This window comes from Sardina pilchardus, chromosome 10, assembly GCF_963854185.1.
Source record: "Sardina pilchardus chromosome 10, fSarPil1.1, whole genome shotgun sequence".
NCBI lineage: Eukaryota > Metazoa > Chordata > Actinopteri > Clupeiformes > Clupeidae > Sardina > Sardina pilchardus.
In genome coordinates, this window is record NC_085003.1 from 23,727,999 (window position 1) to 23,800,087 (window position 72,089).

Consider the following 72,089-nt stretch of genomic DNA (forward strand, 5'->3'; position numbering starts at 1 on the left):
GCTCGCTACCTCTTAGCCATAGTCAGTCTCAATTATGGAGTGAAATGCTGTAATATGGATTTTATTATCGCCTTGAAACAATGACAGGGCATGTTTTTTTGGCTGCCATCACAGTGATCTTGAGAAGTGTGCGTGGGAGAGTTGTCACGTACGCGCGCAGAGGAGAAATAGCCATCGTGCCAAATTTGTATCACTGTACGTTACGGTGACGAAAAAGAAGAGAGAGGGGGGGGGGGAGGAGGGGGGCGGCGGGGGGGGGGGTGGTTGGCGTTTCATTCTACCGGGGTGCCGGATTTACTGCCACTGCGGCGTGCCAGCTGTCATCAGAAGCTACTGCCACCTCTCCTCTCCTCTCTGATGTACAGCTCTGGGGCCACACGGCAGGCAGGCAGGCAGGATGGCGACACCACCCCAGACGCCACATAACCAGGCTTCACGCATCTTCTGTGATTGCGTTAGAAGAAGAGTCAGAGAGAGAGAGAGAGAGGAATGCAGGGAGGGAGGGAGGGAAGGAGGGAGGGAGAGATAAGAGATAGAGAGTGCAAAAGCTGGCGTGTGATGGGTGGTCTTTTGTTCGCACCACCCCACAGTGCGATTCATCCCCACCACCACCACCACCACCATCACCATCGCTACCACTGCCAGTCCCATCTCTCGTAAAGCTATCTGCCTGCCCAGCCCCCCCCCCCCACTGATGGGTCCACATCCATTAGCACATGAGCACACATATGAACCTGCATAATAGATAAATATGAAGAAAGCACGCAGAGGTAGGCCATTGCGAATCCTAGTGAATGTGACACGGTGTAACACCCACCTGGCACGAGCTGTGCGTGGCCCCACTTAAGGGGAATGGGGATGGCTTTGCTGCTGTTGCTGGTGGCGGGGGATGCGAAGTTGCTCCCCATATTCACAGCCACTGCACTGGTCTTCAGCGCCTGAGATAGCGATAGCGGCCGTTAGCTTGAGCACCACTGAGGAGCTTGCCTATACTTAGCGGTACTTACTTACTTACTTTCTGTGCAGGGGAGCTCGTCTCAGGCGCCTGAAGGTGGATGCCACATATAAGAGCACAGCCCGGGGGCATGACGGAGAAGCCACCGCATCCGCGTGGAGGTATGGAACACAGCAGGGAAGATGTGGTGTGGGTGGGAGGTGTGATAGGTGGTTGGGGGCGGCAGGTTGGAAGAGGGTGCAAATGATGTCAGTGTGCCATGGGGAACTTCACATATATACACACACACACACTAGCGTGGGCTGGCCAGCTGTAATTTGTTTATTCTGCCTGCCTCTCGAGGCTGTGCATATGTGTACGAGTGTTTGTGCATATTTGAGTGCCAATGTGCGTGTGTGTGTGTGTGTGCGTGTGTGCATTTGCGTGTGCGTGCGTGAGAGGAGACTGGGTTTAAGTGCCCATACTGTCGGGCGTGTGGCGTCAAGATGAAACGTCATTTGAATGAGGAGAGAAGGGAAGGATGAGAAGAGATGGGGTGACTATATGGAATGTACTGTATTTACATAACAGCCTTTGTATTTCATGTTTAGGTTTCTCAGTTGATGTCGTCATTGTTGTTGTTGTTGTTATATTTCTTCATCGTGTTGCTGTTCCCCTTATTGTCAAGTACTTATAACACAATTGTGCCGACAGCCACGCCTGGAGGAGTGGCGCGACGTGAAAAAAACATCTGGCCCCGACGCTTTGTTCGTGATTCTCCCCGCAGTCTTCCTCTCGTACAGTATGTGCATGCACGTGCAGCCAGGGCCTCGCTTGCTGCTGTCATGTGAAGAGGCTTCCACTTCCTGCATAAGCGGCATGCACAGATGTGTGATGGCTTTGGTGGAGATGGAGACCGTGGTTTGTGGGGTCGTGGCAGCTCGGGGATTGAGTCTTAGATGGGTGCTGGGAAGACTTAACAGAGAATTGACAGAGGGATGTTTGTGTGTGTGTGTGTGTGTGTGTGTGTGTGTGCGTGCGTGTGTGTGTGTGGGTGGATGGGCGGGGGATGCGGCTGTGGCACGCGACCTGCAGGGTGATTACTTGCATTCTCAGTCTCCTGTTGAGGGAGCAGACAGACAAACAAACAACAACAACAACAACAGCGCCGCAAGAGGGGGTGTGCTTGGCCTCTCAGGCCAGCAAGACATTAAAGGAGCCACTCAGAGGAGGAGGGAAATGACACTAAACAAGCACAAGCGCAGCCGGCACAGACTCGCAGACAGTGTCACATTACAGCTGGTTTATATATCAGGGTTAGGGTGGTGTGCGTGTTTGCGTGTTTGTTTGTGTTTATGCTTGTGTGTGTGTGCGTGGGTGGGGGAACAAACACCAGGAACACAATGTCACATTAAGCACCCCCCCTCTTGGCTGTTTTTCTGCGTGATGACCTCTATGGCCAATTACAGTCGACGGTTGACTTGTCTTTGACGACAACAGCGGATAGACGGGGTGCTCTCACTGCCCGCCGTTTGACTCCTTACCATATATGCCTATTAACATCACAATGGCGTACACGGGCTTATGTAAATGCTTACTCACACAGTGGCCGTCCGCCAGCTCCATGTATTAGTGGAAGGGCTGATAAGAGTGGACGTGTGGGAAGAATACACCATGAGGAAAAGTTGATGCTGGGATTATTTTAGCGGGGATACTACAGTACCGCCATGTTGAAAGCATTTGCACACCACACGTACATCCATTTTTTTCCTTCACATTTGGAAAAGATAAATTCTAGCCTTGAAAGGCACAAAAGGGACTTAATTAAATAAGGGCAGCTGATTCGGCGCAGGGTTAAAATGAAGTGCGTTTTTTTTTTTTTTGCCCGTGCAAAGCTGTGCTCATGGTTGGCAGGAATTCCCTGAACTGAGGTATTCCCTGACCAGATAACATGTTGAACATCCTTGAGAGCAAAACATTTTTTATTTTATTTTTTTTCAAACAGCAACCATCACTGAAAGGCAATTTTCAAACTCGTTATTTTTCATTGTTGTTTTTCCAACACTTCTTCCACTGGGCACAGTTTTTCTTTGACTCAGAAAACTACTGAATGACTTACCTAACACTATCATTTATTGTGAACACCTACCGAAAGGAACAACTCACTTCACTCAACTTATTTCAAAAGTTTATATTTGAGTGGAGAACCAACCATTGCTCTGTTATTTAAACTGAGGTGGTGCATCTAGCCCTATATGTACACTATCCGGACGAAAGAGAGAGAGAGAAAGGTCAGGGTGAAATCGAGAGAGACCGAGAGTGGTAGAAAGGAGGAGAGGGGTGGGAGGGAGGGAAGGAGGGAGGGAGAGAGACAGAGAGAGGGGCAGGAGAGACTGCCCGGGACCCTTTACCTGAGTTAATAGGAAATGCAGGCCGGGGCAGTGGTGTCGCCAAGTCCCTTTTGTCCCTGTGGAAATGACCCTTAATTAGGCCCCTCTCTGCCAGCTGAAATGAGAGTGCTGCAGCCCAGGAGTCGGGAGTGTGTGTCAGTGCATGTGTGTGCACACGTGTGTGTGTGTGTCTTTGACAGTGTGTGTGCGTGTGCGTGTGGGTGACTTTTTTACTGAAGGGAAAAGACCGTTATTATACAAGTGGTGTGTGTGTGTGTGTGTGTGTGTGTGTGTGTGTGTGTGTGTGTGTGCGCATCCACTATCTTGGTCTCCATTTCTAAGGGAGTCTTGGCCAATGTGTATGCAATGCGTGTACATGTTTTTGTGAGATTGCATATGTGTGTGTATGTTCTGTGTGATGTGTGTGTGTGTGTGTGTATATTTCTGTGTGTGTGTGTGTGTGTGTGTGTGTTTTATTCTGTGTGTGTGTGTGTGTGTGTGTTATTCTGTGTGTGTATGTGTGTGTATTTCTCTCTCTCTGTGTGTGTGTGTGTGTGTGTGTGTGTGTGTGTGTGTGTGTGTGTGTGTGTGTGTGTGTGTGTGTGTGTATGTGTGTGTGTGCATTTCTGTGTGTGTGTGTGTGTGTGTGTGTGTGTGTGTGTGTGTGCATGTGACAGAGGGCCCCGGCTGCCGTCGTCCCTCATCTGTGAATGCGACTGGCCTCACTTCATCAGCCGTTCAATTAGCGGGATGTGTAGTGGCAGAAGTGATGGTGTCAGGCCTCTGATTCCGCTCCTGCCGTGCTCCACGCTCTTCTCTTCTCTTTGTGTGCTTGTGTGCGCGCGCGTATGTGTGTGTGTGTGTGTGTGTGTGCGTGCGTGTGTGTGTGCTCAGCCCGCGTTCCAGGCAGCTGTCAGGAGCCATTTTCCTGCTGAAAAGTGAACCGCTGCGCTCCCCTCTGCACTGTGTGATCCCCGCAGTCTGCTCCACCGCACTCGCCACTATTAACCCTCTACACTTACTTTCTCTCTCTCTCTCTCTCCCTTCTGTTTCCTTCTCTCTCTCTCTCTCTCTCTCTCTCTCTCTCTCTCTCCCAAACACACTCACACACACACACACACACACACAGGTATACACACACACACACACACACACACACACATATACACACACACACTAACACTGAGGTATGTGTGCACCTGGCAGAAAGGCTTGCTTTTCTCTTTGGCATACGCCCACTGCATTTGCCAGGCATGCTGTTTGTGTGTTGTGTTTGTGTGCGTGCAAGTGCGTGTGTGTGTGTGTGTGTGTGTGTGTTTAGTGTTTGTCCTTTTTTTCCCACGTCTAGCCAGAGCCGGCGGCTGAAGAAATCCTCTTGGATGAAATCCACCTGTGAGGGCCACTGAGGGGAGATGAGACAAATCAAAAAGGGGGTAGTGGGGGTGGAGGGGGGGGGGGGGGCGAGATAACACAACACTTCACTCCAGTCGAGTCGAGTCCACCTCTGTTGTAGCTACATGACTCAGACCCAGAAGGAGACGTAGCGTGTGACGGAGTCGCATTAGAGAGACGAGCACCTGCCTAGCGGTGGTGCTATACAGACTACAGCGAGCTGCCTCCATCACCAAACCGCTGTTGTAGCTACGTAGGTGTAGATACGTGACGTGTGACGGAGTTGCATCAGAGAGACAGGCACCTGCCTAGCGGTGGTGCTATACGGACTACAGCGAGCTGCCTCCATCACCAAACCGCTGTTGTAGCTATACGTAGGTGTAGATACGTTACGTGTGACGGAGTTGCATCAGAGAGACAAGCACCTGCCTAGCGGTGGTTCCACGGACTACAGCAAGCTGCCTCCATCACCACTGCTGCTGTAGCTACTTATAGCTAAGGTGTGATGGAGTTGCATCAGAGAGACCAACACCTGTCTAGTGGTGGTTCCACCGACTACAATGAGTTGTCTCCGGCACCACGGCCGTTTCCCCCCTGTTCACTTCCTCCTCTTTTTTTTTTGTGGGAGCCGGCTGAACCTGTGGCCCCCCATTGAGACGCCGAAGCTGTCAGACCGAAGAGTGCGGGGCCCCTGTCTGTCCTATTTGCCGGAATTCGCCCCGGCCCCTTTATTAAGAGGTCCCTCCACGCTGTGCCCCGGCTGATGTGAAAAGTTCAGCTCCTCCGCCTCCCGCCAAGCCAGCTGCCGGCCAGGCTGAGATAATTGATGCCCCTCATCACTCCGTCCCTCCGACTCATTTACTTCCTTTGTGCTCCCTTTGTGCTTCTCTCCCTTTCAGAACATCACTCGCTTTCACCTGCAATTCTTATTTTACGCAGAAGCCTCGCCCTCCCTCCCCTCGCTATAGGGCTGGGGCTGGGACTGAGCCTTGCTCAACTCAGCTCTATGTCTCCATCTGCTGGACGGAAGTAGCACTGCAGCCACCTTTTTCCACTATCCTGCTGCTTGCTAGTCAGACGGTTGGTTATATTTAGCTATTGTTTGTCTTGGATGAGCAATTGGTTTATGAACTGATGAGCAATGGGATTAGACCTTCAAATAGCCTAGCAAGGATTAGACATGTATGATGACATGTTGTCTTCACAGCGTCATGCCGGGCCTGGCTAACACATGGCAGCAGACTGTCCATATTGGACTGTGAGCAGGCGTGCTGGAGAGTTTCTGCTCCACTTCATCACCCAGCATGCTGGAGCCCCATTCACTTCAGTGAAGCACGCTGTCCTTGTGCTATTATAGAACGCAGTCCTCCACTACAATATCAGTGAAAGTTCACCACTGCAAGGTGGGCCACTCAGTACACTCGTGTATGGCGAAGGACAGCCTCTGAAACATAGTCCCTGTGTGGGTAGTGTATCCGGTCATCAAAACACCTCATACAACACACACATTCAGCATACACATAGCATTGCATTGACACACGTGTAGCCGACCTCCAAGCCCCTGGCGAAGGATAACGATGCTCCTTGTAGTAGACAGGAATCAGGATAGTAGGTGCTGAATCTTCAAAGGCACAAGATCAATGCAAGCACTACAAATGATCTTTGTTGGGTTTTGAATGAAGTCTAATGGCACATAGTTAGGCGCTTGGAACTGGCTCCCATCAGGGGGTAGAGCGCCACGGTGTCTGGCAAGTGCAGGCAGGGGCAGAAGTGAATGAGTGACTGTGTGCGAGTGAGTGAGTGAGTGTGTGTGTGTGTGTATGTGTCTGTGCATATGTGTGTGTGTGTGTGTGTGTGTGTGTGTGTGTGTGTCTGTGTGTGTGTGTGTGTGTGCGAGTGTATGAGTGTGAGTGAATGAGTGTGTCTGTGAGTGTGTGTGTGTGTGCGTGGGGGGGCAAATACAGCTGCATTGCCCCTCTAATTATTCGGCTGTGCACATGAGGAGGATGTAAATTGCAGTGGGAGGCGGCGCGTGGCGTGGTGTGGTGCAGGCTTTCCTCAGCGGGAGAAGGAGGCGGTGGTGCGGGGCTCCGCACATGAGCCCGCGCTAATGGGAGGAGGAAGTCCGGATAAAGGAGCTCTTTTCATGCTGTATCCACGGCGATAATGAGGACTGTCGTCTGATGGATTACCCAGATTCATTCCACAAAGACTGGCCCATTTTTCCCCACTCTTCCTCCCCAAACCCCCCCCTCCCTCGTTTGTGTCCTCTCTCTTCTCTCTCCTCTGCCTCTCTTCCTCTTTTCCTGCCTCCTCCTCCTCCTCCTCCATCACAAACCCCACCCAAATTCACACCACTTCTTCACTCTCAACCTGAGCAATTCCATCCTCCTCCATCCTTCTCTTCCCCAAAATCCTTGGTTGGTTCAACAAAGGCCAGAGCTGTTTTAAATGCCATTTGCTTTAATCATTTGTCTCGTTCAGATGGGAATTTATTCCTGCACTCATTTGCGCTGCAATAATAAATCAGTTTGGTTATTAATCGGAGGGGCCTGAGCTCTGCTCCTGTGTGGATTGTGCTGCATCAGCAGACACCAGCACACTGTCCTCGTCAGGGGGGAGAGTCTCACTCTCTCTCACACTCCTCACTCTCTCTGTCTCACACACACACATGCACACACACACTCACACGCACGCACACACACACAAACGCACGCACACGCACACAAACGCACACACGCATGGACGCACGCACGCACACACACACACACACACACACACACACACACACTCCTTGCCCTAACTCCCACTTCCCCTCTGGACAATGCTGAGATGAACCCCTGCCTCATCACATTCAAAGAGGGCTCCTCAGCAAACACGCCTGGCTTGTGGCTATGTGCTGCACAGCAAAAACCCAGTGTGAGGAGTCAGACCCAAGCCCCAGCCCCCAGGACAGGCTCTGTCTCTTCCCCTCTCTATTTCTCCCTCTCTCTCTCTCTCTCTCTCTCTCCCTCTCTCCCTTTCTCTCCTCTCTCTCTAGCTCTCAAACTCTCTCTCTCCCTCTCCCTCACTGTATCTCAGTCAGTTTCTCCATATTTCTCTCCCTGTGTTTCTCCTCTCTCTCTTTCAGTTTTTTCCCTACATACTGTATAGTATCTCTCTCTCCTTTCTCTTGCAGTTTCTCTCTCTCTCTCTCTCTAAGTTAATCTCTCAATCTTCTCCTCTCATTCAGTTTCTCTCTCTCTCTCTCTCTCTCTCTCTCCCCTGTTCAGTTTCTCTCTCTCCGCCTGGTAGGGACGATGCTACTAGAGAGAGTGTTGCCGCTGCAGCGCTGCCATGTGGACTTGGTGCTGTGGAGTTGCTTGTTTCCCGGGGTGCCTCGTCGGCTGCTTCCTGGGTGCGGGCCAGAATAAAGCACTGTAATGGGAGATAAACCTCGCCCCCATCTTTAAGACAGAGGAAATGGAGCTTGTCTCATCGGAGGCGAGGGGAAGGGGGGGGGGGTGTTGTGGGTGTCGATGGCGATGGTGCAGCGAGTGAAGAGGAGGCTCACAACTGTATTTAGCGCCGCTTTTAAGGGAGCCCCCATGGCTGGCATAAAAGTCGGCGCAATCGCCAGTAAACGGCTGTTGCCTCCGCGCGGTCACTGTGTTTAGCACATCCTTGGGCATAAACAAAAAAAAACAGCGAGTAGAGTAGAAGAGGGGAGAGGGGGGAGAAGGGGGCACTTTTCCTCTCGTTTAATTGCATCTGTAATTTATCGCCTGACTGCTAATTAAATCTCCAGCCAGTCGGCCAGCCTCGCCACGGCTATGGGCATGTGCCAGGCCTTCCTCCGTGCACAGCCTGCCACGACTCACCATAGCCCAGCCAGCAGGCGCGAGTGGGTGAGGGGAGGGGGGGGGGGCATGTGCCTGTCTGTGTGAGAGGCAAAAGAGGGATAGAAGGAGTGAGAGGGAAAGAAGGGGAGAGAGAGAGAGAGAGAGAGAGAGAGAGAGCCTGGGCCCCTGGTAGAGGAGCAGCACAACCTGACAGCGCAGCAACACTTGTCAGAAGAGTCACCACGGTTCATACACACACCATCCCATTAGCCTGACTGCATTGGAAGGAAACCGATGAGTCACGCTTCCTCTCTCCCTCTCTCTCTCACTCTTCCTTCCTCCATCTCTCTATCTTCTTCTCTCTCCATCTCTCTCTTCCTCCCTCTCTCTCTCTCTATCTCATCTCTTTTTCTCTCTTCCTCCATCTCCCTCTCTCTGGTGCTCTCTCTCTCTTTCTGGCAAGCATTCGCAGGGGTGGTGTGATGGGAGATCAGTCCAGGACCACGAGGGAGCGGAGAGACATCATATATGTATTAGCCTTGGCTATTCCCAGCAGTCACAGTGCAAGCGGATGCCATGATGGCAAGTGACAGCTGCCCACTTGCACTCTTCAGACCCACAGCGCACACGCCACCCCGTCCCCACCTCCTCCACAGCAGCCTCTTTTATCCCTGCCACTCCGGGTCCACCGTCAGGCACGGGAACAGGCACAGGCAGCGTCGGGAGGGACATGGCGTCAGTGAGCGGCTGATGGTTTTCACTAAAAAGGCCAGGGCTGTACGCTAGCTTGTTTTGCTCGTAGCACGGGTGCTACACATAGGGTTCATAGTTTTAGTTGTAGCACAATCCCCAAAATCTAAAATTAGCATCGGTGCGCATGGGTTTCATCAGGTCCCTTTTCACATGTATTAATCAAGCACCATGCAGTCATGCAGATTTTAAACACTCACTCAAACACTCAGGAAAGGACCTGATGAAACCCATAAATAGCCTACACTCACATTTTGAATAAGGTGTCACAGGTGCAAAAACTGGTAAATCATACCACAGACTGATTTTATTTATTTATTTTTCATTTTTTTTGTAGCATGTGCTACCTATCTCCGACATCAAAGACACTTACACCATGGGTTAGTCGTAACGGTTTGTTCATGCAGACAATCAGTGGTTTCCACCTACAGTAACCGAATGTTCACAATCGGGGCTCATGCACAATGGTCTCGCTCGACTGTCTCCTCCCGGTTAATGGGCGTGTTTGTAGTGAACTCTAGCGGCTGAGATTAGGGCTATAAACATGAGGGATTAGGCTGGTGACATGTTGCCCTCCCAGTGCCACGCCACAGCCTGACAGAAACGGAGCAGCGTCTAGGAGGGAGCAGCGTGGCGAGCCAGCCGGGGAGCTTCTGTTCTGCTCCACTTCATCACTCTGAGAGTTAGGGCCCATTCACTTCACTAAAGCACCCTCCCCCTCCTCCACTCCACCACCAATTAAAGCCATTGGAGTGTGGCAGCCATGTTCATCAAGAGCACATGCCTACTGTACTGTGCCTGTTACCGCCGTTTTTGTTCGGTTCAATCAGAGTGTCCTTCACACTTTTTTTCTGACATACTGTACAGAGGAGCTTGGAGGTGTGTGTGTGTGTGTGTGGTGGGGAGTGTCTTCTGTCTCATTCACTGCTGCATATTTTCAGAACCACAGGTTCTGTTTGTTAGCCAGATCATGCACATTTATCTAACCATTTACCATATCCCCAAGTCTACCTGTTTTTTTAACGATAGAGGATTTTCTCAGTGATCGTGGCAGTGAGAGAGAGAGAGAGAGAGAGAGAGAGAGAGAGAGAGAGAGAGAGAGAGAGAGAGAGGAGTGGGGTTGAGGTTGGGGATGGGGGGTGTTTGTTTCTGAAGACATCATTAAAATGTTCCCTAAGACCACATGAATTAATTACAGTCTTTCCCATGCCCTCGCAGACAGCAAGCCCAACGCTGACATAATGAAGTAGAAAAGCAATTATGGCAGGTTGCACAGTGCTGAACCTGAATATTCCTGTCTGTCTGCGGCTCAGCGGCAGCTACTATCTCCCCACCAATATGCATTTGTTTTGCATGAAATTACAACCTCGAAGTGTCTCTTGTCTCAATTCATTGCACACAAATGTGAAACAGTCAAAAATAATAAAATTGTCTTGTTTGCAATTCCACTGAATTTGTCGGTGGTAAGTGAAATTAGAGGCACTAGCAGGGACTTCTGGAGAGCAGCGTGGAGCTCGTTTGCCCGCACGAGCCGCATGGCTCAGGAAGAGCTGCAGCCACTCTTGCCTGATAATGAGGCTTTTTCCTCCTTCACGTGGTATTTAATGGACCAAAATGTCTGTAAATGTACATACTGCATTTTGTGATAATGAGGCAAACTGCTTAAAGAAAAATAGGAACAGTGTGTGTGTGTGTGTGTGTGTGTGTGTGTATGTGCGATTAATGTATTTAAATACGACACCATTATTATTATCATGTCCAGTTGAATCAATATCATATTTTCACTGTGGACTCGTATGACTGAAGCATGGTTAAATAGTGGCGCTAGGCTGATGAAAATCACAATAACTTGTCATAACTGCAGTACAATTCTAAACAACAACAACAAAAAACGGAGTTAAGAGTTATGATGAATTATGTGACCCCTTCCATGCCTTTACCCCTTTAAGAAGGCACAGGTCTTTGGAGTTCTCACCACATCCACATCTCTACTCCTTTAAAGGCACAGGTATTGGGAGTTATCTCACCACATCCATGCCTCGACCCCTTAAAGAAGGCACAGCTCTTGGGAATTATCTCACCACATCCATGCCTCTACTCCTTCCAGAAGATACAGGTCTTGGGAGCACCCTGAATATGGTGCAGTAGATGCAAATGAGCATCACTAACAGAAAGTTGGAAGAAAGTATATGGCTGCTTTTATGATGCCCCATAGAGTTGAGCTAATAGCCCAAGAAATCCTTTACAGTGTACAGATTAATGAAGAGCACCAATCCGACTGGAGGCTAGGATTTCCACTCTCACTATGTCAAAGGAGATCAGTGTTAGTCATCATAGCGCTCCCTCTCTCTCTCTCTCTCTCTCTCTCTCCTTTTCTCTGTCCTCTTTTCCATCTGGAAACAGCTCTCATTTCTCTCCATTTTCCCTCTTTACAAAATGCAATTTTTGCCAGCTCCTTACTCTTCCTCCTCCTCATCTTCCTCCACAATTGAGGGCCACTGACAAGGCCGCCCTGTCGTTTGCTGTTTTCTAATGTGTATCATCCCAAGTTTTGATGCATACAAGTGCTCAGGCAGACAGGATGGTCCAAACCCCTGCAACTCAAATAGAGCCGGAAAAGTCTGATGGCCCCAGCCCATGTCTCCAGTCAGTGTTATCATGCCTACATCTGAGGCAAATGTGGCAGTGGGGAAGAGTGGAGGGGGTGAGACAGAGAGATGGGATGAAAGGAGGGAGAGAGAAACAAACAATCAGGATAACAGGGAAAAGGAAGGCGAGAGAGAGAGAAAGAGGGAGAGAAACAAACAGGACAACAGGCGAAAGAAAGGGTGGAGAGAGGAGATGGTGGAGGAGGAGGGGGAAGGGAGAGAAATCAGTTTAATGTGATGAAGATAACATCTCGGATGTCAGGCCAGACGTGCCGACAAAATTGTTTTTTGAAGGGCATGGCGCTGCTCGTGTTGTGCAGAAAAACTGTGCTGTCGTTCTCTGGGAAGTACAGGGAGCACTGTATGAGGGAAGATATATGATGTGTCTTCTTGCCCGGGAGGAAGAAGGTGCTAAATCATTTCTGGGCCTCTCCGCCAAGTTCTCCAACAAGCAGCCTGTGTACCGGAAACAACTCAACCTTGAAATATACACCTTAAAAAAAGAGAAAAATGTTGAAGTATTTATTTTTGTGTGCATTTGTGTGTTTGTTTATGTGTGTGTGCGTGTTTCATTTTATGTTCCATACAAATAACCCGAAAGTGACAGAGGAGAACCAGAGGAAGTGTGACAGCGAACCCTCATTACCATCCCGACCGCCTTAAGTGCATTATTTCAGAAACCAGGGATGTTATTGCCAACCCGAAGCGATTTGCTCGGCACGCCGTTCAATTACGGCATTTCTGATTCCAGTCCTGCTGTAAGATTCCACTTCTTCGCCCCTGGCTAAGTTCAGCAAGCATGACACATCTGCGGCTGGAGCCAACTTCCTGTCTTCAGTATTCATGTACGTCTGTGAGCGCCGTCCCTTCTGATGTGGACTTGACCTTCATACAATGGATCCCGGTGCCTTTACTCCTGCTCCCGTTAGTCGAGCGGTGTGCAAGGTTGCCTGTGAGCAAGGTCTCCACATAAAAGATCCATGTTGGCCAATCGCCCCAGAGAAAAACAGGCTTGGTTTCCGCGTGTGTGTCTGTGCGGAAAGCTCATGAAGGGTCAAGGCAGCTCCGTTATGTATTCTCCAGCCCATCAACCTGCTACACACACGCGCACACACACACACACACACACACACACACACACACACACACACACACACAAACCCACACAAATCCATACACACACAAAAATCAGAGAGACATGCACATTCTACGACTCTTATGTGCACACACAAGTGCAGTCATGCTCAAAGCACTTTACAGGTAACAGGAGACAAGGGAAATGAGGCAATACGAATATGCATAAAGGATATGTGAGTGTGTGTGTGTGTGTGTAAATAAAGACTTGCTCAATGAGAACTGCTCTTTACGGAGGCAGCAGGCTACTCAAGCCTTTTCAGTGGTGAAATAACACACAGACTCGTGTGCATGGAGCAATTAAAGACACAGCCCTGCTTCCGAGCGCTCCGCATCTGTGTGGGCAGTCAGAAAGACGCGTCAGATGTCAGTGTCACAGTGCACAATCTCACAACCAGTTACTCTTCCTGGCCACCCTCCAATAAATCCACCCTATAAAATCCATAGCTCACCTAATAAAACTCCACTCAAAGTCTTCAAAACAAAGGCCAATTTGCTGCAGACTGAATGTAACACCACACCACACCACACCACTGTCACAGACATGTCAGGTGAAACTCAACTTAAGTGTGTGTGTGTGTGTGTGTGTGTGTGTGTGTGTGTGTGTGTGTGGAGGGGGGTCTACGCGCTGAAGCTACATACTTATTTTTCTCAGCAAAGTATATGAAATACATCCAAGCAGGATGCACAGTAAAGCTCTGCTATCCATGAGTCCACATCTGCCACCACCCCTGGAGTCCAGAGCCGACTGAGATACTGCATCAAAGCACACGGCCATTCCTCCAGAAGCCTCTTTATGTGAGTGCGGGTGCCTCGTTGAAAATAATTGCCTAGCAACCTGCCTCTGATGCCTATAATGAATCAAGAAGCTGGAGCTCTCCTGGTTCTGTTGAGGGGTGGGGAACGGTGTCGCCTGGATATTTCAACCGCTTACTATAAGAGCCTAATTGTGGATTCTTCTTCTTGTCACCTTTTATTTGAAGGTGCAAATAGGAGCAGGTTTTCTCACCCTTCGCAACCTTCTTCTGGTTGCTGGTGAGTTTTTGTTCCATTTTGGTGACACATATTGCCTTGCTTATCCGAGTGCCTATTAGAGGGGCTACTGTATGTACTCAGTGAAAAAACAATATGTTGCTGATGCACAATTTCCTGTTGTGCATCACTGAATGCACAGCTGGGACAATCTGGTGGGAACATGCTTTAGTCATACACGAGGCTTGTGCGTGATTGATGGGGCCACTCATGGAGGTTTTTTTTGTTCCTCTAACATGTTTTACTAAGGTTGGTACAGAGGCCTGTATCAAAACATCATCACTCGCCTGACATCTACAATATTACACTACATATTAGTCGTTAAAATAGATTACTTGTTAAGAGAGGGGATGCCTGCTTAGATATTGCTTGTAAACAGGGCTTATATTTTGTTCATCATGTTTTTCAGTGATGCTGACATACATGGGCAATCATATAATATGAAACATTACTGAGAAAAAGGGCTCATTTCTGAGAAAGGGAAAAATGCATTTCAGAATTAAACTAAGTGTCAAGAATTCAAACATATGACTATGTGTGTGTGTGTGTGTTTATTTTTTAAACTGTTCCAGTCATTGACTGTTTATGTCATTGGCTCCAATAATTTGTTCTATCAAGCAACCACAAGGGGGCACCCAGGTCAAAAAATATGAATCGATGAAAAAGCTTAGAATACTGATTATGGAGGGTACTACGCAGACCAGAAGCATGCAGGCCATTTGGACTTATTGTGTTCGGCTAAACTGGCTTTTTCCTTGATCAAGCATATGTTCAGAGATTTTGATTTTGAGTAGTTTTAGTTATGACATAGTTATTGAGACTGATATCAAAACCATACACTTATGTTTTGAGGGAAATCAATGGTTTCTAAGTCTATCCCTGGCATTGCAATAGAAGTACACATAACAGAAGACCTTAGCAAATGAAACAGAACCAATCGCTCAAGACAGGAGATGACAGAGTGGAGGCACTTGCACGTACCCACAGTTGAGAGGTTATGTATTTGATTGACAGCTTAGTTTCAGTATGGCTCTCACTAGTATCACAGCCTATACCCACAGCTATTGAATTAGTAAACACTGACCTGACCTCAAGATAACAGCTGGCATGTTGCCATTGCCATGAAGCCTTGTAAGCACTTTTGATTTATCTCCATACATTCGGCCATACTCGGTGTCTTTGTTGTTTGTTTGGCCCTCATTAAATGTGTCTGCTTTTGCTAGGCTGCCCTGAGGCTTGGGTCTGCTGTGTAGTGGATTACATACATTATGTTGCAGTAAACACAATCCCCTAGAGAGCACGCATCCATGCAAGTCCAGGCTATTTTCAACCCAAAGACAGAATCTCAGCACAACAACCCCTGCTGTTAAACATATGTATGGAAGGGGCACAACTCATTTCACAGACTCCCTCATGTGGAAATAATGACTTGATTAAAGGCCAACGGCATTGTATTCTGAGACAAACTTTGTTTAGTAATGTGACTGTTCAACACACTGCATCTCACCTACTGCATAGTACTGGTCTGTTTTTCTGTAGTGAGATTGACACTTGAATTGAAAGTGACCACCTCTAAAAGGTACAGGGACAATAGAGCTGCTGCAGGTTGGAACATGTCAACACTGTCACTGATCTACACCCATGCAGTAATAAAGTAAGGGATAATCAACGACGCGCCGTGCGTTTCTAGGAAAATAATGCACGTTCGAAGTGGTAATAAGGTCACATCGCATTCGGTCAGGACATTCAAATTGAAAATACAGCGATGGAACTGATTTTGTTGCACACATTCGGTTGCATCGCTTGCTTTTAGGACACGGTGTAAGGCTATTTATTCTATTTATCAAATAGATACACTATGCTGCCAAAAGTATTGGGTCACTTGCCTGACTCACATACTGTATGAACTTAAGTGACATCCCATTCTTAATCTATAGGGTTTAATATGATGTCGGCCCAGCCTTTGCACCCAGACATCAGCTTCAAGTCTTCTAGGAAGGCTTTCCACAAGGTTTAGCAGTGTATTTATGGGATTTTTGCCCATTCTTCCAAAAGCGTATTTGTGAGGCCACACAATGATGTTGGATGAGGAGACTCTAGTCTCCGCTTTAATTCATCCCAAAGGTGTTCTATCGGGTTGAGGTCAGCACTCTATGCAGGCCTGTAAAGCTCATCCACACTACACTCTGTCATCCATGTCTGGACCTGGTGCAGTCATGTTGGCATTCAGAGTTCCTTTCACTGGAACTAAGGGGCCAAGCCCAGCTCGGGTTCTAACATGACTGTAAACCAGTACATAGGTAAAGGCACGTGGCCCAATACTTTAGGCAATATAGTGTATTTCGATTATTTTATGACCAATGAATGATTCCTGACTCGACAGACAAATGTACACAGAATATATGTAATTCTAAATTCTAGAAGCCATCTTCAGTAAATACTCTATAGAATCTTTGGCCCTGACAACAAGTGGCAACCAATCTCAAATAAATACTATGAAAACAACATCAAAATAAACAAGATTCCAATGGAGACAAAAACATTCTGTTTTTCAAAATCTTCTACCATCTGTGAACAGCATGGAAAAGGTAAGGTTATCCATTAGGGTGACAATGTGCATTTTGTTTGAAGGCTTTGATATAAAATCTCAACAGGATTAAAGGAAAACAAAAGTGATTTGATGCAGCTTTCTGGATCTATACTTTTTGCCAACACTTGTTTGTATTGGATCGCATAAAGCACACCATTGATGACCATGGTCCTACAACAACGACGGGGCAACCAAAGAGTTTCACTGGCCACTGGGAGGATGGAGAGAAACATACACACAATGGACAGACAGACAAGACATCTGGCCAGCTGCTCAAGGTGACCACTTCTCTTTTAAGGCACCATCATTTTAAGGAGTAATGTTAGGACTTCTGGACCAGAATAATGAATACTGACCAGTTTTAAGACAGACCTGACTTCTGCATGCCCTGTAAATTTAGCTATCAATCCTTCTATAGGCATTTACATACAGTATGATATGAAATTGTGTTACTGCTGCAGAAATGCCAATACTACTCTGATGGTTCACTTTCCCAGTTATTCCCTCCAGCAGAGCAAGGAATGTTAGATGTGATGTTAGATACAGCCTTAATCCATAGTGTCAATTTAATATCTTTATCCAATTGTTCTAAAACCAATAGTAAACAACTGCCGTCATTCCACAGACTTCTGCAGCACCCCCTGCAACCCCAACAAATGATACCAAGAGAACCTCTGAGCCTGTTGTCTCTGCTGTAGCAGCATGCCATAAAGTCAAAGTGGGCAGGAGCAGGAAGTTGCTCAAGCCTCGTAAGGCGTCCAAGACACAGACCCAAGCTGAGGGTGACCCAAAGATTTCTCAAGGTGCTCTAGTGAGCAGACTAAAACCACTCACCTCAAGACGGCGGATTTTGCCTTGCAAAGTGATCAAAAGGACGGGACGTTCTGCTGTCCCACTCATACAAATCCCGTCCAAGGCAGGGAGGGGAAAAACATGCGGTCATCTGCAGAGAAAAAGAGTGGCAGCTTGTAACTGGGCATCAGCAAATAATGGCACATGCACACCAATCCTCTTTCAGCCAGGATACTCCTCAGTTCATGCTGCGGTGAATTAATTTCCAGCTTTTCTTTCCTTATTTGATTTTTACAGTTTGAGATAGTAATACTGCATGAATAGAGCTACTGTGAACAGTAATTATAATTTCAATATACTGGATATCACCAACCCAGAACTCTACCAGTGCATTAATGCATTGAGTAGAAGGACATTGCTTTAAAATCGAGCAAAGAATTGGGAAGCACTTAATCACCTTAGCATACTATGAGTTGCATTTAATTTGCCCTTCTCCCCTAAGATTTCAGAGAAAACAAAAAATGTGCCACAGCCAAAGGATGACAAGGCCATCAAAATCCCACCAGCTCTCCCGGAGCCAGCTCACCCCCTGGCCTCTCCTCAAACCACCCCCAGCACCAGCACCGCTGGGCAGCCAGAGACCACGGAGGAGCCCCTCCTGATCCATGGCCTGACTGTGGAGGAGTATCAGGGCGTTTATCATTCCGTGGTAGATCCCATGCTCCTCACAGCCTCCGGCAACCCGCGGCGCTACAGCCTGGAGATGGGACGCACCATTAAGCAGCGCCTCTGGGAGAGGCTCTTCTGCCCTCAGCTGCACGAGGAGGTGCAGGCCGACGGCCGGGTCAAGATTACCGAGACCTTCTGCCACCCGGCTCTGTCTCAGCACCCGCCCCTTGTGGAGCTGGACGTCTCTGATGAGCCTGCACCAGAGCATGCTGAAAGGATGAGGCGACCGAGGCCAGGCACAGACAAGAGCAGGGACAATACTTCAGAATCCCTGAGCGACAACTTGTGATTAGGAATCATATTTCTTATGTTAAAATGGAGAGACTTTACCATAGATATAAAAAGCTTTGCCAATAAATTTTATTTAAGCAGAATAATACTCATAACTGCCTTCTGGTTTTGCATTGTCTGAGGAACAACCATTCTTATTTTCATTCTTGTAATAGTTCAATTATGCATTGTAAGTAGGGATAATGTATTACCCGCTTTGAACCTCCAAACCATGGGGAGGCCCTTTTATGTTAATGGTTCTTTCTGCAGCATGCTGAGGAGCTGTAAGCCTATAAAATATATTCAGATGAGTCGACATAGGCTGTATATTATTATCTAAATATTCAAAAGCCCAAGCTGATAGCTCTCTCGTTAGCACAACTCTTGCAGGCGTCGGGAGGGAGATTTACACAACGTACATACTGCACAGCTACGTACCAGCTGACTACAGTGACCATTACACTCCTCTCCATAGCCTCATGCGCGGTTCAGTCCCGGACTCGAACCCGCTCCTCACGTATCACCCCGGATCGTAGGTTGAGCGTGCTAACAATCGAGCTAAAAGCCCAGGCGATGTACTTCCTTACCAGTGCCGTTTTAACTGCGTCAGCAGGGGGAAGGTTTGCACAATGTACTGTACAGGCTACTGTCTTTCTGTAGTTTAACGTTATCAGGAAGAGAACCTCTGTCTAAAAAGTCATTCGCCTGTACAACAAATCCTCCATTCCCAACGCAATACCGAAAACATCACACACACACACACTCTGCCCTCAATCAACAGAACGTGTTCTAACATGACAATAAAGCTTTTTGAATCTTTGAGAAGTTCACCTTAGCTTTACTCTTACGAGTCACATGTTCATCATTTTTTTTCGTGCAGCAACTTATTAGAAGTGGAGGCTTAAAGCGCAGTACTTTACAAATCTGGATCTGACAAAATAGTAGCATCTTTCTATTCTTTATATACTCTCTCTTTGTTTTACAAGTGATCAATTTCGTCTCCAACATGAGAAACTTTTTTTTCAACATGAGAAACTTTAGTGTCTTTGCTGTCGTGAGACGACGTTCTCTGTTATCACTTAATATGATTGGATCAGCTTGGGTACGTTTTGTCGTTTCAGCCAATAGTAACATAGCTGCGACGGAAGTCAGAACGTAGAGACACGCCCTCAGTGCCAAACAGCGGAAATTCATGTGTTGCTGTCCCACCGATTTACCCACGTGAAAATAAGCATGGTGCAGTATCATTATTTGCTAAGGTAATTTACAATGTTCCACGGCTTATATCTATTATTCAACAGGGCGTTACGCTATGTGTGAAAATCTTAGCGTTTTAATTGTGCATTTATAACAGAACGAATACTTTAGAGTCTATTAACGTACCATTAGCTACTTGCTAGGTTAACGTAGCTAAATCTAATGTTAGTCGTGGCAAATTGCAAGATAGGGTTTTTACATTAGATATACATTATTTATCTAGCAATGGCATGACTCCGAGAGAAGTGTTATTATTTAATGATTTGATAATCAACCGATTTGTTTGTAGGTAAAGAGTACTTGTATAAGGAGTTCATTCATCATGGCAACGTTTCGAAAAAAGGTGGACAATCGCATTCGAGTTCAGATTGAAAATGGAGTTTTGCAACAGCATCGTACAATGTTTGTCATTGTCGGTGACCATGGCAGAGACCAGGTACAGTTAACCTTATTACATGATTTTGCAACAATTTAGTTTGTTCTGTAATTTGGTAACTGTTAAATCAGCCGCATCTCAATTTCCATCTCATCTGTGCTTAGGTTGTCATTTTGCATCACATGTTGTCAAAAGCTACTGTGCGAGCAAGGCCATCGGTGTTGTGGTGCTACAAGAAGGAACTCGGATTCAGCAGGTATGGACTGTGGCTTAAATTAATTGTATTGCCATGTACATTTAGTGACTGCATTAAACCATAATATATCTGGTGTAACTAGTTTTTTGTAGACTGCCATATTAGCTGTTTGTGAATGAGGTAGTGTACTGTGTACTATGTATTACACTGTACATTGTGTTGTGGTTTACATTTTGTATGATTTTGTTACAGTAACCGAAAGAAGCGAATGCGACAGCTGCAGAAAAAGATCAAGACGGGAACTCTGAATTTGAATCAGGACGACCCTTTTGAGCTTTTTGTTGCTGCAACCAACATCCGTTACTGCTACTACAATGAGACTCATAAAATTCTGGGCAACACTTTTGGCATGTGTGTCTTACAGGTAAATCACTAAATGCTTTTTAAATTGAACAACTAGTCTAGGCTTTCAGTATGTCTAGGGACTCTCCATCATGATATAAAGATAGTCATTGCCACAGACTCGTATCATTTTCTTACTTCTGGGTTTGTTCATGTTGTCTTTTCTCCTCTGCAGGACTTTGAAGCCCTTACTCCTAATCTCTTGGCACGAACAGTTGAGACCGTAGAAGGTGGAGGTATTGTGGTCATTCTGCTGAGGACCATGAACTCGCTGAAGCAGCTTTATACAATGACAATGGTAGGCAGCGTGGCTATGTCTTTGTATTCCATGTGAAGTTGCAAAAAAAAAAAAGACCACTTGTCTAATTTGTTTAGTATCAGATGCATGGTCCTTTTGTGGATTTTATAATGTATTTCACTATTTGAAATATGGCTTAAAGAATACCACAATCTGACATGATGCAATTGAAAAATTGTAGAGGCTGCAATTAAGTTTAAAGTTTTGTGCATTATGTCATTATTGTGTCTGTCATGCTCATCATTCAGAGGTATCATGGCCTGCATGCTTACTAATCAGATGTGGCCCATCTTAAACCTATGTTTAGAAGTCATTTGTATATTTTCTGTTATGTTCTTGAATTAAAAAGTGTTATCTTAGTTGGTAATCTCTTGATTATTATATAGTGAATCTTTAACTGAATCCTGACATAACTCAAACCTCAATCACAACTCAATATTTCCCCCAAAATGTCGTCCTGTCTCAAAAACGTCTATAATAATATTAATTCTTTGGATTTCCCTTAGGATGTCCATTCTCGCTACAGGACAGAGGCTCATCAAGATGTGGTGGGAAGATTCAATGAGAGGTGAGTGACGTGTCTTGCAAGCATTACAGGGAAGCTACACCAGGCTACGTAATTGAAACTTTTTGTTCACTTTGCATCTGCTGCAACAATCAGCTTCCACTATAATCAATGGAAGTAGCTACACCAGATGTGATAGCGGCACATGCATTTGAAAGAAAACGTTTTTTATGCGTTGCGAACGGAATGCTTCAGTTACGCGCCCGGTGTGGCTTCCCTGTTACAGCATTACATTGCAACACAATTAGAGAGATGTCTTGGATTTTTACTGGTTTACATTCTAGGTAATATTGCAGTTATTTCATTTGTGTACATGATGTATTCTGTTCTTGTGATCTTGATTATTTTGGAATATAGCGTTTGCTACTAAATGTGACATAGGTGTGTACTAGAAATAATCCAACCTCGAATTCCCCCCCCTGCCAATGTCTCAATGCAGGTTTATCTTGTCACTATCATCGTGTAAGACATGTGTGGCTATTGATGATCAGCTCAACATTCTACCAATCTCCAGCCACATTGCCAACATTAAGCCAATTCCACCAAAAACTCAGGTAAGCTCATGCTGAAGCACTCAGTCGAAGTCATACACCAAGCTTGGTCTTAAATGGCAACTTTTGTGGAAATCGGCTCCTTTGCAATCTACTCCAAAATTAGATAAGGTGATGCATACACCAGGTAGCCTATAGCTACATACACCAGCAACAGCAGTTAGCCGATAGCTGAATTATATGAGGATACATACACCAGCTACACTAGTTAGCTTATAGCTAAAAGGGAGCCATGGCCTAACTGTCTGCAATATTCAGATGTACACAAATGGTTTGATTTGTAGAAAGGGTTTGTGGCACATGCCGTTCTTGAAAGACGTGTGAAAATGGTGTTTTTCTCTGTAGGATGACCCTCCATCACCTAGGGAACAAGAGCTGAAGGACCTAAAAGAGTCTCTTCATGACACACAGCCCGTGGGCGTGCTCGTGGACAGCTGTAAGACCATGGACCAGGTCAGTCAATTCGCCTACTGTATGTCCATTCTTGACAAGACATCCAAAATGTTCTCTGTTTTCTTTGACATAACTCAAAGTATGTAGTTGTACTCTTATTTGGACTGAATGCAACACATACCTTGAAGTGATTGTATGTTGATGACTGAAGGTTGAAGAGTGAATACTTGTGAATAAATCTATTTAACACTGTTTTTGTTTCCGTAGGCCAAGGCTGTGCTGAAGTTCATTGAGGCCATCTCAGAGAAGACACTCCGCAGCACAGTGGCTCTTACAGCTGCTCGAGGTCGGGGCAAATCGGCAGCTCTCGGATTGTCTGTGGCCGGAGCTGTTGCTTTTGGGTACTATTCATATTCTCCATACTCTGCGTATAGAAGGATTTCACACGGCACTCCCTCTCTCAGTGGTGTTACAGGCAATAAAACAATAATAACAACAGATATTCTTGTAATAATAATAATATTGTAATTGTACAGAAGAATCCACACTCAAATCAAGTCTTTGTGCAAAATTTGTTTTAAACTTTACTGAGTAAACTTGACTCAGTAAGTTTAAAAACATTTTTGCACAAATACTTGAAGTGTGCGGATTCTTCTTTAAAATTACAAGTTTATTCTAAATCCTGCACCTCACACGGATAAGCGGTGATCTTTTACCTTTTTGCTAATAATAATAGTATAAAATAATATAAAAGCAGACTGCTACTGTAGTATTGCATGTATAATTTGACACTAGTTGAATGGATCTCCCCATGATTTACTCTGTCACAAATTATTTTCTCAATGACCTTTTCTCCAGTTACTCCAACATTTTTGTGACCTCCCCAAGCCCTGACAACTTGCACACTCTGTTTGAGTTTATCTTCAAAGGCTTTGACGCCCTCCAGTATCAGGTATTCTTTGAGGATGCTGTTGTTTTCATGTTATGAATAAAAGGTTTTTGGATGGGGATGTTTTTCTCTACAACCAGAACAAACCAATTTGTTTTCTTCTTCTTCTTAAATTTATAGGAACATTTGGATTATGAAATTATACAGTCTCTCAACCCAGAGTTCAACAAAGCTGTGGTCCGTGTCAACATCTTCAAGGAGCACCGACAGACTATTCAGGTAAATGTTTACATTGGAAAAAAACAAAACAAATGTGCACTGGCATAGGGTGAGTGTAGGGTAGATTTGAGACTTTATCTGACTCTGACCTACAGTAGACATTATTCATCATGTCATGTCGTCTTGTCAGTAGAATTTGATTTCTAATAAGAGTGTTGTCTTTTAAATACATTTAATGTTAGTTATTTGTATCTGTCTTATTTTGAATATCAAAGCCAAATGTCATTAAACAGCATAATCTAGTATGGATTTCCATCCAGCTCTGATCAGATGAAAGTGTTCAATATTTTGTATGATAGAGAGAAAGTTTCAGTGCCCACTTGCTCTATGAGGGCTCTGTGTTTCTGAGACCCAGCACTCTCTCCCACAGTACATCCACCCTGCGGATGCGGTGAAATTGGGCCAGGCCGAGCTGCTGGTGATTGACGAGGCAGCGGCCATCCCCCTCCCGCTGGTCAAGAAGCTGCTGGGGCCCTACCTCGTCTTCATGGCCTCCACCATTAATGGGTCAGTGGAGCGCCTGTGTGTTACAAGCCCCCACACGCGCACACACACACACACACACACACACACAACACCACCACCACTTGTACCTGCCACAATCACACCCTCCCTCTCTCTCACACACACACACACACACACACATCCTCACATTCTGACACATACACATACACACACAAGCCCATGCACTCTCACTCGTTTACCTCCCTCATTTCCTTTCCTTCTCTGCTCCTTTGGATATCATGCTGTCCTCTACACCCTCACCGTTCTTATGTTCCGCTGTCTAACTGTTCATCCCCCCATCCCTGCTGTTTTAATGTTTTTTCTCTCTCTCTCTCTCTCTCTCTCTCTCTCTCTCTCTCTCTCTCTCTCTCTCTCTCTCTCTCTCTCTCTCTCTCTCTCTCTCTCTCTCTCTCTCTCTCTCATGTTTTCCCCTCTCCCTGTGCGCACCCTGCAGGTATGAAGGCACTGGCCGCTCTCTGTCTCTGAAGCTGATCCAGCAGCTGAGGCAGCAGAGTGCATCCAGTCAGCTGAGCCTCTCGGCCGAGAACAGAAGCACCAACACAGCCAGACTGGCCGCAGGTAACCCACCACCCACCGCACCTCGCACCTCCACATCACAGGAAACACTGCACCCCTACCTTCTCAAACTCACCAGTCGTGGTACAATTTCCACATGCTTTCAAAAGCTCCCTAAAGCCGTCGTGAACATGTTTTATAAATATTTATTCAAGACAAAATACTATACTAAACTTTTGGACGATTTTCTGCAAATGTCCTCTGCTGCATGGATCACATATCACATGTATAGTTGAGATTTGTTGAGATTTGTTGAGCTCTTGAAATGTATTTTTGCAGCTAGCAAGTCGATAACAGTAGTTCATGTTCAGTTCAGAGTACAAACAAATTGAATACCATTCTGATGTATTTTGTAAAACAAGCTTATATCCTGCTATGGTTTTGCCAGGGCTTGTTTAGTAGACCTCTCAACTTTATTTGAAACTATTATTTGTAACTAATGTAGTTATAAGTATAATTTGCAACTAATGTAGTTATACATTAGACAAAAGCATCTGCCATATACCATGAGCAGCATATAATGAATTTGCTTGTCGGCACAGAAGCGGTTTGATTTTCACGCAACTCTCCCGGTCATCTCCCCTAGCTCGCTCACTGCACGAGGTCACCCTGCAGGAGTCGATCCGCTACGCACCCGGTGACGCTGTGGAGAAGTGGCTGAACGAGCTGCTGTGCCTGGACTGTCTCGCCATCCCTCGCATCATATCGGGCTGCCCGCTGCCCCAGACCTGTGATCTGTATCCTTCAGTCTGTTCTGTTCAGACGTTGCTGACTGTAAATAGAAATATTTTTAGCTGTATGAACACAGCCTCAGGTGGAGTTCACGTAGACGTGCTTTTTTTTCCACCTCCAAACATCAGCTTTACAAAATTTCCAAATAAAACCCGAGGTGGACATTGATCATCTGAGTACAGATGATGTATTAGAAATAGCTAGCTCCTGGACTTGGCTAAGACGGATAGCTATGCAACGACCCGTTGTTGAAAGAAACGTGACCTCAAAGGTTAAAGGGTTTTTTCTTTTTTTTTTACTTTAAGCACCATACTGTACGATTTTAAGAGCCTCACCATTATAAGTGCTACGTGCAATCTGGAAAAACTTTGAGGCTCTTAAAAATGTGAGGTCACACATTGTTCCATGAAGAAACAATAGACTTTGAGTGTTTATATTTATGTGAGCGCCCCCTAAAGCCCCCTGTGAGCTGTGCTGTTGTTTTTGCTGTTTGGCTGGTGTTTTTGTGCTCCATATGGGCTCACAAAATTGAATTCTTGAAGCTGTGATTCTGATTCTCTCCTGGGGTGGAGGTCTGCTAGATTTCCTTAACGTGTTTTTGCAGGTATTATGTGAACAGAGACACTCTATTTTGCTACCACAAAGCATCGGAGTCCTTCCTACAGAGACTGATGGCTCTATATGTTGCATCCCACTACAAGGTGAGGGAAGGAGTGGGAGTCTCCGTGTCAGTCATACAGATATACCCAACATTAGCCCAACATTACTCTGTTACAAATCAGTTATAGCATTACTAATCCATGATTTTCTTGTTTTTTTTTTTTTGTTTTTTTGATTTAATTCCCCCGGCCTCCAGAATTCCCCAAACGATCTCCAGCTGCTGTCGGACGCCCCAGCCCACCACCTCTTCTGCCTGTTGCCTCCCGTCCCTCCCACTCAGAACTCCCTGCCAGAAGTCCTGGCCGTGGTACAGGTGAGGCGTTAGAGCTCGAGCCCGCTCTGGCAGCGCCACCGCCGCTCAGGCACAGCCAGTCTGTCTGTCTCTGTCTCTGTCTGTGTCTCTGACTGTGTCGCGGGAGTCCGCTGACTCTCCAATCTGTTCCACCACAGGTGTGTCTGGAGGGAGAGATATCCAAGCAGTCCATTCTCAGCAGCCTGTCTCGCGGCAAGAAAGCCTCCGGTGACCTAATCCCGTGGACCGTGTCAGAGCAGGTAACAGTAACATCCTCTCCGAGACTAACGGGGAGGAGGCAGTACCGGGGACGTAACTGAAGCGCTCCAGTTCACGTTATGTCGGCAACACTTGGCCTCCACTGTAATCAGTGGAACTGGCTACACAAGACATGATAGCGGCATGTATGTTTGAGTTTTTTTCTAAAACTATTTATACACTCCTCGAAGAGAGCACTTCAGTTTTACACCTGATATACTGTAGCTTGGCTGTAACACCCAAAATGGGAGTTTGGTGACAGCATTATAGATGAAAAGGCACCACTCTGAAATAAGCTTTTGTATTGACATTAAGGACTGAGGGTCCGACTGATGGACAGTGTCAAACCCTGGCTCATGGAAATGGATGAAATAATCTGTGTTGGTCATGTTTTTTTATTTACCTTTTTGTGTCTTCATTTTGTCTTTAGTTCCAAGACCCAGAGTTTGGCAGCCTTTCTGGGGGACGAGTGGTGCGAATTGCTGTGAACCCGGACTATCAGGGGGTAAGTGTGCGAGTGTGTGTGTGCGCGTGTGTGTACATATTAGGGGGTAAGCTTTATTTCATGGCCACTTCATGTGTCTGGCCTGGTCTGGCCGTGGGTTAACATGGTGCGCTCGTGCCTGGACTTTTGAGCAGGATTCAGCATGCCATCCTGATCAGTATTCTCTGACTGCCTATTCTCTCTCTCTCTGTGTGTGTGTGTGTGTGTGTGTCTTCGTCTTTGCGCACACGCAGATGGGATACGGCTCACGTGCTCTGCAGCTGCTGCAGCAGTATTACGAGGGACAGTTCCCCCTGCTGGATGAGAAGGAGAACACCAGCAGCAGTGGCATCACCTCAGTCAAGAGTGAGGTAAGTTGGTGTCCCTCACACACTGGCCCCTTCTCAACCTCCCTTCTCTATCCTCGATGTTCTGTCCTCAAGGCTCGTTCCCACTGATATATAAAGAAGTCTGGATAGACTGTCCCTTTGTTGCTGCCCCATCATTCTCTATCTAGATCAGTGGGAACGAGGGCCGGGGAAGAAAGGGAGGATATATAAAAAGACAAATGAGAGAGGCCCACTGTCTCTATAATATATAGATACCCTCTTCAGAGTCCTTTTGTGAATAACATGATTAGACATTGTTTAAAGGAGAAATACGGATTTCAATGAAACCCATGAATAGGACTTCCTGCTTTCAATGACGTAAAATGATGATTTTTACATCATTGAAAGCAGGAAGTCCAACATTGAAATCCGTAGTTCTCCCATCTCCAGGCAAACTGAGGTAATGACGCACGACCATTCAAAAATATGACTTTTCGAAAATATGGTTTTCTAAAGATACAAAGCTTAATGCTTATCGGTGAAGTGTCCCTTTAAACATCCCCGCAGGCCGTCAGTCTGCTGGAAGAGGTGGTGGCCCCCCGTAAGAACCTGCCTCCACTGTTGCTGAAGCTGAGCGAGAGGCCGGCGGAGCGACTGGACTACCTCGGGGTGTCCTACGGCCTCACCTCTCAACTGCTCAAGTGAGGGACACTACTGGAGGAGGGGCAGCAGGCCCCTTGTTTTTGTGAGTGTCATATTGGGCTGTTTCTGATATGTCATGCAGCTGTCTCACAAGTGTTTATTCTGCTTTCAGGTTCTGGAAGAAGGCAGGATTTGTTCCTGTTTATTTGAGACAAACACCAGTAAGTGTGGAACTTTATGCATTTTCAACTGTGTATATTTGGGAGAGAAGTGTTTTCACTCGCTACAAAATGAATCTTTTTTGGGATAGATATTTTCTGATTTGAACCAGAAAGTTGAGCTTTAACTCTGATCAAGGTGTTATTATGAGTATTTTTATTCTGATTGAGGCATGCATCCTTTGTATTTGAATCAACATAACTGATTAACAATAAACAACATACTGATTTGAATCAGAAAAGACAGTAGTAAAGTATTCTGGTGCTGGATTTCATCTGCCACTGTTGTAATTCCTAGAATGACCTGACGGGGGAGCACTCGTGCGTGATGCTGAAGGAGCTCAACTCAGAGGAGTCTCCTGAACAGGGCCAGTGGCTCTCAGCTTTCTGGAAAGGTGACGTGTCGTGTGCCACTACCATTTCTACTGCCATGGCTATTTACAATAGCCTGACGAGCCAGACCCACATCAAGATGTAGGGTCTGGACACTCACCGTAGACAGGGCTCAATCGGAGGGGTGGGATAAACAGTTGTCTTTCAAATTCCCTCCCCGCAATAGGATAACGCTAAACGAATCATCTTCTTGTTTTCAAGTAGCAGGATGCGTTACTGCGCAACTTCTGGTCGCATGTCAGTCACCATTATGTTAAGCCCACCCACCGACTCTATACACGCTGTGATTGGCCCGCTGGTGCTTCGGGTTCTCAGCTCCCTGGCTCAATGGATCGTGCCTAGACTGCCCCGCCAGCCAAATTACATTTGCTGCCGCTAGGGGCGTCTAGATTTCTAGGCTATATTTACAACACATATTTCACACTTTTCGACAGGTTACATGTTCAAACTACTTATGTCTGGATTCCAACGGATCCTTAAAATCCTTGAATATTTGTGAATTTGAAAGAATAATTTCAAGGCCTTGAAAAGTTTGAAAATGGATATAAATGTACATATGTCATTGAAAGTGCTTGAAGTTATAGTTTGAGATCAACGACATACGACACACACACACACACACACACACACACACACACACACACACACACACATACACACACACTACTTATCTTGTATATTAAACATCCATTGTCCTCTTGTGTGTTTCCCATGTTTAGATTTCCGCAGACGTTTCCTCTCCCTGCTCTCGTACCAGTTCAGCAACTTCTCCCCCAGCCTGGCTCTCAACATCCTGCAGAATAAGAACGCCAAAGAGAGCACTCAGTCGTGTAAGCATGATATCTTTTACTATATCTCGCTCTCTTCACCTATCAGCTAGTCTTTGTCAATTTGGAGTGTAATGGGACATAAAAGTCATAAATTGGTATGTACTTCACTATTACAGTCACAATTCCATTCATTTTTAATTCAGTAAGCAATTTGAAATGCTTTAAAAGCCTAACATTCATTGACAATATTGCAGATGCTCAACACAGGAATAGTCTTTTTAACTAGCGTTAATTAACTGGCACATGGTTCGCCACTTGATATGTTTATGTGGGAACTTAAATTTGAGACATGGTCCACACATAACAAAGCCTACTGTTTATTACTGTTTAAGCCTACTGTTGGTTTAAGACCGCCTTAATATTGAACAGGGCTCGACATTAACCTCATGCCTGGTTGCCAAGATGGCAACCACTTTTAAAAGTTAATGTTGAGTCCTGATATTGAACCTGTCGTTCTGTACCTAAACAGTTCTGTACAAATATGTGTACCTTAGCACCTTTTATTGTTCATGTGTCCAGTTCTAATACTAGCCTTCTGATCCCTGCAGCCCTCACCACTGCAGAGCTGACTGCCCAGTTCAGCCCGTACGATCTGAAGCGCCTGGAGATGTACTCCCAGAGCATGGTGGACTACCACCTCATCATGGACATGATCCCGGCCGTAGCCCGCATGTACTTCCTCAAGAAGCTGGGGGACGTGTCCCTTTCTGCCGCCCAGAGTGTGAGTTAGAGATGGCAAATACAGTATGGAGTACATCACAGTACAGTAAAAATATGTCTTTGATAGGAATTACTACTAAGTATTAATAATTCTGTCTGTCTGTCTGTCTGTCTGTCTGTCTGTCTTTTTTTTTAGGCTCTGCTGCTAGGTATTGGCCTCCAGCATAAGTCTGTGGATGATTTGGAGAAGGAGATTGAGTTGCCAGGTTCTCAGCTCTTGGGTCTGTTCAACCGTCTCATTCGGAAAGTGGTGCAGGTGAGTTCAAGACTGCTGTTTTGACCCTTTTGTTGTTAGTAAGGAGAATGTTGGCTGGACAGTATGTGGATTTCTAACTTAAAACTAAATGTCACCTTGAATTATTACCATGTCAAACATTGAAATAATTTTTGTCACTTTCTTACTGTATTCCACAATGCAGTACTGTAGAAGCATCCAGGAGAAAGCAGTTGAAGCTGAAATGGTTGCTACGAAAGACATTGCTATGGAGCCAACGAATCAGACATTGAATGAAGACTTGGTACGACTCCCTTTGACAGCATTGTTCAGATATGAAATTGACAATGACTAAGATATCTTGAAACAATTGCTGTTCTGAATGTTTGCTGTAGGCCAGCTAAAAGCGCAAGATTAACATCGTGATTTATTTTTTTATTTATTTTTAATAAACTGTTTTGTTTTATTCACTAGGACGAAGCCGCAAAAGAGTTTCAGGACAGGCATAAACAAGACTTGGACAAAATAAAGAACATGGATCTTTCACAGTGAGTGTTGATATGGAGACATATGGACACAGTTTACCCATGTGAAGGGAAAAAGTGTCGTTGTGCCATTTTACATTGCTAAGCTCACTGAGCACTTTTTTTAGGAATAACTGTGCACCTACTTAATTGTGCAATTATGTATTCCCCCAATATGGCAGCAGTGCAAAACATGAAGTCAATAGGGGTCATGAGCTTCAGTTAATGTTTCTATCAACCATCAGAATGGGGGAAATCTCTAGTTCAGTTGATTTGAAATTATTCCGATTGAAGATGTCGGTGAAATTGAGGCTGATTTTGGAGGAGCCCAGCCCAGCATTAGTGTATTTAACAAAGTAGACCTTGGATGCTTTAAAGGTGCTGTGTAACAAGTAAAATGTATTATTATTATTGTTATATTAATAATAAGTACTCAGTGATGCGCAATTAGATTTTTGTTCTACAATTCAATTGACAATTAAATCTATAGATACATGATCCGTGGGGAGGATGAAGAATGGGACCAAGTGCTGAAGAAGGCGGGGAAAACGGCCATTGTCAGCATCAAAAGGTAAGAATGGGCCAGGTGACAACAGAGGAGCTCGTATAGACAGTCTTGTAATGTGAAGAATAAGAATTACTATAAGGCAGAGAGAGACGTCGGTGTGAGCTATCATCCTAAAATTGGCTAAAGGTCACTTCATACTAAACGACACGTCCAGTTGTTCATTGGGGTTAATGGAACCTCGGTCTTTACATCTGCCGTTGCAATTTATTGCGCTATCCACTTCTCCAATTAAATTGCCATCTTCAACCACGAAACTGAGCTGATGTTTGAGACATGGTCCAATGATGCTCTATTACTTTTCCTACCTCTCCATATGATTTGGTGTTCTGTAAATGGTCTCCCTGCTATTTTGACCCTAACTTTCTCCTCATGGTCCACTGACTGAAGAAAAGTACTCAAGTACTATTTTACTCCGATGCAACATAAAGTTGTCATCGGCATTAGGAAAATTCTGCAGCTAGGTTTAACAGGATGGCCTAATCTCCAACAGGGGTTATATTGGCTGCAGACATATGTATTGATACAAGTAGCTTTGGAATATCTGATGTGTGTTTGTATTTCTTCTAGTGACAAGAAAAGGAAATTTGAAGGGGCAGTTCAAAAAGAGGAATTCCATGGAAAGAAGAAGAAGAACATGAAAAAGTTTGACAAAAAAGGAAAATTTGGAAAGAAAGCCTAATTGTCTCTGGACAAATCATTAATGGACTTCAGAAGAGATCATGGACCTTTATTAGTATTGCTATGAGGAGCATTTATGAAAAGCCTGTTCACGGTTCTTGCCTTTTAATGTATTGTAACGAACCTGTTGTTTCATGCTGCAAGAGAGGCTTTAGTGTTGGTCAGAGATGGACTTGGTTGACCTTAATATTCCGCTGAATGGCATTGTTTTATTTTTGTTTTGTTTTTTTGTTGTTTTTTAAAATATAATACAAAGATTTTTGCAGTAACCTGCAATAAAAAGGAAAATAGTATTATAAAATTCATCAGAGCATCATGGTACTTCATTTGACATTTGAGCAGTGGGACTGCAATTTATTGCAGTTATTCATAATGCAGACATGTTGTCTGTTTACCTTAATAGGTCTATCTGTGATGATTCCAAAAGGGGGAAGAAATCGGCAGCAAGCATTTTCTTACAGCGACTATTTTTCAGGCCCAGAAACTGCAAAAGTTGAAATGCATGGTCTCAAAAATGAACCATAATGTCAAAACCTCAATTATTCTCAGAAATACTCCATTGACTCCATTATTAAGCCAAATATGTTTAGATGATGAAATAAATGGAAATGTTATGCACAGAAGTGATGGTACCCTTTACCTCCTGTAATCTATAGAGACCAATAATGGCATTCATGAACAAACTCCCCCAGCTGCCTCAGGTTTGAAGGGTGCCAGTCTGCAGATTGCCTGTTTCAGCTTTTTCCATGGATGTTCAAGGTATTCAGATCAGGGCTCCTGAAAGACCACTTCAGAACAGTTGGTTTTATTTGTTTTATTTTGAGTCCATATTCATTCCTGGGTGCTTTAAGCTTTGCTTTGGGTCCTGCACCTGAGACTTGAGAGAATCTGATCTCCTGAGACAAGTCTCCTTTGAGTTCTCTGGTCCACATTCAGAGTGACACCAACCAATTTTCAAAAAAACATTTAAGTGCATCTTTGTAAAATAAAAGGTAAATTATCAAAATTATCTTTGCTTTATTCTATCACATCACAAAGGCATGTGTAACTGATGGTGTTTGACTAGCCGGGCAGTTCAGCCCTGCACAGGCCCAGGTGACCGGATGGAGGTTTTCACTTGACATACATACTGCACCGCTATAAAGCAGTCTAAGACCGGACCATTGCCTATTTTATCAGGGTTCAGAATACAAATTTATAACACAAAGGAAGCATCTTCGAAAGCCTGAAATGTAAGAGAATAGTTTTCCAGTCACAGAAAGTATAAGTTAGCCTGGCCATGCCAAATACCAAAATCGAAAGAGGCTGTGGTAAAGGGTAGAAGCAACTCCTGCAAATCAAACAAGCTAATAGGCTAACTGAACAAAACTGAACAAAACACCATGCCTACCTCTAGGTATGGTGAAGGGTGTGTGATGATGTGGGTACATTTTAGTTCTAAAGACCAAGGGAACTTTATCAGGATGCATAGTATCCTGGATCCATGAAATAAGTGGCCTTTAAAAATAAAAAACTGCCTAACCCTATGTGTTAAATTCCCATATAGGGTTACATAGGGGTGCCAATATTTTTGACCCCAGTATTTTGGGAAGAACATTTATTTATTTATGATACATTATTCATTCACAAAGAAAATTGGTGTGTCCTTAAAGGTTGGATTTTTCCTAATTTTATTACTTAAGCCATTAAAATCAATTTCCAAAAGATGATTTTATATTCCTCTTTTTAGTCAACTTTAGCATGGGGTGCCAACAATTTCAACCATGACTGTATACACTAACTCGTCATTTCTCTGCACACACTAACTTTACCAAAACACTGGAAACCTGACTCAAAATGAAGTTATTTTGTCAAAGAATGAAGCTTGTTTTCACTTCACAAGATACATGCAGTCAATCAGAGTAGCCTACACTAGGTTTCAAAATACTGGCTACTGTTGACAATACAAAAACGGCATAGACTTTTATGTTTCAGTTTTACAGGTATTTGCATGCAAAACATGCAATCCAGCATTTTTACACTACATTTCTTGGTTGGGAACTGTATGTCCAAATGTAATGTTCACATTCAAATGCATTCCAGTAAAAAGCATTTTTTCTTTTTACTGTTCACTAGGCCTACAGGAGGTGCAGTATAAATACTGTTTACAGTAGACTATGATAGAACAGAAAAAGTTGTACAGCATTGCAGTGAACAAAATATCCATGAAACACAAGAGCATTCTGAACAAAAAACAACAGCAAAAAGCCCAGATAAAAAGGGGGTGAACAAAAAAAACCCACAATATTACTGTGTCTAATCTCTGCATCTGCTCCTCTCAGTGCTCCTGCACCTCTCACTGCATCTCTCACTGGGCCTGGTCTTCTCTGGGCCCCTTACTTTTACTCTTCCTCGTCCAGACATTACAGTATTTGTCTGTTTCTGTTTCTACTTCCAAAAACATCACCTCCTTTTTACTGTGTAAGTGTCAATGTAATAGAGAGAAATAACCCCTGCCACTGAGTCTAAGATAGACTAGAATCAGCTGTGGTTGGCCCAATTTACCCAACATAAATCATCTGTGTGTCAATTATTCGATTGTTTATTTATTATCAGCTGAGATATATTGCTTTTGAATTGATAACATTGCAGAAGCAGAGGTTTTTATACTGTATCTAAGGTTTGGAATATTGTTTTAAACTATTGTGGGATGTTGTGTGTTAACATTCGAAAATAATACAAAAACGATCCATTATTTTGTTGGGAGGTATAGTTTGTCTGTTAAGAAAATGTAAGCATTGTGAACATGTATTCACTGACTGCATACTGTGTGAAAACAACATGAAGTGTGTGAATGGTATGGCCACAAAAGACCAATACTGCTAACTGTGTTTAGAGTTTTGAAAATGTGTCAACTGAATGGACAAACGCTTGTTAGCGATTGAAAAAAAAACTGTAGCATCAATGTATCTATAAAGTAGGTTTCCCTTTGTAGTGTTCTAGTGAGGCGGTCTCTGCTTCTGGTGAATTGCTCAATATGCTAATATGGTCAATACCCTCTTAAAATATTCAGAGAATCCAGAGAAATATTTGCAAGCAATAGTACAGTGGCTGTTGCAGTGTGTGTGTGTTTTTTTTTCATTTGTACCACGTTTCTCTGTTTATACTTCTATTAATTTGCATCATTTTGTATTTGAAACTGCTTTCTCTAACTGAGCGTGTTTGGCCCTTCTGGGCCACCGTACGATAGAGCTGAAAAGCAATATAGGATGGCCATCGTCTTTTGGACCTCAGATGGCACTGTTGAACAACTGAAACCCTATATCGGGCAGGAATGGGACAACATGTAATTCTCAAAATTCTAGCAACTGGTCTCCCCAGTTTTTAAACATGGCCTTTTTGGACTTACTGAGTGTTTGTCTATGTTTGCCTGACTTGACTTGTTTGTAGTGGTTGTCTAATGTCTGCGTCTTGATGTCTGTGCCTACCCTATGTGCCTACAGGAACTCTGTGCGAATACGCCGCTCTGTCTGGCACCTGCCTATTTTGTGTCTGTATTTTTAATTTCATCTTGTGAAGCGACCTTGGGTGTCTAGAAAGGCGCTATATAAATAAAATGTATTATTATTATTATTTACAGAATTTTGTTAAATGAAGAGGTGAGGTGAAGCCCCACAGTAGTAAATACAGTATATCCCTGTCCCAACTTTTTTGAAAACATGTTGCTGGCATCAAATTAAAAATGAACATATTTTCTATGAAATAGTAAAACTTGCATTTCCAACATTTTATGTTATCTATGTCCTTTTTGCAGCTAAATATGGGTTTTCTAGATTTGAAGATTTTCCACATTCTGGTTTTATTGCAATTTTACAGAATGCCCCAACTTTTTCTGATTTGGGGTTGTATTATGAAATACAGTAGAGAAACAGTGGTTTGTTCATTGAAGTAGCTGAAAAAGCCTTCCCTTCTAAAACAGAGACATGTCTAATTGGCCCCTAACTTTTGAATAGTGTTTTGTGACTAATTATTAACAGAAACTGAACCTTTGTATGTCCTATGATAATGGAACCTTCAGTTGACTATGATTATCACCATGATTTATGATACTCGATGAAGATAAGACTCCTGCCAATATGAAGTTGGAAATGTGTGTGGTTACTGGTTGCGAATGAGTCAGTGTATATGTGTTTGTGTATATTGTATGTTTTTCATGTGATGGTAGTGGGTATAATTACGCAGAAAAGAGTGTGTCATCCACCTGGCTTAATCATTAGTGAAAATCAACGTGAAACTGTAATCTCTCCATTTCACATGATCACTCTGTCTGTTCCAGATTATACAACCATGGAGAGAGACCATTTTAAACGTCTAGTAGACATTCTTGAAAACTTGAAAACAGAAGAGTTTCAAAGATTCCAGACATGTCTAAATACTGAAATTTGTGAGGGTATGGAACCTATTCCAAAACGAAAACTGGAGAATGCTAGCGTTGATGACACTGTCATCACAATGATAAGTCACCATGGTGAGCACTTAGTACTGGAGATCACAGTAGAAATTATGAAAAACATAGGTCTTCATGATGCTGTTGAAAAACTGAAGGTGGATGGGCCAAGAAGGTAAAATGACATTAATTTTGGTTCCTATTTCTCTACCATATTCATGTAAATGCAATATTTTTTGTGTGTGAATAAAGCAGAAAAGTGAATGGATTTAGCATTTATGTCTGGTTTTACCAAGCACTGGTATCAGATGAACAAGGAGGTGCCACAGATAGATTATTTGTGAACTCAGTAAACTGTATACAAATGAACATTTGTTCACGTTAGCCTAGTTTGCACAGGTTTACGCATAACCTCCATGTAGGAGGTGGTAGTAGTAATAATGTATAGCAAGTTTGAATAGGAATAGGTACATTCTATATAATACAGTATAATACCTTATACCACAATACAGGATATGCAATAGAATCATAATTGAAAGTTGATTGACACATAACTTTACAACCGGGCAACAAATCAAATATATGTCAAGGTAGTTCTGTTAGGCTTGGTCTTAGATGATGTGCATCAACACATACCCTTCATCATACCAAGAGATTGGCATGGTTTTATTTCAGTAAGCCTATTAGCTGGTTTCATTCTCATTGAGCTCAATGCAAGTCAAACCAGAAATAAAACCATGGCAATCTCTTGGTATGGTGAGGGTTATGTGTTGATGTGGGGTTATTTTAATTCCAAAAGCCAAGGGGACTTTATCAGAGTGCATAGTGTCGTGGATACATGAAATAAATTGCATTTAAAAAATAAAACAAATAAGAATCTGCTATAGTCAGGGAGCCATGGGGTCAGACCTGGCTTTGTCGGTTAAAGTTTTTTTTTTTGCAGAATCTAGTAGACTAGGGGTACCTCTTTAAGATTTAAGAGGGTGCCCGGTGATATCCCTTGGGCAATTTCGTATATTAAGCCTTTCTTGTCCAATGTGTTGACTATAAGGCGGATATACTACAGGTGAATAGGGTAAAAAAATTAACAAGCAGATATCACTATGAAACTTCACCAGTTGATTACTTAGATCAATATGAAAAATAAATGTATTACAAGTTTTCTGAAATTTAATGTTTGAATATGCAAATTAGGTATGATGTAATTAAATATGCGCTGATTTGCATAAACGTAAAAAGATCAAATCTGAACATTGGATAAAGCCAGTTTCAATTTTTTTCTTTTCATTTTGTTGACATAAGAGATGAAAAGTATTTTAGAGAGGGAATTATGAATATCTCATTTAGTTATTCAGTAAATCAGAAAATACTACTGTATACCAGCCTTTAAAAAATCAATTTTCGCCATGTTTTTTGGAATAAAATGTCATGTAAATCAGGCTAAGAATAATATATCAACAAACCCCTCTGCAAAAACCTTCTAAACATGGTTAGGTATAAGACTGAAAAGTTTGGTGTATGTAGATGCTTGTGAAGTGGAGATTTTGTTCTCCGAGTGAGAGAGGAAACTCATCCATATCCGCCTTATATTCAACACATTGGACAAGAAAGGCTTAATATACAACATTGCCCAAGGGATATCACCGGGCACCCTCTTAAATCTTAAAGAGGTACACCTACTCTACTAGATTCAGCAAAAAAAAAAACTTTAACCGACAAAAGTGAAGTGTTCCTTTAAGGTTCTCGTGAGCTTTTGGCAGACCAGACCAGTCACTAAGCCATGGGGTCAGGTTGCAACCAACCCAGGTCAGACCTGGTTTTGTTGGTTAAAGTTTTTTTTTTTGCTGAATCTAGTAGAGTAGGTGTACCTCTTTAAGATTTAAGAGGGTGCCCGGTGATATCCCTTGGGCAATTTTGTATATTAAGCCTTTCTTGTCCAATGTGTTGAATATAAGGCGGATATGGATGAGTTTCCTCTCTCACTCGGAGAACAAAATCTCCACTTCACAAGCATCTACATACACCAAACTTTTCAGTCTTATACCTAACCATGTTTAGAAGGATTTTGCAGAGGGGTTTGTTGATATATGATTCTTAGCCTGATTTACATGACATTTTATTCCAAAAAACATGGCGAAAATTGATTTTTTAAAGGCTGGTATAGTATTTTCTGATTTACTGAATAACTAAATGAGTTATCCATAATTCCCTCTCTAAAATACTTTTCATCTCTTATGTCAACAAAATGAAAAGAAAAAAATTGAAACTGGCTTTGTCCAATGTTCAGATTTGATCTTTTTACGTTAATGCAAATCAGCGCATATTTAATTACATCATACCTAATTTGCATATTCAAACATAAAATTTCAGAAAACTTGTAATACATTTATTTTTCATATTGATCTAAGTAATCAACTGGTGAAGTTTCATAGTGATATCTGCTTGTTAATTTTTTTACCCTATTCACCTGTAGTATATCCGCCTTATAGTCAACACATTGGACAAGAAAGGCTTAATATACGAAATTGCCCAAGGGATATCACCGGGCACCCTCTTAAATCTTAAAGAGGTACCCCTAGTCTACTAGATTCTGCAAAAAAAAAAACTTTAACCGACAAAGCCAGGTTCACCTAAATTATGGCATTTGGCTCCCGGACTACTAGCCTCAATGGGCATTCTAACACATAGGGCTAACATAGGCGTACCAATACATATGACACCTGTATTTTAAGGAAAACATTTATTTATCTACGATACATTATTCATTCACAAAGAAAAGTGGTGTCCTTGAAGGTTGGATATTTCCTTTTTATTTAAGGCATTAAGTTCAATTTCCAAAAGATGATCTTATATAGGCCTAGTCTTACTTGACATACTTTAGCATGTGTTCCAATACTTTTGGAGGGGACTGTATGTTTTGAATAACTCATTACCTATATTAAAATTAGTTAGATGATCTGAAACATAAGTGTGACAAAAATGCAAAAATAGAACAAATTGGAAAGGGGGCACAGCACTGTAGGTACAGAGACTACGTTTTCACCAAGGGTCCCAAGTCAATGCATGATCTTACAAAATAAAAAACAACCCATTTCTTTCCCTAAGTTTTTTCTTTCATTTGTTTCTCCGTTACAAAGTTACGCATCAATCCACTTTAGGGCTGTGACCCATAATGATTCTATTGCCTATATTGTATTTTGTAAATGTCCAATACTATTCAAACTTGGTACACAAAATCAATACAACAGTCTTTGGATGCACACTGAATTTCATGACATTTTTGTTCAATCCGCTAAAGAGCACTTCTAGCCATTTTGCTTAGACCCCGACAATCATTGCTTGTGGTTATATTATTTAGTTGTTTTGGGTCTGATTATTAACCCTTTCATGTTATTATTTTTCCACAGCACCCCTGCATCTGGAGCCAAAACCGTAACAGGTACACACACCAACAATCAATGCATGACTAATTTCTGTCCAATGGGGGTGATATAATAAGCACATTTACGTTTTCTCTCATGTCTCCAGAACATCAAATTATTATTATTATTATTATTATTATTATTATTACTATTATTTTTAAATCTTCTTTTCTTCCCAGCATTCAATTTGAATTTACCCAGCCAAGTCCATTTCCATATTGCACATTTTCCCGCCATATTCAAAAAACTCAAAAGTGAAAAGTATCTATCTCCTACACCATTGTTTAGATTCCCACATGCAGAATTCAGTATTATCTACATACCAAATCTAGCAGATTGTTTTTTTCTGATTTTTGATTTGTTACCCGATTTTAAAGGTATACTATGCAGGATTGGCGATTTCATCGCCGGTTTCGCTTTCACTTTTCATTTTCGCTCGTTTTATGCTTGCATATTTCTCTGCAGAGCTTCCCCTACAGCTTTAGCGTGTATATTTGACAAAACTCCTCAATCGGTCAGTCTGCCATGCCTTTTCATGAGACTTTACATGACACTTCCTGGAGTAGAGCATGGGTGCGTGCCCGGTGTCTCCTGAAGTTGCAAGTGTGGTTTTACCGCTACAGACCACTAGAGCGGCCAAAAAAAACACCGTTCGACCGGTAATGACCCATTTAATCATATGTAACAGTATGGAACGAATTGATTAACTGAAAAACGTTGCATAGTATACCTTTCAAGTGTTAATCAGTTCATGTCAGAGGAGGCTCGTCCATTGAGGAAAGGGAGGACAATCCTCCCTAAACTTTTCAGGGAAATTAAAATAATAAAATATACATAGCCAACCAACTTCTTAACTAAAACAACATAGAACTACCGGTAACTGCTTTTCAAATGCAATGTTACTGAAATCAATCAAATTTGTGAAAGCGACCCCCTATCGCAATTGAAAATTACTGCACGGAGGATCTTCCGCCCATTATAAACTCTCCAGACCCCCGCGGCTCGTGAACTATGCTCCTGAATGGGAATGGGGCTCGGGGATCAAGTGAATGGCCAAAGGCAAAGCCTTCGATATATCAAGTTGCGACACTTCCATTGACTCCCGTGTACAAACAATGGCGGCACATCCGGTATGTCATGGTCGTTGAAAGGAACTATTCTCATTGAGAATGAATGAATATCTCAGGTGTTATAATAAGACTTTTCTACCTGACTTATGGTCGTGTGCATAATAATGCATTTTCATTTAGTAATATATGTATGTGGAAGTTTATAGTAATTTTCTATAAAGAAAGAGTATTTACCGTAAATATTAATGCGATCGCTGCGGTCAATCCCATAAAACCAGGGACCAAAGGAACTACTGAGGCTACCACTAACCACGTGACCGCTCTAATCTGGCTCTAACGTTGAAGTCAACGGCTGACACAACTTTGAAATATCGATGGCTTTGGACTGCATAGAACTGGACATAGTGTTGTCTATTATAAAAATTAAGCTAGCGGTAGTCTAGAGCCCCCTGGTGGCTGGCTACAGCACAAAGCTTAAAGGGATATTCCGCCATTTTTGGAAATACGCTCATTTTCCACCTCCCCTCGAGCAAAACAATCGATATTTACCTTGTTCCCGTTCATCCAGCCATTCTGTGAGTCTGGCGATACAACTTTTAGCTTCAGCCTAGCATAGATCATTGAATCGGATTAGACCATTAGCTTCTCGCCTGCTAGCTTCATGTTTAAAAGTGACTAAGATTTCTGGTAATTTTCCCATTTAAAACGTGTCTCCTCTCAAGTTAGAAAGTGCAATAAGACCAACTGAAAATGAAACCTGGCGTTTTTCTAGGCTGATTTGACATGGAACTACACTCTCATCTGGCGTAATAATCAAGGCAACTTGCAAACGTACCATAGGCGCAGTGATATCTTATGCAGCATCTGAAAATAGTCCCCATAGACAACAAGCAATAGTAGTGCCAGTAGCTGCAAGTTGCCTTGATTATTACGCCAGATGAGAGTGTAGTTCCATGTCAAATCAGCCTAGAAAAACGCCAGGTTTCATTTTCAGTTGGTCTTATTGCACTTTCTAACTTGAGAGGAGACACGTTTTAAATGGGAAAATTACCAGAAATCTTAGTCACTTTTAAACATGAAGCTAGCAGGCGAGAAGCTAATGGTCTAATCCGATTCAATGATCTATGCTAGGAAGGTGGAAAATGAGCGTATTTCCAAAAATGGCGGAATATCCCTTTAACTCTGCCCATCCCCATGTATTTCAATCAGCCTCTGAAGTTCACCTGCAAAAAAGAACCAAAGCTGCCATCTTTTCCCATATAATAGGAGATCTGAGTGTTTATTGAATCTAGGCTACTAACTACACAAGTTGCATTGCAAGTTAGCTCTGGGGTAGAAGAGTAAGACGTTTGCCGTCTTATTAAACCGAAGATCACAACAGCCACTTGAAGTCAGAGGACAAAAGTGTGTTGAGCAAAACGTCTGCATTTTATACTTCTTCATCCCAGCGAGAGTTTAACAGGTGCGATAATACAAAACCCCCATGTTATTTCCCCATAGAAAAAATTGGCAGATACCGGATGTTAAAGATGGCAGCTTTTTTTGTAGGCAAACTTCAGAGGTCTATGGCCAAGTAGTCAACTTTCAGTGTCTCTTTTCTCACCTAAAACTAGTTTTGCATCTACTTTGTAGGCTAGTTCATAGAGGTGCAAATAACATACCATTAATACATCTTCGATAGAATTGAATTTAACGAAGGTACATGACAAATTATACAAATTAATTCAATAATGTTTATTCATATATAACATATACTCTACATATACATGTATAACATATGTTTATAACAATAATGTTTATTGATAAACAAAGTACCTCAGAATATGAGTCCAAATGTCACATAACATTGGAAATAAAATGCTTCCTATACAGGATTGGATCAGGGAAAATTGAGGTACCTACGCCAAGCAGTGCTTTCCTACAACATTATATCTGTGGTAAGTTTATCTATTTGTCTGATACAGTATAATTTAAGGAATAATCGTGTGTCCAAGTGCTGAGACGGTTGTTTACAATATAGTGACTAGTTTTAAAATTGTACCCTTTCTTCAGATTTTAGGAATCATCTGTGTGTCACTGGGTATACTGGAAGTGGTACGTTTTATAGTAACCTTCTTTCACACATTTCACCTTATTATGACCACCATGCAAGATTTTTTCTTTCTTTTTTTCCGCATGAGAAATTTTCTGTCAAGGATTCCTAGGACACTGAAAAGACCGGGATCATAGCGGCGTTCATATTTTGAACCGCTTTGTGGTACATCTAGTTACAAATTACATCATCAATTAATGAAGGGATGATATTTCTGATGACCACATTCTGCTCAATTCTGATTCATTCTGTTCACTTGGTATGTAAATGGCTTCCATCCAAAATTGAGGGATAATATTGTATTAGTAGGAAACGTATTCCTGATGGAGTCAGTGCTGAATATATTTATTTGACAAAGAACAGACCATCAGCGGATCATGAGGAGAAATTTGCTGAATGTGTCAAAAAGGAGCACTTAATATTGACGGATTTCCAAAAAAGTTAAGATTGATTGCAAAAATCTAAGAAATGAATAAATGAGCAAATACATCTAAAAGGTGTGTTTTTAATCAGATTGGAGAAGATGACTTAATTCTTATTCTGGGAATTGTCAGCCTTGTGTTTCCTGTATTCGGCCTCTGTGGCATGTGGAGAGAATCAAAATGGATGTTAAGTGTGGTAAGTCAGCTTCAAGAATTCATTCATATTTTATATTCACAACTGAGGCCTTATTGTTTTCTGAATGGTAGCCAATGGGAAATCATCTCTTTGGGCATTTTTCAGCCAACAGAGAACACATTCTTGAACTGGTTTCGTTCAGATTCCTTTGAACCTTGTCAATGAATGGTATGATAGTTGTCCCATAGAAAAGGCAGAAATAGCTGTATAAAATGCTAGTGAAAATCTGTAGTGTAGTACTATTTGACTAGTTTTGTTTACTCATGACAACAGTTGATGAGAGTGTAAGGACATGGTTTTAGCCATCTCCACTCTGAACGGTAAAATGGCATGCCCACTCCGGTTCACAGGAAAGACCAAGGGTTCTTCTCATTCATCAATTAATTTTTTTTCATCAATTACTGATGATGCGGCGCATGACCTCTTAAGGGCCGTTCACACCAAGAACGATAACGATAACTATAAATAAGTATCGCTCTCGTTAATATGAATGACAACGTTCACACATAAACTATAACGATAACGACATGAAGAACGATATCGTTGCTGATCACTTTCAGAGCGATTTTGAGAACGATAAAAAGCTAACAGCCAATCAGAACCCAAAATATTCTCACATTCATTAACACAAGGAGAGACTTTTCTTATCGTTGGCCAGTGTGGATGCTTTTATCGTTATGGTTATAGTTATCGTTATCGTTCTTGGTGTGAACGAACGGCCCTTTAGGCTAGAGTAAACAGACACACACATTTCAGAGAATATTATACCAAAGTGTCATTACCCTGGTAATGAAGCAATGTTTGATAGTTCTCGAGACATGAATGAATACTTATCATACAATGCTAGAACAAAACAGCCATGAATTAAAAAAAAAAAAAAAAGGTTTGCATAGTTCATGATAATCCCAGCAAACAAATCTCCTTTTTTGGTCTATCTACTAGCTTTACCGATGCAAATAAATCCCTACAAACTTGTTTGAAACCAAAAGCTGACAGACGTGGGAGGGGACTTTTTACCTTGGCAGCTTGGACTAATGATCACGCAATGGGTACTCTTGTTTCCTCACGTCCCTGCTGAAAAAAAACCAGCAAGAAACCAGCTTATGCTGGTAGCTGGTTTTAGCTGTTTTTTGCTGGTTTTCTTCCAGCTATTGCTGGTCTTTGCTGGTGTAGCTGGTTAGGCCACCAGCTAGACATGCTGGCGTGACCATCTGAGGAAGCTGGTCATGCTGGTGTGACCAGCCTGTCGTGTGGGATACAGCTGGTGTAAGATGGTCATGCTGGTGACCAGCCTGCCAAGCTTGACAGAGTTTGTCATGCTGGTTTGCTTGAATGACCAACATAAGCTGGCATGGCCAGTAAAAACCAGCAATGTAGACCAGCAAGACCAACTAAGGCTGCGTTCAGACTGCCAGCCAAAATCCGATTTTTAGCCCATTCAGATTTGTATCGGATGTCACTTTTGAAGTCTGAACAGTGACATGTCACATGAAATCCAATTTTTGCGAAACGGTTGCAAACCACATCCAGGAGGTAGTTTCATATCGCATTCGTATCGGATATGGACAGATGCGTCTCAGTCTGAACAGCTCCCAACACACAGATCGGATTTGACTGTCCGTGACGTGACTTTACGTGCGTGACCGCCCACCTATTTCGAGTTGTGGAGCAATGTTATGGCTATGTCTTTTGACCATGTTATATTAAACGTGACTTAACAATACTCAATGCTAAATAGAGCATGATGTCTCTGCTCTGTCTATGGAAGTTGCAAGAAACCACATTGTTCTATTAAATGCCGTTAAATAATTAAATAGCCATCCAACAGTTTGAAGCGGAGCTTGCCACTGATTAGTTTTGGTTTCTGTCGCGTAAATGCGCACACGTATGCACGCATTCAATGAACACTCACCTAGTTGTATTGTTCTATGTTTAATCACACCAAATTAGCAAGTATTTTCTCCTGATGGCAGAAATGTTTGTTTTCGTTGCTACAGCAACCTGTCAGATCTGTTACTAATGTGACCCAGTCTGCACAGAGCCATATCCGATTTGGACACTTGCTAAAGGCAGTGTGAACAGTCAGCCCTAAAAATCGGATATGAGAAGGAATCAGATTTGAATCAGATTCGTCTGCAGTCTGAACGCGGCCTTAGCTTCAATTAACTCCCGGATCTCCTTATATGGGCAAAGATGGCAGCTTTGGATCCTTTTTGTAGGCGAACTTAAGAGGTCTATGGGCGGTGCTGGATCTAACAAACTCTCGTTCACAAGCTCAAACATAGGCCCTTTCCGAAACGGAGTCCCTACTCACTTCGACTCGGTTAGCGAGTGAACTTCCTTTTCAAGTCCACTTGTGGGTGCGGAGAACACTCGCATTGAAGGGTTAGGGGGTTAAAACAGCGCTACATTTCGGATGCGCTTGAAGGAGAAGGAAATTGACGTCATAGGCTATTAGTTTCATAGAAATTTTGAAGGCAATATATATTAAATCGCCAATTAAGATGTTCTGGACACCCCTGTGTATTAGGATATACATCCCTCTTCTCTCCTTTCATTACTATGAGTGAGGAGTTGCATTTTATGCTTTATTTAACATCAAATAAAAGTGCTGTAAATGTGACCTGCACATGTGTTTAAATATTACAGCCTACTTCTGTACGATCTTGCACATTTTTCTGAGTATCAAACTAAACAGGAGTTGTTACAATGTAGCTTAAATCACGCTTTTGTCTGTAAATGCTGTCATACGGACCAAAAAACAACTGGCAGGGAGATACACAAGCTGCACACTTGAAAACGGTTGCACCTGCGTTTCAAGACATGCTGACTTGCTCCTGAAGGCGTGGTAGCCCCTCTCCCTAGGCACTTCACTCGGCTCAAAATTAGTTTCGGATGATACTCAATGTGGCGGACCCTCGTCTGAACGCGCAAACGAAGGGGAAGTGTGTAGGGCTAGGGTTTAGGGGCACGTTTCGGAAAGGGCCATAGACCTCTGAAGTTCGCCTACAAAAAATGTGGGAGAATAACATGGGGATTATCAATTATCGCACCTGTTGACTCTCGCGAGGATGATGACATTGGAAATGCAGACGTTTTTCGCTACACAGTTTTGTCCACTGCCGTCTAGTGGATACTGTGATCTTCGGTAGGTGAAGACGGCACACTTCGATCTTTGCTACCCCAGAGCTAACTTAGTAAGTTGGCTAAGTAAAACGGCACCGGAAACAAGCCCCTTGAAACGCCATGTTGAAGCCTGAAAAAATCTTTCAATTTTGGCAATTTTCACTAGCCTAGCATTCCCATTGAAATGAATGAGGCCGGGACTTGTTCACTTTATCCAGTTCTTATAATACCTCCATGGTTTGAGCTTGTGAACGAGTGTTTGTTAGATCCAGCACCGCCCATTGGATGGCCTTTGCTGACACCTGTGATATATTCCTGCTAATTGGTCAATGACTGAACCCAGACGAAGACCTTAGTGTCGAAACGTGTCGGTCAGTTTGTTTGCCTTGCAACAAGTAAATAATCTAAAACGGAGTGCCTTAGTCTGTTCTCTTTTTTAATTCAAAATCACAATTTGATTTTCCCATGGAAAAAAATAACCAGATACCGGATGTCAAAGATGGCAGCTTTTTTGTTGCCAAACTTCAGAGGTCTATTAAATCAATAGACCTCTGAAGTTCGCCTACAAAAAGGCTGTCATCTTTGAGATTCGGTATCTGGCGATTTTTCCTATAGGAAAATAACATGGGGATTTTGAATTATTGCACCTGTTAAACTCTCGTGGGGACGATAAAGTCTTAAATGCAGACGTTTTCCTGAACACACTTTTGTCCTCTGCCTTCTTGTGCATACTGTGATCTAAAGTACGTGAAGTCGGCACACTTTAATTTTTGCTACCCCAGAGCTAACTGGCTAACTAAGGGGGTATTCACACCTGCCTTGTTTAGTTCGATTAAAACGAACTCAAGTTCGTTTCTTGCTTGGTTCGGACCTTTTTGACTGGTGTGAATACAATCACTCGAACTCTAGTGCGGACCAAACAAGCGGACCGAGACCCAGCTGAGGAGGTGGTCTCGGAGCGGTTCCTATCGAACCCTGGTGCGGTTCGTTTATGGTGTGAAAGCAGACCGACCTCGATCCGACCCAGTTACAGAAATCTACCTTTTTTGGATTTGACGAGCTCCCGTAGTTTTTGCGCATTATGGGAAATGTAGGATAGCTCCGTGACGCACAACAGCTGTAAGCAGCAGTGGGCTAACGCTTTTTTGCCAACAATAATTTGATTTTGCATCTCCTACCCGTTCCGTCTTCCGTAGGCCTGCTGTTAGCATGTTGGACACACATGAGAGCTCTTCTCAGCTGTTTTGTTGCACGTCTTCGTCGATGCAAAATTACGAGCATGATATTGTTAAACTTGCATCAAACGGTCTTGACGCTCAAGCACTTCTGCAAAGCTGTAACTGTATAAACTATATTGCTAGGATAATAACGAGTACAGTACGCAAACATAGTATTTACGTGGGCCAACTTTGACTTTGGCTTCCTATTCTTCACCCCACCTACACGTTTACCAGCCAATGGTTGAACGACCTTAGCACATGTGCTTTTGTTTATAAATTCTGGTCCGGTTGCAATTAATCACGGTGTGAAAACGAACCGCACTAAAAAAGAAAAAAAGAAAAAAAAATTGGTCCGGACCAAATAAGTGAACTAACGGACCTTCCTGGTGTGAATACGCCCTTACTTAATGGCAAGTTGCATCGCAAGTTAGCTCTGGGGTAGCAAAAATGAAAGTCTGCCGCCTTCGCGTAACGGAGATCACAGTTTGCCTTGAGATGGGAGAAATACAGATTTCAATGATGTAAAATGATGAGTTTTACATTTCCCAAACTGAGGGAATGATGCATGAACATTCAAAAACATGACTGGTTTTCTAAAGATACAAAGCTTAATGCAAATCGGTGAAGTGTCCCTTTAAGGATCTTTGACCGAGGACTGAGGAGAGAGCCCGTATGCAAATAAAGGGTTGAGAAAAGCCCGACTCTGTCGAAGCTCCGATCCAAAGTGTCACTCTCCAAACCATTTTTTGTTTGCTCAAAATGGTTTGCGCATTATGTCAGACTTATAGTTCTAGTAGTTCTACATACTACAGTCTATGGGTTTGTGCACAGACATGGAACTAGTCTGTCTGGGTGGAAAAAGGCTATGCCATGATGTCATTGATCTGAATCTATCTCCAATCACCCATTTTAGGGAATCTCTCACAGATCCCAGGTTGTGGTTGTGGATGTGATTCTTGCTCCAAGCTTCATTGACTCCCATAACCTGGCCATTTGGTCGCTTCAAAAGGTATAAAAGAGGTCTAGTTTATTGTGGTGCACCCTTATATACTGTAGGTTCAAATCAATGACATCAGGGGGGTGACTTCCCATTGTTAACGTCTTGTGTTAATAACCTTGTGTTTTCATTTCAAAGTATTTTGGCCCTAGGCTATTTTATATTTATAAGGGGGGTTTTCTTTAATAATCATTCACATATTGAACAATGTGATTTTTTTCTAGCTTTTGCTTTTGAAGATGGCTGGAATCACTATGATTATATACTTTGTCTATGTGACACTCTCAGATGCCCAGGTATTCTTATTTTTATATTTTTCTTTTTCACATTGAAACAACAAAATACACTTTACATTTTACCCATACATAGTGTAAAGATGTTACAGATTTAGTCATATAATTCATACTCCAAACACTGTCATGTCAACTCAACATGGTATGCTTAATGCATGTTCTGCCAATAGCATGGCTTCACCTAGATCAATACTTGCTTGCTTCTCCCTTATGACAATTAACCATGGTCATGGTTGCCCATGAGAGAAAAATGTGTTTTGCCTGAAAATGAACCATGGTTTTACTTTGGTCAGTACAAGTGGCTTTTTCAGTGTTTGGTGTCCCTAGTTTTTAAGAAATCACCTTTGTGATGATGAGCCTATTACCAAAGTGTTTTGTATTAATCTTGCTACCTTGTTGATGCCACGCGTCATTTTTGCAAACTGAATGTTCAGGAGATGAAGGAAATAGTGGATATCCTACTTGAACACGTCCCTCTTGACAAGACAAATGAACACCCATACATTCAGTTTTTGATACAATATCAGGCAGAGGTAAGACAACAACCAATGTTTCAAAATTGAAATTGTAGAAAATAGTAAGAAAAAAGTTATGTAAAAATTGTATTGCATCTTTTCCAAGAACATGTGCTGTGGGTTGACTGACGGTTCTATGGACTGGGGAGATGCTCCTCCAAACACATGCTTTCATAATAGGGTAATGAGTCTAACGACTCCGTAGGCTCCTCCAAACACATGCTTTCATAACAGAGTCTAACAACTCATTTAACACACCTTTTTGGTCTGATTTTCTCTTTGAAAAGTTCACTGTTTTTTTACCATATTTCCTTTTCTCTCAGCCACGTACTGCAACATACTATGAAAATGAAGAGGTAAATAAATGATCAGTTCATCCTTTCATAACAGTGTAATGAGGCTAACAACTCTTTAACACTCCTTTTTTTGGTCTGATTTTCTCAATGAAATGTTCACTGTTTTTACCATATTTCTTTTTCTCTTAGTCAAGTACTGCAATGTACTATGACGATGAAGAGGTAAATACATGATAATACATCAGTAAATAAATCAGTTCATCCTCTTAATATGGTTATGGTTACATGATTTAGCAGATGCCTTTGTCCAAATCGACATACAAATAATAATATTAATAGTCAATCAATATACAATATAAACGCGTTAACTCTTTTCTTTTGTTTTAGCCCTGTATGGAAATGTTGGTTGCTGAATATTCCATATATCAAATTGCATGTGCAGTGCCTCTTGCTTTTGCTGTTTTGATGGTAAGTGATTATCATCTATACACATCTACTATACATTAGTTAAAAGTTAACGTTGACTGGTATTTAGCAGCTGCTTTTATCATAAGCGACATAAGCCTCATTCAGACATGCACTGGACTCCAGACATGACCCGAAAATCAAACCAGGCAGACTGTAAGTGTGTACACATGTCTGAATTATTTTACCTCAAATTTCCTGACACTACCAGTCCCGTAGTACTAACTTGGATGAGCACTTAACACAAAAGGTTAACTAAGCAATATGACACAAGTGGGACCTATACACAAAATAAATAATATATTATAATATATTTCTGGGTGTCTGAAATATATTGTGAAATAAATTCACTTATATTTGACATATTTGTGATTTTTAACAGAGGAAAATATATGTTTAAATGCACACCGCTGTGCACAACCCTTCAGTGTTTAAAATCTAGCATATAGAGTTTAATTGACAATTATTTTTATAGTATCCAGAGCGGGGAGTGGCGGATATTCACTGCAAGAGTGGGCAAAGCACTTTTAAGAAACCCAGGGCCAGATGTACATATATTTGCGAGCGCAACATTATCAGCGCCATGACTAAACAATAGAAATTGACACCGTACCTTCTGACACGTTAGCGGCGTATTTATCAAATCAGGTTGACAGCGCCTTTCTCTGCCCTCTTCAACTACATTAAAAGGAATAAAACATTTAGCGATCATAAAATAATACAATGCATGATGTCAACAAGCAGGACGATATTGAAAAGCAGTTCTACTCAAACTAGGCCTATTTGTGCACATAAGCTATGTAAGATCGATCAAATCTAGCAAGTAGGAAAGTTTAAGTGGATAGGAAGTGAAAGTAAGGTATATATATTCGAAGTTGCATTTGATATACAAAGACGCGAAACTAGTGGTCTAATTAGCGAGAATGCTTTGAGAATGTAGTTTTAAAAATGAGTTTTGTGTTTACAGTTTTGAGAAAAAGGTAGAGAATTTCAAAAAGGGTGTTTTAGCAATTGTGAAAAACTGTAGTCCATGGGGTTTGATGTCGGTTTGCAGCTACAGTATAATAGCTTCAATTTTTCTGGGAAGGCTTTTCACACAAAGGAAATATATTGGACATATATTTTGAAGATATATGTCCATATATATCAGAATATTTATATGTAAATATATATATATATATATATATATATATATATATATATATATATATATATATACATATCTTGGCTTTATTTTTGAGGCAAAAAAACAAGTTTGCGGCCATCACATTATGTACCTTTATATTTGTGCTGTCTGACTGTGGAAACATCTCAAGTTCTTAAGTTGAATGTATAAAGTAATTATGTTAGCAATTATGAGTCATTTCATGTCAAATCAGATAAGGTTGTTGCTGCACAATCTCAGATTTTGTTCAAATCTTGTCTATAATGTCAATGGGTCCTAAAACCAAGGTCTGTGAAATCTTTCTGTGCAAATATTGCAAATCTGTCTTCATATCTTTTTCAGACCTTGACATTCTTTAATTTTTACAGCTTGAAAAACACATGATGTTTGGGCATTAAGTTTTGAAATGAAATCTAAAGTATATATTTTTTGTTTGCAGATTGTTGGATCTATAGTGACCCTGAGACTTTTGGTCCACTACTTTGTAAAATCAAGAGTTCCTACATATAACGACATACCAATGACAGATATCTAGATCATAAAGCAAATGTAGACATCCTGTTCAGCAGTTCACCTGTTACTTACTAAGGCTTTATTGAGATTTTTTATGCAGATTTGAAAAACTGTTCCAAACACACATCTCAATCTCTGCAAAAGTTTGTCTTAGAAACATAAATGACACCATTAGAAACCTTTAATCAACTAGTTTCCAAATATATATGTTTTAAAAGAGAATGTATCAATGGCACTTTGTAAAAACAATAAAAGAAAATCCCAGAATTTCAGTCCTCTCACCTGCTGCAGGCCCATTCAAAATGGCCATTCACCTTAATTTGCACTTGAAAAAGACACTCACTAAGTGACCCATTTAGTCTGACTTTTTTCTAATTTGTAGTAAAACTACATTTTCAAATGTTCTTTTTACTTATATGGAGCCAACACCATTGTTTTCAAGGTTCAAACTTCAAAAGCCTTAGCTCGATATATATTATAGTTGCAAAATAAAGCATCAATTAACCATTTATAAGGGATGGTTATTATAAAGTGTTACCGAAAAACTTAAAAATCTCAAGGTATAGCTGACTGCCACAAAGGGCCTGAAAAGGCCCCGGACCTCCAAGTGTTAAGGGGAGACCAACGCAGTATTGAAATAATAATAAATTGATTTATTAAAGGAAGTTAACATAAACTAATCTTAAGAAATAACAGTAAGAATGTGGTGCAAGTCAGTGTAGTGGCAAGTACTCTAAAATGAAGTGCAAGTCAGTACAGGGACAAATAGTAACGCAACGAAATCCAAGTCAAAGCCGGGAGGAGGAGTGCCGCCCCAAGCGCAAATGGAGCTGGACTTTAATATCCCTCTAAATCAGGCAAACCTGGGCAAACAGGGGAAGACAGGGGAATTAGCACATAGGTACGTCAGTGCCAATGGGCGGGGTTAAGACAGAGCGGCGGGACCGTAATAATGTATATAATATATGGGTGTATGTATGTGTTTGATTGAATTGTGTTGTTTTATCTTCTTCTTACACTATCAAATACATTGCTTTTGACACACACACACACACACACACACATACACTCTCACACATCACTTTCACACACACACTTACAAATGCATACACTATGAAGGGACCACAATGGAAATAAGCCCTTGGGCTTTCTTGTGTTATCCTTTTGTCCTTCTGCACTTTTGTTTCCCCCTGTGCATATGGCAATAAAGAATTTCAATCAATCAATCAACAATATAATCTAAGAGATACTGTGACAATCAAAATCATTGTGTGTGCTTTATATAGACTTATAGATCTTTGTCTGCATTCTCTATCAAGATGTAACTGTTTTTACATGTGAAAAAATACTTCCTAGCTATGATTAGTTAGGTGACAAAGTTTGAATATTGTGGATTGTTGGCTGAAATCACTCTGCTTACTACGGCTTAGCTAGTGATTCAAAGAAAATGCTGGAAATGCTGAAAAATGCAAGTGCTTAAAAGAGAATTGTGTTTTTTCACATAGATCTTCCCCCTGAGGCCCCATGTTGATGCTCTCAGAGTGTAGCCATGTACAGTGTTGTTGCCTGGGAGCTCTAGTTGTTTGCTAATTGGGCGTAGGCGCTGTAGCATATTACTTCATAGAACAAAATGTACATGTGTGTTGGACACTGTGAGTCTGACCTACTGTAAGAATGATGACTGAAACAACAGGTTAGTCATAGGCACTAGGCAAACTACAAAAAAGGCATGGGTCCAGAACATGTATGACGCACAGGCATCTCTGGTCAGAGATGTAAACCTAAACAAAACTGACCTTTACCTAGTATGGAAAGAAGATGTACAGCACATTGGTATGCTATTTTGAGTGACCACAGATATGTTACAGTAGGTTCACCAGGTATACTGTAGCCTAAGCAATGTCATATTTTGTATTGAGGAGCATGCTTGGCAAACCATGGCTATGTGAAATAAAGCTACACAATCCTCAGTATTCTTTCATCTTGCAAGTTTGCATTTTTGGACAATTAAGTAAGGGATAACGGCCGACGAGGTGACCGGTTCGATGGAAATAATGGCTAGGTGGAGGTCTAGAACTCCGGCGACGTGACAGTTCATTTAAACTTCGCGAATTAATATTCAAGTGTGATACGGGAACTACTTCAAAGGTAGCAGGTTATACGAAGTTAATGGCCACCCCATCAGCCAATCAGAGAAGAGAATTCCATTGTTGAGGGAGATAATTAACTATATTTTGACACGACAGTGCTCTTGCTGGAGTAAATGAAAGTTGATCAAGGTATTCCAGATGATCTGCCTCCCATATCCAGAGAGCATCTTTTTTTTAAGCAGTCCTCTTAGAGGACTGCTTAAAAAAAAGATGCTCTCTGGATATGGGAGGCAGATCATCAGGAATGCTTAGGGATGCTCATGTGTTTGTAGTGTGGTGGGTGAGATTTACTCCTTTTCCTTGTATTAAAATTCTTGGTTTTGTTGCCACCTGTTTTTTTTTTTTTTTTTTTGGCCAAGTCCAGACTCACAGACTTTGCTGTGTTCACGCAAAATAGAGTTGTTCCAATGTCTCTCAGTTCAAAGAGTGTGAGGCTTTGAGTAAACACTTACCGAGCCCTTTCCGTGAGTCTGCATCGGTGCAGACTTCACCAAAGGGAATTACCCACAGTTCAAAGCATTGTGACATTTATCGCAGAGGCACATGGAAAGTCATCATAGCCCTTTGAAATAGTTTCTGTTTTTTGTCTTACACCTAGATTGGGGAATATTTTCCCAAACTTCCATGCAGAATTAATCAAATTCAGTCAAATTCTGTGGGGAATGGTGAAGGGGTGCAATCCACAGATTTTCTATAGGATTTAAATCAGGTCTGACTTGGCCACTCAAGGACATTCACCTTCCTATCCTTAAGCCACTGCCACTGCTTTGTTCTTTTGGCAGTATGTTTAGGATCATTATCGTGTTGGAAGGCGAATAACCTGCCCATCCTCAGCTGTCTAGCAGAGGGATGCAGGTTTTCCTCAAGAATTTGGGTGTACTTGGCAGCATCCATTTTCCCTTCTATCCTGACCAATTGCCCAGTCCCCAAGAGAAACATTCCCACAACATAATGTTGCCCCCACCATGCTTCACGGTATGATGTGTTTTGGGTGGTGTACTGTGTTTGGTTAGTGCCCAGAGTTAGTCAAAAAAGTTCAATCTTAGTCTCATCTGACCATAAAACCTTTTTCCACATGGTAGCAGAATATTCCAGATGTGTCTTTGCACTGAACTCCAAGCGCTATGTTTGGCAAAAACCAAACACAGTACACCACCCAAAACACACCATACCTACTGTCGGGGCATATTGTTGTGGGGATGTTTCTCTTCAGCGGTGACTAGGAAATTAGTCAGGATAGAAGGGAAAATTGATGATATTATTTTTACTGACTATTAAGGTATTTTGAAAATAACTTGAAAAGCAGAGTATAATATATATATATATATATATATATATATATATCAAATATATATTAGGGACATTAACTTTACTTTTATCCTCCTGAGAACCCCTGCACCATCATAACACTGTTTAGCGTTACACATAATCTGCCAATGATGACTCCAAGTATGTTCCTGAACAACATCAAATGAGCATTAGTTTGAATAGGCTTATATTTAAGTTAATTACAAGATCTAGCTACTTTTGAATTTGATCTATTTCCAATCATTGAATTCAAACTGTTCAGATCACTTTTGCAGTATTTCAACCTTACAAAATTGAAAATTAATATAGGCTACATTTCGCGGCCCACCCACAATCCCTTGGCGTCCTACACTGTCCTTCACTGTAGACTGACGTGCAACTCCCCTATATCGTAAAAATACTTTATATACTGGTAACCGATCATTTCTCAAAGACCATACAAGACACAAAAGGACACACTATCTTGACAGCCCAATCAGAGAATTGCATAAGAGGACATGACCATAGCACATGACCAAGTCCAAAGTTTTTACTTTTGGCACGCTGAAAGCGTTTCATTGGAAGCATGTACGTGACATGTTTCAGTCACACTAAACCAAAACCATTTTATCCCAGCTTTGAAGGATGTCTTCAAAGCTGGGATAAAATGTTTTTTCCACACAGGCCCTGCTTTCATACATTGACATTACAAACAGACTTAGTGGGCATTACCTTTAAACTTTCCATGAAATATGTCACATTTGCTGCAAGATAATAGGCTGGTGGTTGCTGTGGCTTGTTGTATACCTGTTCTAGTGTTTTGTTGTTGTTGTTGTTGTTGTTTTTCCATTCCTTGGTTTTTGAGTGTTTTCATGAAGTACATTAGCTACAGTGGGTTGTGGTATCCTCTAGCTTTTATTCATTCCATCTGTTTATCGATATTGTGTTAAACTAGATATACCGCAAAGCGGTACAAAATATGACCGCCGTGGAATCCTGCACATTGTCTCCGCTAAATAAATCACGCTGGTCTATTTGTTTCCATCTCCTACTCCATCCCCTGCTGAAACTGTTATGTATGTAAATGAGTGTGTGCATGTGCTTGCTTTTGTGTATGTGTGCTTCTCTGTCTATGAGTTTTCGTGTGTGTGGTGGGGGCAATGGGATAGAGCGTGTGTGTGTGTGTGTGTGTGTGAGTGTGTGTGTGCGTGCGTGCGTCTGCTTGCCTGCATTTGAGTGTGTTTTATGTGTCTGTGTGTGTATGTTCACCTTATAAAAGTAACTAAGGAGTAAAGCAAAACATATTTTGTGTGTATGTGTCTCTGTGTGTGTGTGTGTGTATGTGTCTCTGTGTGTGTGTGGGGGGGGGGGGGGGTAATGGTGAGTGTTTTATTATTTGTGCGTGCGTATTTGTGTGTGTGCATGTGTGTGGGTGTGTTTGATCAAAACAGATGAAAACGCCCAACAAATTTCGTGCACCAAGGTCTTTCAGTGTCCCGGGAAACCTTGATGGAAAATTGTGCATGCGAAAAAAAAGAAAACAAATCTGACTAAACCTACATGACTGCCGCTTTGCTGCACGGCGGTCATAATAAATGATATTGGGTGAATTAGATGTGTCATTTGCTTTTGAACTATGCTCATTACAATGAAAAAGGGAGGAAGGAGGTGCCATCACATGTTATTTTACTTTTGAGTATACAATATACATACTATTACATCATGTACCATCTGCAAATATATCAGTATGGAAGGTCAGTAATGAAAATTAAGGGGAAAGACAAACTTCCAAGGCTTAGCAATAAGGTGCATGCTTACCACCCAACTATCTGCTGGCCTAAACAAAGAACTTTAAAGGAAGAGGAAGAGATGAAAGTAACTCATGATAATGCCAGATAGCTGGGTGATAGGTGATATTACTCAGTTAAAGGGCCAGCACCCAAACTATGAAATGTTTTAAAAAACAGGGTCTGAATAAAGCATGCGAGAAACACTCAAAAGATCACTACTACACATATGAGAGCACAAACCTAACTAGAAATGTGCATCTCCGTGGAGGAGCTGCAAGAGTGGGCTTGCTCACCAGGGGGCAGTGATGTAAACGCCTGAACAGTCCCCCATTCATTTCAATGGGGAAACGCCTCTGGTGGAGCATGGCGGAACTACAAGGGTCTAAAAACGGGAATACCGGAAAAACGACAACGGGCAGCCATCCGACATTAACAAGCAACTTACACCGGATCAGGCCTGATTGCTTAGTGTTTGAACCGCGTCGATAGCTCAAAAGCTCTAGGAGAAGAGGCGTCTTAAAAAAAACGGCCGACGGATAACAATAGATGGGCTTGCCTTGCAGCAAGCGCACTAATAACCTCAGCTTAGACCATTCAGATATTGTGGCACAGTATGTTCATTTTCAACTTTGTGAATAATGGTTGATGTTTGTCCTAAAAACACTGGGTCTGACCTGGTATCTGCCGTTCATTCCGACATATCCCCACTCCGACATTGATGTCCAATTGTCGTAGTGGAGGCATGTCTCTTTATGGAAAAGGTCCCACCACTCTGACATTTTCTGTTTTCATGGTCGCAGTGGCGGTATTTAACTTTTTTTCAAACAACGTGCCATTCCGACATGAGGTCATTTATAGACTATTAAAGGGATTATCCGGAGTAAAATGCACTTTAGACACTATTTACGGATGATTGGGAGTACATATGTTGAGTTGACATCAAATCATGTCATTCGGATGTGTTTTGAGAAAGTTCAATTTTACCGTGTTTAGCCAAAACTCGTTAGCCTGGAAGTGAACGGGGCACGTCCTTTCGCCGCTACAAAACACTTTTTCATACCTCTACTGTTCCAAACAACATTACACTTACGTGGTAGTGAGTAGAGGATCCCTAAAGCCAAACCGAAGTATCCTCAGGTCTTTCTGTGGTCGGATAGAGAGTCCAGAATGAATTTAATCGAGTCAGTACCTTTCAGGAAATGTTGGTTAAGTGTTGCTAAAATGTTTCTGAGCTGCAGCAGCGACATTTCCGGAAAGGTATTGGCTTGATTAAATTCATTCTGGACTCTCTGGTTATGATGGGTTGACATGGCTCCTATTGGCTAGTTGCACGAAAGCACGAATGCACGAGGCCTCTCGGTGAGCTTGTTTGTTTCCTGTGGAGCCAGGTGTTTGAACCTGCCACTATTCTGAATGTAATTAGTGTCTACACGTCCTTCTCCATCGTAACATGCGATTCACCAGGTGAAACACCCAACTGGGTCCGTGTAGACACTAATAACATTCAGCATAACGGCAGGTTCAAACACACCTGGCGCCACGGGAAATAAACAAGCTCACCGAGAGCCTTTCGTGCAACTAGTCAATAGCCTGGGTGCAGCCGAACTTTAGCCCCGCCTCCATGATTATCCAGCTGAGAAGTTCGGTCTGGCATTTCTTCGTTGGGCTGGCACTATGCGCTGTACAGATCTTACCGGGCCAATCAAATCGTCGGGGCGGACTTTACACGATGATGGACAGATGAACAACAGTGACGTTCACGGTTTCACACTTAGGTTGATTTTGATTGTAACAGAAACGCTATGGCTATGAATGCACATTTTTTCCATGCAGTTTGGCCTTTCGTTTAGCTTAGCTACATGAAAACGGAGGTTTTATTACGGATTCACACAACTATTTCTGAACACTTAGACCAACGTGGATATGTGGGAAAACTTAGGTTTCACTTTCACCAAGGTAAAACAGCATGTTTGCGTGATGTTGTTCCTGTTTGTTTGAGATGTATGTTTGCTTGTTGGATTAACGACACCCTTCCCCAGCTGTTCATTGCATGTTTGTAGTTTGAAGGAATTCTTTTTAAAAATGAAGGAGGGGAAATATTTTCCAAATAGCCTACCCTGCTACATATTTCGTTGTCTTAGATTTCGCTATCAGGTAACTATAATCACGGCTGAATGGAGAAATTTCAGACTCACATTCGGACGAGAATTGAGGATGACGTAGTTAGGCTATGGCTCCTGAGTCATTCCGTGAGAAATCAGACAAAATCCAGGAAAATGGTTGCAGCACCAACTCAGATTTTCTTCAGAGTTTGTCTACACAATGTTTAGGTTCCATAACTAAAATCTGTTATTTATTTTTGTTCAATTCTATTGTTTTCATTGTCTTTTTGCCCTTAATTATTACACTCTCTAAATTACCTTATCTTGGAGGCCATGTTTGGACAGTCATATCTTAAAAAGCATTATTCCTAGCCTGACTAAACTTTATAGAATAGAAGACAAGCATGTTCTCAGTAAGATTCAATAATTAAAAGTTTGTACCACAGTCTCATTGGTTGTATAGAAGTCCCTAGTTTCTGAAAAAAAACATGCAAAAAAAGTGATATTGAGGGTCTCAAAACTCTTTTATTGAGACACATCTGCCATCACTGAGTATTTTCTCTAATATAATCCGTTGTTAATATTGATACTTCACATTGTAAATGGCCATGTACTTTGCTTTCCACATACATTTTCATGGCCCTACTACCTACCCCACACAGCATTTCAGATGCATGAAAATGACACAAAATGCAAACATGCCATATTTTATCCTTATTATCATATCGTCATGGTCATTTGTCGTAGAGACTTCAAATTGTGGGAAAACATTAATAAAATGATGCATTTCAATATAAAATAGAGACTGATACCAAGTGAAAAAAAAAAAAAAAAAATTTCATACCCTCAATATAACACTTACATGTAATGCATATTTTTCCAAAATCTAGGGCCCTTTCAAAAGTCAAGAGATCTTTAGTACAGACTTTAAATTGTTTACACATGCTAATTATGAGTTGATCTTCCATCCTAGAAAATGTGGGGAGGCTAGGGAACATACTTGTTAAGATATTAATGCCCAAACATGGCATGTGTTTTTCAAGCTGTAAAAAATAAACAATTTCAATGTCTGAAAAAGATATGAAGAGAGATTATTTGCATAGAAATATTTCACAGGCGTTGGTATCTGATTTGACACGGAATGACTCTCCTCAGCCCTACGGTTCTCGAGATATTCACAGAACACTGTGTCCAACCATCTGTGGGGGTGCAATCATTCTGCCGGAAGGTTGCGGTGAAATCATGGATTTCAACTCAATAATTGAAGCGCACATGATTCACGCAATTAATAGATTGACACAGTGATTGTCGACATGATAAAAGTGAGGGGTCCAAGCTAATAATATTTTAAAAAGTGAGTGGGTCCTGTCCCACTATCATATAATTGCTCCGACGTCATGGTCTGGTCTTTTATTATCCAAGAGAAGTTGAATATTTACCAGGTGTTATCTAAGAAGCACTAGTTTCATGTGATCATACACCTTCTCTTTTCAGACATATGACCATGATGGCTCGCCTGACTATCGGTAGACCAAGCGTGATGGCAGATGATATCTACAAGATTCTAGATAAATTGTCGTATCCAGAGATATTAAGATTCAATGCATATCTGAAGAATCCAATCAATAGTAGTTACATAGGTATTACAATACACATGGAGACCAAGGATGTAGCAGAAATTGTAACAACAATTGTAGATAATATGAACAAGAGCTTTGTTGGTCAGCAGTCCTTGGAGGTGGCACTGATAATTTTGCAAAAAATGGGAAACAAAAATCTTGCCGTAAGAGTCAAAAAGATCCTCCAAGAAATATCAAGGTAAGTTTGCTTTTTTGAGTGACAGCAAGTTTTGTACACTTTGGTAAAGTTGTTAAGACATAAATTGACTGGTTGCAAGATTTGCGGTTTGCGGTTCAATAGGCTAAATCATAGGCGAAACTTTTCATTACACAATAGGCAGCTCCATCTAACCCGTAGTAAGGTAGAAAACAAGCTACAACACTGTTTCACCCATCGATATGTGGATAAACTAGATGTACCGCAAAGCAGTATAAAATATGACCACTGCTCAGTCCTGCACATTCTCTCCGCAAAAATAAATCACAATAGTCAATTTGTTTCCATCTCCTACTCCATCCCTACTACAAATTGTACGTATGTATGAGTGTGTGCATGAGTGCGCTTGCTTTTGTGTATGTGTGCTTCTCTGTCTGTAGGTTTTTGCGTGTGAGTGTGTGTGGTGGGGATAATGGGATGTGTGTGTGTGTGTGTGTGTGTGTGTGTGTGTGTCTGCTTGCTTGAATTTGTGTCTGTGTTTTATGTGTCTCTGTGTTCACTTGTGAGTGTGTGTGTGGGAGGGTAATGGTGTGTTTTGTGCACGTCTGTGTGTGTGTGCAGGTGCATGTGTATGCCTGCCTGCCTGCCATGTTTAAGTATGTGTGTGTGTACGTGTGAGTGTGTGTGTTGGCTACCTGTGTGTATGTACGTGCATGTGTTTATGCATGTGTGTTTGTGTGTGTGTGTGTGTGTGTGTGTGTGTGTGTGTGCGCGTGAGTGTGTGTGTGCCTGCATGTGTGTGCATGAATAAAGTCATATGTGTGTGTGCATGCGTGTGAGAGTACAGTCACTAAAATGAGCACGTATATAAATTTATTGTATGGTCCCTCATGAACCAATTTACACAAAACATGGCACACATTCAGAGGGTGTCATAATGATCCACTTCAAATTTTGTGCAGTTTTGAACCTGTGAACCAAAAATAGCTGTGGTTGCATTGCCTCATTTTTGCTTTTTAATTTTTTACTAGGTATGGCACTATACATCAAATGAGTGGTTACGGGATGGGTTGACAGGGGCTACTAGGCCCTACGGTTCTCTAGATATTCACAAAAAACTGTGTCCGACCATCAACAGGCCAGTTGGTGTACAGTCACTAAATGTACACATAAATTAATTTATTGCCCTCCCATGAACGGAATTCCACAAAACTTGGTGTGCAATCACAGGGTGTCATAATGATCCTACACTTCCAATTTCATGCAGTTTTGACCATGTCAGGTCAGATGTACCTCATTTTTGCATTTCATTTGGTGCTCTACATGAAATGAGTGGATTTAGGATTACAATCCTTTGGTACTCTCAAGAGGACATCCTGGGCTTTCTGGTGATACCACAATTATGTGGGTCGGGTGAACAGATTTTCCAAATTTTATTTTCAAAATGGCGGCTCTTGAGTTTTTTTTTTTATTTCATGGCAACAACAGAGGTGATTGACCATTTTTTGTCATTATTATGTTTTATTGCACACTGTCAAATTGTGTCATAAAAATGAAAGATCCAGTAATTTTAACACCTTCAAAACACAACTTTTGTTCAATGTCCTCTGTAGTGGACATCGGGACTTAGTACCCCCTGCTTTTTAACCAATTTCTTAGAAGGCAGAGGGTAGAGTGAGACAACATGGGCTTTTCTACCTATTTCTAATAAATAAAAGGACATGCAGGATAAAAGGGGATCCTTTAAGGTATAATACAGCCCCAGACGCAGTGTGTAAGCTAGAGCTTTAAGGAAATAAGTGCATCGTAGGTGAATTTGCCTCAATGTACATTACCCAATTGGTAAAAAGGTGTATTTTGGGTAACTGATTACTCCATTTACCTGTAAATGATTATTTGCCACTCCTAAAAGTGCTTTCACATTTACAATTTATCCATCAAGAATCCCTTCAGTGTACCTCTGCCATCCTAGGATGCCCTGAGCACTAACGTTTCATTCATCTCTTGGGTCTGTGGCACAGGGCTCAGAGGTCAAATTATGAGAGTCCCTATATGGTGTATACTCTCTGATGCCCTCACAGCAAGCCATTGCACTTCTTCAGCACATGTTTATTAAAGGGAGAGTGTAGTAACCCCTCCTACCCTAAAACCTAGCTCTACAGTGTGCCATGTATGCAGACTGTCTGCAACACCGATAAGCCAGGCTCATTATTATGGCTGTCTGAATGCTTATTCAGCCATTATGGCAACACTTCATTATAGTCGCCATCTCTGAAAGCTATGTTAAAAACACTTGAGGGGGAGCAAACCCTTTCTTGGCCCACCTGTTTGCCTGTAATATCTCACATACATACCCTAACACTCCATTGACTTTACACATTCATAATTTCCATTGGGTTAGGACATTCGTATAGTCCCGATGTCCACTGCAGATGACATCTGAGAAAAACAGCAATTTTTAAGAACATTTTAAGAACAACATGTTTCTTTAGACCAAAATACTTAAATCATCTAAAAATTAAAACTTTTTTTCTCAGGAGGCTATAACAGCTTCAACTCTTCTTGGAAGACTTGGGATTTTTTTTTACCATTCTTTCAGAAGCACATTTGTGAGGTCACACACTGATGTTGGACAAGGCGACTGGCTCTTAGTATCCGCTCTAATTCATCGAAAAGGTGTTCTATTTGGTTGAGATACTAGATATCGTCACTAAGGTGTAGCAATGGTAAACATGGTGGTTGCATTGTTTAATGAAAGTTCATAGTGGGAAGGTAGATCGTTTAAAATTTGAATGTGGATAGCTTAAATGTTCCACTTCTAACTTAAAGGTATACTATGCAGGATTGGCGATTTCATCGCCGGTTTCGCTTTCACTTTTCGTTTTCGCTCGGTTTATGCTTGCATATTTCTCTGCAGAGCTTCCCCTACAGCTTTAGTGTGTATATTTTGCAAAACTCCTCAATCGGATAGTCTGCCGTGCCTTTTCATGAGACTTTACATAACACTTCCTGGAGTAGAGCATGGGTGCGTGCCCGAGGTCTCCTGAAGTTGCAAGTGTGGTTTTACCGCTACAGACCACTAGGGCGGCCGAAAAAAACACTGTTCGACCGGTAATGACTCATTTAATCATATATAACAGTGTGGAACGAATTGATTGAACTGAAAGGTAAGGTAGGTAAGGTAAGGTACTTTTATTTATATAGCGCATTTAATGTGCACTGAGTGCAGCCCAAAGCGCTTTACAGAACACAGAGACACAGAGACAGTGCCGAAACGGAGTGGCGTAGTCGCCAGCGTACCCATGACAACACAACAAACAAAACAAATTCACAAAATAACAAGACAAGATGCCGGACGGAGTGGCGTAATCGCCAGCGTACCCGTGGCACCAAGACATACAATACAAGACATACAATAAACAAATGTTAAATAAATAATAAAACAAACAAAAAACAGAAAAGTCCACGTCAACTTAGTCCAATCGACTGCACTCAAGTCCCAGGGCAATGAAGACGCACAGCCTAGCCTAGCTATCAGGCCAACCGAAGACGGCGCTAGACAGGCCGTCTGGAGAGCACCATGAAGCAGTAGGCCTAGCAGCAGAAGCACTCAGGGGCGTTTCTAGACTTTAAGGACAACCTGGGCTAAGCCCCTATAGTGTCAATGCGCGCACTGTAATTTTCAACGCTAAGTATCTCGCGAACCGTTCATCATAGAAACTAGTGGCTAGTGCCACTGTAAAGGCCAGGTTACGTAGTTTCATATGATATGCCTGTTATTTCTATGCGAAAATATCTCGCAGCAATATGACCGAAAAGAATGGGTGCGGCCGCGGCCGCATGGTGCGTCTCTCGGAGAAGGCAGAGAGAGTCGGCCGGCGGCCCGATGGTAATAATCTTCTCGCGGCCCGGTACCCAGAGATTGAGAAACAAACACTGGGCTAGCCCATGTAGAAACGTGAAGCTAGTGTTGTATTGTGATGCCAATCGATAGCTTGCTTAGCCTACTACTGGTGGTGCTCAACATTTAGCGCCAGGCAAATGCTGGTTGATTTTGAAACTGGCTGATAGATTCAAGCATTACAAAAATTTACCCCGGGCTCGGCTCAAATTACCCCGGGCTGAAGCCCCGGTAAAATCGGCTGGTGACGCCACTGCCCAGTTACCCTACATAGTAATATGCAGCGCTTTTATGGCTCCAGAACAGTTGGTGAAGATGTTTTAGTTAGAAGACCGCTATGTGTCAACCAATGTTACCCAGTGCGTCCATGCTTTTTGTAACATTCCACCTCAATTACCTGGAACGCTTTAAAATAGGAGCTAGTACACTTCAAGTAGGATAAGTCCCACGTCCCATTGCCATCGAACGCAGCATAATACTCTGTCGTAGTAATAACTCTTTGCAATAAGCGGTTGCTGAGTAATCCGTGCATGTGCTGAAATGTTTTACTAAGCTATTTCTGAATTGTGAAAATATGCTTTGTGGTTGTGAACTTATTGCAGTATCATCAAAACTATTCCACCTGTGTGCCTGGCTAAAATTATGAAGTGCAAAATTGTTTAGGCTATAGCAGAAATATTTTTGTCCATAGATAAAAAAAAATTAAAAAAAACCCTGTAACCTCTGAATTTCTTTTCAAATAGCACCAAATTGATGCATTTAAACATTGAAATATCATTATTTTTTTCCTTCTAGAGGGGCATACCCCCCGAACCCCCACTGTAGCTTGATTACAAATCTTGGGACAGAACATGTGGAAAAACATCTAGGAGAAACATTGTTCATTTCTGTTCATTTCTTTCGACAAAATCTGTCAGAAGACATTGTGAAAAGAATACATTTTCAAAATGTCTCTGTGGGGACCCTAGCACCACTGCTGGAAAAAATTCTAGGGGAAACATTGCCTCACAAGTGAAAACTCACTGACAGAGAAACACACACACACACACACACAAACGTAAGCGCACACATGCACACACTCATGTACATACATAGTTGCAATAGGGGATGGAGTAGGAGATGGAAACAAATTGACAAGTGTGATTTATTTTGGCGGAGAGAATGTGCACTGAGCGGCGGTCATATTATGTACCGTTTTGCGGTACATCGAGTTCCTCTGCATGTCTGTGCCTGCTCAATATCAATGTTAATTTAAATATTTTATGTATTCTTTTATTAGAGATCCATCTGTTTCTGGTACTCGTTCCACAAGGCCTAGTAGTGGTGAGACTATTGAGTTTGCTCTTTCTCATATTTAATATTTAATATACCGTATTTTCCGGAGTATAAGTCGCACTGGAGTATAAGTCGCACCAGTCAAAAAATGCCTCATGAAGAGGAAAAAGCCATTTATAAGTCGCACCTGAATATAAGTTATTCAGAAATGTATTCACAAAATCCAAGACAGAGGCTGTAACTAGACACAGAGGCCAAAAAGATTAACATTAATGACGAGAAGGTGTGAATGGCCGCCCACCTGTAGCTGTAGACAGCTGTAGACAGTAATGTTTACTCCTCTTTCATTTCGGAATTATTCAAAAGCATGTTAAATTTCATACATAAGTCGCACCTGACTATAAGTCGCAGGGCCAGCCAAACTATGAAAAAAGGGCACTTATAGTCTGGAAAATACGGTAACTTATAACATAACTTCACACAAATTGTACTTTTATCAGCAGCTAATCCAGCCACGCAGGAAACAGGACAAGAGATGGATATGGAACAACCAACATCTTTGTACAAATATGGTAATACTTCAATATGCCATATTATCCCCCACACCTGAACTAGTTTGCATGCAGCTCACTGCCAATATATAAACTTTATTACAGGCTCTAGGCCCAACAGCAAAAACATACAACATCAAAAAGGAATAGATACATGCAAACATACTCTGGTTCATGATGGTCTTTAAAGGCACCCATACCAATGTTTCCAGAAATATGATTGATATCTGACCGAGCTGCATCTGGGGCTTGTAAGCATCATTATAATACAGTTTTGTGACTCATCAAGTCGGGACATGAACTTAAATCCAACAAAGCATGATGAGGGAGTATTACTTTCTTATTCAGTCCGAAATATTACTCAGACATGCGAAATCAATTGAATTGGGTGTGAAACAAAAGGCCAGCAGATTTCATACAGTACTGGGTAAAGAACTTTCTAGAAAAAAAAAATAGAAAAAAGTTCACATCCAATTGACCAGTGGTTCTCAAATTGTGGTACGGATACCACTGGTGGTAAGCGGACTCTCTGTTGTGGTACTCTGGGAGTCTACAAAATGTTTTATTTCATAAAGTCAAAATAATCACTTCAAATAATAGAAAATTCTATATAATGAAAAATTGTTAAATTTAAATTTCATCAACGATTCCTGGGACACCGTAACACCGGAGCACATGAAACTTGGTGGGCATGTAGCACCACTAGACCTCTACGGAAAATTTTTTTTTGGTCCCAGGGGTCCACTCCATCCCTGCGCTGGCCCCCTGAAACCCAAAAATAATCAGTTTTTCCTAAATAACTACCATAACACTGAGGATGACAAAATGTTTATGGTATGTTGGTCTCAAGAGCCTGCATCAATTTAGCTTATAACCAGTCATTTGTGATTTGCACCCCCATGATAAAAAAATAATAAAATGCAATATAATATAGCTTTGAACGCTCCTATCTTTAGATGAGATGTTATGAACAGCACATTTCACAATCATATGTATTATTAACCTGACATCCTCATGGGGGGCTATATAATAAATGTATTTATGTGTACTGGTCACTGTCACTTTAGTGACAGGTCACCCAACAACCTGCAGATTGTGCTATTTAGCGAAGTGTTGCTGTGAATGATACTGTCAACTCTCTCTTACACACACACACGTACAGTAGGCTACTGTATGCACACACACACAGCAGTCGAGTTGAGGGATGGCATCCCCCTTTAATTGATATGGTCAAAATAATCCCCCTTCTGAAACAGCCATCCCCCCTCCCCATCCCCTGTAATTGTTTCAAAAAATGTGGAAATATCACCACTATTTCATTTTCAACATTTAGCTTTTGCGCACATCGAAGCTAAAATACTGTGAACACAAAGAATAAACCTACCTGCTAACATATCTTAAATGTAGTTTTCTCTCACGGGACTCACTGCAAACTTTATCTCCAAACTAATTACGCTTATTATTAACATATGTATATATTGGCTGGACAGTCAAATCCGATCTGAGTGTTGGGAGCTGTACAGACTGAGACGCATCTGTTCATATCCGATACGAATGCGATATGAAACTACCTCCTGGATGTGGTTTGCAACCGTTTCGCAAAAATCTCATGTGACCTGTCACTGTTCAGACTTCAAAAGTGACATCCGATACAAATCTGAATGGGCTAAAAATCGGATTTTGGCTGGCAGTCTGAACGCAGCCTTAGTAGGCTAGGCCTACTGTATTAGTTGTTTGATTTGTAAGGCAGAGCAGTAGGCTGGCTGTGGCTAAGGCAACTCGTGGAAAAATGCGCAATCATGTTTGATCGCATATGCACATTTCAGAATGTTCGAATTCGCCTGCGTGCATGTAGTTGTGTGAGAAAATGTGTGTGTGAATGCTGAACCACGAATTCACATAGAAGTTAACTTAAAATGTAGAAAAAATATAGCTTTTTTCAGCAGACATCGCTAACATACAGTACAAAATTCGCGAAACTGAGAACATCTTTCACTCATCATTTTTAATTACTTCTCGCGCCTATGTCTGCTCAGCATTACATTAATCATTAAATGCAGTTGCAATGCGGGTTGAAACTTTCTGCCACCTGTTGGTTGTTCGGGTACATTGCCGTAGCCTCAAAAAAAGTCGGCTTGACAGGCAACGGGATCTCCGCGGCAAAACGTGCATTCTCAACCCGTAACCACTGTATGCTTCAAGACGGAGTGCTTGGGTGAACCGCTGTCAGAGTCAAGGCTGTCCAGATGGGTTGTAGAGGCCATCCGACAGGCCTACACAGACACAGAGGGGCCAGTGCCAGAGCTCCGTGCTCACTCCACAAGGGCATGGCAACCTCATGGGCACTATGGCGAGGTGCTTATTTACAGGAGATCTGCAAGGTCAATGCCGTCAACCTTTGCACTTGGTCAACGCCCTCAACCTTTGTAAAATACTATTCTGTTAACATATACAGAATAGTACCTCGCTACACCCTTGCGTCTTGCGGGGCTTGTAGGCCCAGGTTGGTGTCTTGCCACTGGGCTTGGGGCAGGGGGCACTTGCGTCTGGCAGTGCCACCAGGCCTGGGAGTTGTACATAGTGTAAATAGTTCCTTTATCTATCTACCTATTTGCACTTGGGCTTGGTCCGCACTACCCCCTTGCGGGATGTCTTAACAGAGGTTCCCCATACATATGGAATATGGAATGGGTGGAGAGAGTCTCGATTCGGTTACAGGTGTAACCTTTGTTCTCTGATTGAAAAGTATCTCTTCACCAGAGGGCCGCTCGGAGGTGTGTGTCGATCAATATGGAGTACTAGTCCCACACCAGCACAGGTGTTTTAAACAACACTAATCAAGGGCGTGGCCAGAACAACCGGTGTGTCTTACAGAATATCCATGTTGCACAATCCAGTAGGGCGATTCCTCATACATACATATGGAATATGTAATGGGTAGAGAGATACTGTAGTCTCTTCACTCAGAGAACAACGGTTACACCCGTACCCGAATGTTCCATTTCATATCCTCCTCCTTTTCTCTCATATCTTGTCTTTGTCAATCATCCCCTCTCTGTCTTCTGCCTAAAGGCTGGCTTACATTGTACGATTTTGGTCTGTTTTAACAGTCGGCGACTACATTTCCAAAATTGGGATCGGAAATCATGGGAGTTGTAATGGAATCGCGGTGTGCTCCCGTCAACAAAATCATTTAGTGTAAGGTGCCAATATTAGCGGTTTTAAGTCCGTCGGAGTCAGTCTTTTTCTAGTTTTGCCGTTACAACAATATCAAACATGTTTGATATTATCGGAAGTCTTTTCAGTCATGGCTCATGCAAATAGTGACGTGAACATTAAAAACCAATAGTGACCTTGCTCCAACACGAAACAGGAAGGGGCAAAATAGGCGACAGCTGTAGCATATTTGATTATTTGTTATTTAATTTCTTATAAATTATTATTCTAATTATTCTACGTGACAGAACAGCTCTATATCTTTTAGGGATGTCACACATGAAACAATGCTGCAGAAACGCGAAAAAATGACTTTGATATGAGTAGGCTATCATATGACGTGTAGCCTAGTGCACGATGGAAATAATTTGAAGGAATCTAGTAGCAGTCTTGTAAATAGTGACCCACAGTCTTTGCCAAATCCTAATCTGAGACTTGCCTGTGACTAGAAACTCAGTGAATTGTCTTTAGATGTGAGAGGGTCTGAGACTGTAGTCTTTCAAAAATCTTTTCCAAATCTTTGCCAAGTCTGTCAATGTAGGGTGGGCTTAATCTGACATTTTTCTATTTTACCCTCCTGCCTTCTCTCTCCCCTCATGCCAAAGCTGGAGATCAGCAGTGTTCTGCAGGGGGTGGAGGGATCATCATGAACATGTCTGGATCACCTGTGCCACAACAAGGTAACACACACACACACACACTCACAGAAACACATTCCATAATCCTTGGTGAATGCATGATACAACACTTTTATGCATACGAATTTTAACTAGTGGAAATTATTATGACTGCAGCGCAACTGACCTGTACACTTAGCTTTTTCATTAGGAGCACAGGTGCTCCTAAATGAAAAAATTTAGGAGCACAGAAAAAAATTTAGGAGCACTATGAAATTTCCTTGAAAACCTTATTGCCTTAAGCAGGTTACAGATCATTCACAGCAGTGGCAATCCTAGTCTCTGCTCAAACCCTCCACACACAGAGAAAATGGCTTGTCTGGTTTCTATTTCATATTTTGAATTCACAATTTGTATACATTTTGTTAACAATTCATTATAGGATCTGCATAAATACTTATAGCTTAAAATTCAAAGTAATTTGAAATTGTCATATTGATTACACTGTCTTTAATGATATTACAGGGGTGGGTGTGTAGGTCTAATTGAGTGCCTGTCACTTTAAGAAGTACCTCACTTTAAGAAGTGCCTACCGTATCCTACATGAACATAATTAGGTTTCATTCGGTTTCAGGAAATCACGCATAGTTCAAGGATACATGTTTTCATTAAATAACATGAATGTTCAAAAAACTATCAACGGTAAAGACAAATATTTCCGGTGTAATAGAAAAGATGAGTGTCCAGCAATGTTAACTTCTATGATTTAGGTAACCTACCGTGGCATGGCATTGTGAGTTGTCTGTTCACTTTTTCCTTGGTCATGTTTAACTGGCTGGGTGCTTAACTTATTCTACCATGACTTGTCTTGGAGTTTGGCAGCCTATATCTGTTAT

The 72,089-nt window shown here is 42.1% G+C and overlaps 2 protein-coding genes across 2 annotated transcripts; both read left to right on the forward strand.

Annotated features, from left to right (window-relative positions):
* Nucleotides 1-16,623: 16,623 nt before the first annotated feature.
* LOC134094679 (uncharacterized) lies at nt 16,624-18,575 on the forward strand. Its single transcript, XM_062548297.1, has 4 exons — nt 16,624-16,689; nt 16,841-16,969; nt 17,317-17,736; nt 17,986-18,575. Exons 1-4 carry the CDS (start codon nt 16,681-16,683, stop codon nt 18,499-18,501), a joined length of 1,074 nt encoding a protein of 357 aa, XP_062404281.1. The 5' UTR covers nt 16,624-16,680; the 3' UTR covers nt 18,502-18,575.
* Nucleotides 18,576-19,652: 1,077 nt separating this feature from the next.
* nat10 (N-acetyltransferase 10) lies at nt 19,653-32,615 on the forward strand. Its single transcript, XM_062547832.1, has 29 exons — nt 19,653-19,741; nt 20,029-20,175; nt 20,280-20,371; nt 20,564-20,735; nt 20,889-21,011; nt 21,518-21,579; nt 22,016-22,130; nt 22,473-22,580; nt 22,788-22,921; nt 23,379-23,472; nt 23,590-23,688; nt 24,059-24,195; nt 24,647-24,771; nt 25,355-25,505; nt 26,105-26,201; nt 26,357-26,473; nt 26,611-26,712; nt 27,141-27,215; nt 27,449-27,565; nt 28,091-28,224; nt 28,338-28,386; nt 28,682-28,778; nt 29,496-29,606; nt 30,155-30,327; nt 30,463-30,582; nt 30,746-30,844; nt 31,015-31,088; nt 31,555-31,635; nt 32,200-32,615. Exons 2-29 carry the CDS (start codon nt 20,062-20,064, stop codon nt 32,309-32,311), a joined length of 3,084 nt encoding a protein of 1,027 aa, XP_062403816.1. The 5' UTR covers nt 19,653-19,741; nt 20,029-20,061; the 3' UTR covers nt 32,312-32,615.
* The last annotated feature ends 39,474 nt before the right edge of the window (nt 32,616-72,089 follow it).

Coding starts and splice junctions, on each gene's coding strand:
- nat10 (XM_062547832.1), top strand. CDS start 20,062: ATGGCAACGTTTCGAAAAAAGGTGGACAATCGCATTCGAGTTCAGATT. Junction 22,131..22,472: donor CAATTCCACCAAAAACTCAG/GTAAGCTCATGC, acceptor TTTTCTCTGTAG/GATGACCCTCCATCACCTAG. Junction 24,196..24,646: donor ATGGCCTCCACCATTAATGG/GTCAGTGGAGCG, acceptor CGCACCCTGCAG/GTATGAAGGCACTGGCCGCT.
- LOC134094679 (XM_062548297.1), top strand. Junction 16,970..17,316: donor CATCTGGCCAGCTGCTCAAG/GTGACCACTTCT, acceptor GTCATTCCACAG/ACTTCTGCAGCACCCCCTGC. Junction 17,737..17,985: donor ACTCCTCAGTTCATGCTGCG/GTGAATTAATTT, acceptor TTCTCCCCTAAG/ATTTCAGAGAAAACAAAAAA.